At 38.5% G+C, this 72089-nt stretch overlaps 4 protein-coding genes and 1 pseudogene across 4 annotated transcripts; 1 reads left to right on the top strand and 4 right to left on the bottom strand.

Moving 5' to 3' along the window:
- Positions 1 to 9883: 9883 nt before the first annotated feature.
- Positions 9884 to 10812, top strand: LOC136174029 (olfactory receptor 4C6-like; annotated as a pseudogene).
- Positions 10813 to 17278: 6466 nt separating this feature from the next.
- On the bottom strand, positions 17279 to 18193 carry LOC136175223 (olfactory receptor 4C11-like). The gene has a single exon (XM_065945549.1). It carries the CDS (start codon positions 18191 to 18193, stop codon positions 17279 to 17281), a length of 915 nt encoding a protein of 304 aa, XP_065801621.1.
- Positions 18194 to 34703: 16510 nt separating this feature from the next.
- Positions 34704 to 35639, bottom strand: LOC136175008 (olfactory receptor 4C15-like). The gene has a single exon (XM_065945300.1). The coding sequence runs from the start codon at positions 35637 to 35639 to the stop codon at positions 34704 to 34706; it is 936 nt and encodes a 311-aa protein (XP_065801372.1).
- A 15330-nt stretch (positions 35640 to 50969) lies between these two features.
- LOC136175315 (olfactory receptor 4C6-like) lies at positions 50970 to 51983 on the bottom strand. The gene has a single exon (XM_065945649.1). The coding sequence runs from the start codon at positions 51981 to 51983 to the stop codon at positions 50970 to 50972; it is 1014 nt and encodes a 337-aa protein (XP_065801721.1).
- Positions 51984 to 68769: 16786 nt separating this feature from the next.
- LOC136174315 (olfactory receptor 4C3D-like) lies at positions 68770 to 69696 on the bottom strand. Its single transcript, XM_065944385.1, has one exon. The coding sequence runs from the start codon at positions 69694 to 69696 to the stop codon at positions 68770 to 68772; it is 927 nt and encodes a 308-aa protein (XP_065800457.1).
- Positions 69697 to 72089: the final 2393 nt, after the last annotated feature.

The raw sequence follows: 72089 nt of genomic DNA, 5'->3' as shown, positions 1-72089 counted from the left end.
CTCAATGAATATTAAGTTAAGAAATACAGTTCCATTTTATTAACTTAATTACTTTCCATGTTCATTTAATTGGGGTGGGGGGAGGAAGCATGTTTGGAGAGTGTATCAGCTGGCATTTTGGATATATTTTACTGCTTATGGAAGTTCATAACGTAAATGCAAAAATTACAGCCCAGTCCCATCCCCTAAATATGTCTCCATATATCAATGGTATATATATATATATAGATAGATAGATATAGATAGATATATATAATGCTTTTTATACTTACATATAGAAATGTCTATAATATGATCCACTTCCCTGTGCATTCCCTTCCATATGTGGCAGCCTGAAAAGAGGAAGATAAAGCACTTTCAATTATAACGTCCTTACTTTTAAACAACTTTATGATATTCACTACTTGACATACACTAATGGAGAGAAGTGAATGTTCTTCAATGGTTGATAATATCACAAATATTTGCAATCCCTCTTTTCTTTTTTCTCATTTCTGGAAACACCCTTCAAAACATGCGAAGTTCCAGAACTTACTTGTAAATTACAAGGTGTGTTCACTCAATAGTTTATATGTTTAAGCTTTAAGAGCTTTGCTTAAGCATTTTAGAACTGAGGTCCTTTGAAGAGATGTCAGCAGGTAGTTCTCTTCGGGTCTAATCATGGTTGTAATCCCCAGTATAATTTGGTTTATCTGGGTACCCGGAATCTCCACATTACTGTAACAGAACAAATATTCAGAAGAGAGAGAGGAACATATAATTTTAGTCAAGAGGAGCAGCAGATAGTCAGTAACTGCCTATATTCAAATTGCTTTCTGTCTTTGCAAAATCAATGATTATTCAACTTTGAAACATCATTTCCTTCAATGAAAAGTTAGTATTTTTTCATGTGTGGAAAGAAATATTATCACTGACTTCACTTCATAGAACAGAATCTTTCCTCTAGGTTTTTATTGTTAATATGATGCTGAAAAGAACACCATTTGCAGGTAAATATATAAACTGAGTGTGACAGATTTAAATATAATTTGGAAAACGTCCCCCACTGTATCCTTCCTCAGTCCCACCCGTATCTTCACTGCATCATCGTGAAAGCTGTGAGCCAGCAAAACACAAACTGATGAACCAAACAGACAATGATCCCTGTTTATTGCTTTTCTCCCCCTCAATAAATTTTCTTCTCCTCAAAGTAGTTGAATCACGTATTATCTTCCTGCAAATAAAAACCCCTGCTGTAAAATGTCAAAGTTATTTAATATTTCTCGTATTTTAGAAAATAGTCTCTTTAGACCGTGCAATCTTTGGCAAAGATCTTAAATGGTCAAGGAACTGTGTCTTGGGATTTCGGTCAGTGCAATAAACTCATCCTTTCCTTATGCATCTGGATGAGTGATCCATCATGAAGGATTTGTACTTGAAAATATGGCCTGTGATTGTGGCCACTCTTTTGAGTATATGGCTTTTGTTTTGTATCTTATCAATCTCTTTAAATTGTCTATTTCTAGAACAATTTTATTTATACATTAGGACATACACTTGTAAGATAAATTAAGAATCATAAATACATGTGTGTGTGTGTTAGTCACTCAGTCATGGCTGACGCTTTGCAAGTCCATGGACGGGCGCCTCTGTCCATGGAATTTTCCAGTCAAGAATACTGCAGTGGGTTGTCATACCCTTCTCTGGAGGATCTTCCCAACCTAATGATCAAACCCGGGTCTCCTGCCTTGCAGGCAGATTCTTTACCATCTGAGCCACCAGGGAAGCCCATAAATACACATGATTAATCATTAACTTGCAAATAATTGTGAGTTTTTATCAAATATTCACTCAATAGTGTATTCAGTAGTCTCCTTCCTTCCTTAATTGTAATTTTATTTCTAGTTACGCTGTCTCGAAACTCAGGACCCAACTCCCAAGAGCACCTATGGCTGATTCATGTTGAGGTTTGACAGAAAACAACACAATTTTGTAAAGCAATTATCCTTCAATTAAAAAAATAAACTAATTAAAAAAAGAAAAATAATCTCTTCTGAAAGCCATCAGCAATCGCTTTGAGATGAAGGATATTCTCCAGTTCTCTAAGAGTATCTTTTATAGCTTATCTTATACTATCACATATTATACTTAAAATCAAAATTGTGTGAGCTTCCTTTAGCTTCTTTCATAGATGTAGAGTTTTTGAAGCCTTTAGGATTTTGCTGTCCCCAAATCCAAACCTGATGCCTTGCACAATGTACATGCTTAATAAGTTTTTTTTTAATTTTTTTATTTATTTTTATTAGTTGGAGGTTAATTGCTTTACAATATTGTAGTGGATTTTGTCATACACTGACATGGATCAGCCTTGGATTTACATGTATTTCCCATCCCGATCCCCCCTCCCACTTCCCTCTCTACCCAATCCTTCTGAGTCTTCCCAGTGCACCAGGCCCAAGCACTTGTCTCATGCATCCAACCTGGTCTGGTGATATGTTTCACTATAGATAATATACATATTTCGATGCTGTTGTACATGCTTAATAAGTGTTTTTAAGCTGAACCTTCTTAGTTACTTCTTGTAATAATCATCTGATTGTTTTTAGTACTATTCTGATTAAAAACACATTCATATTATTAATTTACTGTTGCCATCTGTATAGTATGTATGGTATGGTAAACAGATAAATGTGCTTCCAACTTATATATTTGAAAAAACAAAATGGCATAAATTTTAAATAATTTAATCAGCTCCACAACCCGGAGTAAAACATGTTGTACTCAGAACAGGACCACTTGGCCATGGAAGATTTTAGGACTTTGGCATGCCTAAGATGATCATTGTGAGTTTTCTACACTTTTTACATGAATCCTTGACCCTTCAAGAATGCAAGGACAGCCTTGATATTCTTCCTATCCTTCTAGCATCAATGAGTATTTTTCTATATGTTTTTCTGTATGACCATATGTTGACTTTTCCCAGGAGTTTTGACATCTTAAATCAGATCCTCAAAGGTATCTGACACAAAAATGAATTGTAATAATCGAGTGACAAAACTGCACTGATAAAACAGCATTATCTTCTACTAACTACTGTACTTTAACTCTTCAAACAAGTTTGGCCAATTTTAGAACAGCTAAATTTCCCGAAACATTAATAAAGAGATAGCATTTTGAGCTGGGCGCTACAAGAGATGAGCTGAAAGAAAATCACACAGAAAAGGTGATGAACAAAAGAGAGTGAAACACAAGGTGTCATGTTGATCCTTCTACCTGATGGGGTTGTGTGTGCTTAATCGTTCAGTTGTGTCCGACTCTTTGTGAACCCGTGGACTGCAGCCCGCCAGCCTCCTCTGTCCACGGGATTCTCCAGACAGGAAATTGGAGTAAGTTGCCATGCTTTCTCCGAGGGGTCTTCCCAAACCAGGAATCGAACCTCCGTCTCCCACATTGCAGGCAGATTCTTTACCGTCTGAGCCCCCAGAGAAGCTCTTCTACCTGACAAATCTGTTTTATTACAGAAGCCACAGTGAAAACTTTGGTTTCCTTGGGACTCTCTTAAACTATACCACCCTCTCTGATTTGTTTCTCTTTCACCTCTATCTTTAGGAAAATCTCTATATTCATTTAATTTCTATGAAAAATGTACCTTTCTCTGTGGGAAGGTGAACAGATCTACCCAAGGTTCTTTATCCCTCAAAAGCCTAAATTAGAGAAAGATAGAAATTTCCCCCCACATATATGGCACATTACCCTTCACCTTCATTATGCAATTATTAGCTTTCATTTTGTTATGTTTCCTCTGAATCTTCTATCAGGTGTAGTTATTCGCTGTTTCAAAATAAATCCAGATGCATATCAACTACAAGTTATATTCTTAAAATATCATTTTAGAAACATGGAAAGAGTAATACTTTTAATCTGTGATATACAGCATTCTATTTAAAGCTGTCTCTTGGATGTGGAGTGGCTGGCATTCTCCAAGAAGCTTATGTCACAGTTATTACCTGTATTAGTTTCTATTTCCTTCTTCAAGGGAAAAAGCCATATGGAAATACATTGTTTAAATTTGTTAAATTATTCTGCATGATGCCTTTCTCAGTGCAATCAAGTAAGTAATCTCTTACCTGTTAGAACCCTCTAAATTAGTGTCAAAGCTTTTCATCCTTTTTTCAAAACAGCTTTCTCATGGAATGCTGAGAAAAAAATAAACCCTTCTGCATTCTAAAGGGAATATTTTAAGACATAATGACGTTAGGTATTAGCATCACAGAGAGTAGTATTCCCTAAAGTTTCCCTTCCTTTGTTCATGACAAACATCCCCAATGTTGTAATAGGTTTAACTTTTGGTTTGTCCACTTAGCCAATAGAAATTACCCTCCTTATACTCAGGAACCAAGTATGGAAAAGGGTTTGAAGGCATTAGGTGCCTCGGGCTGACCGAAGTTACCAGAGAAAAAGAAGAAAATTCAAATGGATGGCAGGGGTAGAGGAGAGGAAGGAAACAACACTGACTTTAGTTTAAAAAAAAAACAAAAACAGCGACTCACAAAGGAGCTACTCTGCTCCACCCAGTGCTCTAGGGCGCCCCTTTGTTCTTATTCGCTATCCCTTGTAAACTACCTGTAATTACAATCTAGGGAAGGCACCAGGGTGCTTGAAACAAGATTTTATTTTGTGTGCTAGAGCTTTCCTTCACCAAGAAACCACAGATTTGCAACAAGTAGTCTGAGGATTAAAATGTATATGAACAATGAGCAGAAATCTTATCTTTTTCTAATTCATTTCCATTTGTTTTGATAACTAATAAAGAGACACTTATTAAGGAAAACATCTTATTAAAATAATTTTTCTTCACTATTGAGAAAAGTCACTATCTTTTTTTTTCCTAATAGAATTGCCAAAAATGTAGACTGGGAAATCCTGCCTAATTTAACCATAATGGAGACAGCCTAATTAAAAATGAAGTGAACAAAAAAGGAAGCAGATCCAACCAATAGAAGATACCCATTTTTATAATAAATTTTCAGCCATAGAATTCACCCATTTCCAAAAAATTTTTACCATCTTTCATTTATTCATTTTATATTATTGCTTTTTTGTGCATGCACACTTGCTCAGGTGTGTCTACTCAGACATGTCTGATTCTTTGCAACCTCTGTGGACTGTAGCCTGCCAGACTCTTCTGTCCACAGAATTTTCCAAGCAAAAATACTAGAGTGGGTTGCCATTTCTTACTCCATACTGCTTTTTGGAATTTATGTAAATAATAAAATGAATTCTAGTAAACTTACTACCATCTCAAGAAAATATTACCCATAATTAAACATTTTAAACACTTCCCTATCTGCTGTCCACCTCTTCTTAAAAGTAACAAATATTTTAATTTTGTCCTAAAAATAAAATATTTTTATCTATATATATTTTCCCTGGCTTTGAATTTTATAGAACTTAACATCCTATATGCAGAATTCTTGGAATTGCTTTTATTTTTTTCATCCAACACTACTGTATTTCATTTTGGTTGTTGAATTTAGCTGTAAATTCATTTCCATGGCTATATCACACTCCATTATGAGATTATTTCAAAATGTGTTTATTCAATATCCAGTCAATAGATATTTGACTACTATGAACAGTAATTATGAACATAAAAATATGTTTCCTAGGAGTGTAATTGATAGGTTTCAGGATGTGCCAGTATTCAGATTTACAAAATAATATCATAAATTTCAATAAGGAGTAAGGAGATGTAATCTAGTTATGTGCCAAAAAAGAAGACAAATAGAGTATTTGTGAACAGAGCCGAAGACTTTCACAAGATTAGCAAAGAATTAAACAAAAGTATGTTCTCTTTTGTTGTCGTTGCTTCAATTAAGAACATGGATAAAATTATAATCCTCAAAACAACCTGAGTTCATAGCTTTTAATGAAAGTCTACAAATGTCAATTCTTAACCTCTTTTTCCTTATCATTTGTAAGACAATTTTTTCAACACTAACGTGGACCAGAGTCCTGTGAAGGAAAGAAAATTTCTTTGAGGCAGAAAGACTTATTCTTATTTATTATATATTATTAAACTATGTGATCTATACAATTAGATTAGAGGTTTATGATGCTTCTATCAATATGGAAAATATTAATAAAGTATTTGCATACTCCTGCATACATACCTCGGTTAAAGACCACATTTAGAATTTAGGAGAAGAGGCATTATAATGAAGATCTTTATTAGAGTGTTGCATGATATCATAGTTCTTTGTTCAACTGAATATGGCCTGGGTTCAAAACCCTAACCAAGTAGAATAATATATTCTGTTGTTTAAATGATGAGATGTATCATATTTACTTTCCCATCGATTTGTTAAAGAGCTCTATAAATAGATTAACTTCCAGGACCTTGAGTCCTAAGTAAACCCAGTACCTGGTACCATATAATGGCAGGCACTGTCTGCAAGGACTTTAACCTATGACAGATTCCTTACACTGAGTGAAGAACTCAGAAAGATAGATTACCTTTATTCTATCACATAAATCAGAAATTCAACATGAGTTGGTGGGAGGGAGGTGAATAGGTGAAGTGTACAGGATCTTTAAGGCAGTGCAAACTCTCTTTATGACACTATTGATATAATGATGGATGCATATCATTATACTTTTCTCCAAATTCATGAAACATACAACAACAGGAGAGAACCCTAAGGTAAACTATGGACTTTGGGTTAATATGTGTCAATGTAAGTTCATCATTTGTAATAAATTTGGAACAAATGAACTCTAGGAGAAGTTGATAATGGGAGATACTACATATGTGTAGGGGTAGGGGTATATGAGAAACCTGTATGATCCTTTCAACTAAACTGTGAACCTAAAACTGCTCTAAAAAAAAAAAAGCCATTATTAAATTTAATCCAATGTATTTACTCCCTGATGTAGAGACTTCTACATGAAAATACCAGGTGTTTCTCTAGAGTGTAATTTCTTGGAGTCGTGAGCTACATTGAGGCAAGGACTATGACATATTCTTTAGATCCGCCTTACTTAGAGATGCCCTGGGGCTCCAGCTCCTGCCTTTGGCTCATGAAGCAGGTCAGGAAAAGTGCATTCTCTGAGGTATACGGCAAACCGTGGTCACTGCCCCCTTCCAATGCAGTCTCCCGGTGTCCATGGATGATGCAATGCTTTAATTATCCACAACACTTGGTGCCAAAACTTTATCCACACTAATAGACACTTTGGTTTATCAACTCTCCAATGACAACTTCTTTTAGCAACAGTGGTTTCTTGGAAAAAAGCTTTGGAGCTGAATTCTACTATCAAGCTACTGAAAATGGCTCCCGTAGCAGGCTGCAATTCCCCCAACATAATAAAAGGTTCTCTGAAGACGTTACATCAGCCACCTTGAATGGTGCCTCTGTCTCTAGCGCCCTGCGCAGTCAGGGATGGAGACCAAGGCCGCTTTCCTTTCTCCCCATCTGTAAGTTCATGCCAACTCTCTGCTTTCACGCAGCGCATCTTCCTAAGATCACTCTTCTCCCACTTCCTGTCACTCAGGGCATGGGCACAGAGCCATCTTCACATTCAAGACATGGTGTCCCTTTGTGAAGTGTTCTTTGTCTACATACATGGCACCTAAGGGTGCCTTTTCAATGTGTAGCCAATTATTTCTCATATTTGAGTATCTTTCAAAAGATTGTTAAATAGGGACTTTATGAACTTCAGTTTCATGCTTGGTCTTCAGCCAAAATTATTTATCACCTTAGAATTCAGCATTTGAAAGGTAGAAGAGCTAAATGCCTACATTAGTGTCATTTGTGACCTCTCTGTCCCTCTGGGACATGACAACATAATTTACTGCCACGTACAATCTCCATAATGATGCGTCCACAACCCCGTCACAGGACTCAGATTTATTGTTAATACACACGTATGCATGCTCAGTCTGTCAGGCATGTCCGACTCTGTCCCCATGGACTCCAGTCCACCAGACTCCTCTGTCCATGGAATTCTTCAGGCAAAAATCCTAGAGTGAGCTGCCATGTCCTACCTCAGGGGTTCTCCTGACCCAGGGATCACAACCGTGTCTCTTGTCTCCTTCATAAGCAGGCAGATTCTTTATCACTTTGCTCCCAGGAAGCCCTAAGAGAACATTTACTCTCAATATTGGTGAATATTTTAGGTGTGACTCGGAGACAATATCTCCTTATTCAATATCTCCAGGTTCTTCATAAACACGCACACACACACAGAAAATCCTTTAAAATATATGACATTTATCTCTAAAAATTTGCTTTTTGTTTGGTTTGGAGATTTTTATATAATGATGGTCATTGGAAGGGGTGTCTGTGAATTCTTCTAATGAGATATTGGAAAATACCTACCAGAATTGGGCAGGAAGAGGAGAAAGAAAACTTAGGATATAGGATAGATCAGGTTAAAAATGCATGGCCTTTAACAGGGAAGGATAATAAGTTCTTCTTGGAACGAACTGAGGGTGGCAGATGCTCTTGGTACAACATCTGGTGCCTACAAATATTTTGAGAATGATCTTTCTGCATTGTTTCTCACCAGGGCATTCTGTAACAGAAATTAACCTGGTCTTCCCAGCTACTGAAATGTGACTGAAGAACTGACAGTTGCCAAATTTTCCATTCTTGCTGTGGGGTGTTGGAGAGGGATGCTGGCCCATTTGAGTATGTAGGGAGACCACTGTAATATCAGCGGTGTGCGGTAAAGTTAACTCAACATGGGTGATCATCTGAACCAGAACTGAGAAACATTTTGTGGTGACCCAGCCTTCTGGGAACATGTGATGAGAACTCCTTCCCCCAACTGGGTCATAAAAATCCATAGAGAAGTGTGCCCTCAGATTCGAATGGCTTTTGATTAGATTTGAAGTCTTCTGGAGTTGACTTTTGGTCATTTTGATGTTATCCCAGGGAAACTCTAACCTCATGGCCTGCAAGTTCAATATATTTTGGCATTTCTAAAAATTAGCATAAAAACTAATTATTGAATGTCACTATTATATTCTAGAATCCTTAACTCCACTTAGGGAACAGAGAAAACTGAAAGGAATGACTAGGACTGACTCAGGTTTGAGTGGATTATATTGTGACCTGGGTCTTTGCTAGATCATCATGCTTTGTGATCTTCATTAATGAGCAATATATTATTCAGAAATTATAGTTTTAGATGTATTTCATTAACTTAATATATATAAGTAAGGCACTGAATTACTGAAGAATCATCATAACATTTGAGAAGAGCATAGAAAGAAGAAGCTACTTCATATTTATTTGAAGATAAAGCAGGGTTGTATGGTATATTGTAATATACTTAGTACCATAATTGGTAAATGATAAAATCACAATGCAATGACCAGAGGAGAAATATTGATGTTTGAGGGCACTGATTCTGGAGTCAGAAAATATGGTCCACATTCTGGCTTCACCGCTCACTTGCTGTACAACCTTGGCTATGTTGCCTCAAGTCTGTGAGAATCAGTTCTCTCATTTGTAAAATAGAGTCAGTATGGCATTATTATAGTGCCTGGAGAAGGTAGATGCTGACAATGAATATTAAGAGTAAAAGGGAGAAATGTATTTCACATGGAAACACTGTTTTAAAAGAGAAGGAAAAATAAAAAGCCTAAGAAGAACATAGCATTAGTGAAGTAGCTCTCTTTTAAGCTCTTTATTTAGCAGGTTATTAAGAGCCAAATGCTGGATGATGAATAAATGGGGAAAAAAAAGACACAAAAAACACAACAGACAAACAAAAAACCCATAAGTTCCCTGAGATCCTGGAAATACTTGAAGTCAAATAATCACTGGTTATAAATCAGGTGCTGCTTTTTCAGGTCTTCTAACTCTTAGCTGTAGCTCATATCAGCAGCTGACACATGGGAAATCAAAGCAATGTGACGGAATTCCTTCTTTTGGGCATTACGTGGTATCCAGAGCTGCGGAAAATACCCTCTGTCGTGTTTCTAATCATGTCTGTCTCCACCGTTTTGGGAAACCTCCTCATTGTTGTAACCATGGTTACGAGTCAGAGTCTGAGGTCACCCATGTATCTTTTCCTTACCTCCATGTCCGTCATGGATGTCACCTACTCTTCCGTCATTGCCCTCAAGTTGACTGTGGACTCCCTCTCTGAGAGCACTGCCATCTCCCTGGAAGGCTGCATGGCCCAGCTCTTCGCTGAGCACTTCTTCGGTGGAGTGGGCATCCTCCTCCTCACCGTGATGGCCTGTGACCGCTCCGTAGCCATCTGTAAGCCTCTTCACCATGTGACCATCATGAGGCCTCGGATGTGCTGCCTGTTGCTGGGAGGGGCCTGGGTGGGGGATTTTTCCATGCCGCAGTGCAACTCCTCTTCATGTGTCAAATACCCTTCTGTGGTCCCAATACAACAGACCACTTTATATGTGAGTTCTTCCCACTGTTGAAACTGGCCTGCATACACACCCCCATCCCAGGCCTCTTAGTCATCCTCAACAGCCGGGTGATGTGTGTGGCCATCTTCCTCATCCTCATCACTTCCTATGTGGTCACCCTCTGCTCCCTGAAGTCCTGCAACTCTGAAAGGGGACGTAAAGCCCTCTCCACCTGTGGCTCCCACCTCACTGTGGTCATCACGTTCTTTGTGCCTTGTATGTTTTTGTATGTCAGGCCTCTGGCCACCTATCCCATAGACAAGGTGATGGCCAAGTCTGATTCCATCATCACACCCATGTTAAATCCCTTGATCTACACCCCGAGGATTATGGAGGTGAAAAATGCCATGAGAAAACTGTGGATGAAACTGGGGAGTTTGGTTGGCAAGTGACTGTCATGCTCAGAATATCATGTGTTTCCATTAAAGAGAACTCTGTTCTTTCAGAAATGTGGGGAAGCAAAACTATCCATTCTCCACTAACAACCAGAGAGATTTCTTAAAAATATAAATCTGATTTTGATTGATAGTGTTTGCAGTTTAAGGATTATGATACCTTTCTGCTTTCTGTTCTTCTTTAGCTTCCTATTGCCTTCATAGCTTTTTTCATTTTTCCTACTTATTTTTAAATTATAATTACATAATGTCCCAGAAAATATCTCAACAGGTTAAATAAAAATGCAAATAAATGCAATTATTTTAAAAGAAATAACATGAGACAGCAGAATTGATGGAAAAGTTCATTCCACGCAAAATTATAAAATTTCTTGCTTTTATTCCTATTTTTATTATTTTTATTTTTAATTCATTTTCATTGACATAATTCCAATTGGAGTTAGATAGTTCTATCACAAAGCTGGATAACAAACCATCAAGCACTTCTTTATCAGTGATGAGGAAATGCAGCCCTTTCTCAGCAGAACCACTTCTAGATTGGAACGTTTTCTGATGGCTTATTTTTTTGTGGAAAAAATGAACTTTTTAAAACCCCAATCTGGCATAAAATTTAGATGTTTTTCTAGGACTCATTCTTAGTGACTTTTGGAAGTGCAGTGTACACATTTTAAAATCTCAATGAACCATTTTATTTATTGTTTATCGGTTACTTGGAATCTCCTTGCCTTCTACTAGAATTTCCTGGTTAATCTTCCCTCTAAATCTCTAATCACATCTTGAGTGCCTCACCCAACCCCTTGGTGTGCATCAGACACCCTGAGATTTGTCATTTGCCTTCAGGACTTCCCTGGCGGCTCAGTCAGTAAAGCGTCTGCCTACAATGTGGGAGACCTGAGTTCGATCCCTAGGTCGGGAAGATCCCCTGGAGAAGAAAATGGCAACCCACTCCAGTACTCTTGCCTGAAGAATCCCATGGACAGAGGAGCATGGTAGGCTACAGTCCATGGGGTTACAAAGAGTCCAACACAACTGAGGGATTTCACTTCACTTCTCTTCACGATTCGTGAAAGATTTTGCTTCTCTCTCAAAACAAGCGTTCACCCTACTGAGGTGACTACTTCTCTCCAACTCTGGTACTAGATGAAGGGTCGTTACCTTAGAGAGCCTTCCTCTGTGACTCTATTCAGTGGTTCTTATACGCTCACCATTAACCTCTATGTCGATGTTCTCATTTTCTTAGTAACAATGACCAAAAGCAAGTTTATTTTGTATAACTATCTTCTGACTTTTATTACATTCCATGCCTGTCTAGACTGGACACGTCTCCAGGAAGGGATTTTTTTTTTTTTTTTTTTTTTTTTTTTGTGCTGGGTCTTCGTTGTCTCATGGGTTTCTCTCTAGTAGCAGCAAGCAGGGGCTACTCACTAGTTCCTATGTGTGGGCTTCTCACTGTGGGGACTTCTTTTGTTGCAGACCATGAGGTCTAGAGCTTGTGGGCTTCAGCAGATTCAGTTCATAGGCTCTAGAGCACAGGTTCAATAGTTGTGGTACCCGGGCTTGGTTGCTCTGTGTCACGTGTGACCTTTGCAGATCAGAGATGGAACCCATGCCTCCTGCATTGGTAGGTGGATTCTTTACCACTGAGATACGAAGGAAGCCCAGAAGGGGTTTTTATTTATCCTTCCCGTGGATTCATTTTTCAATAAATATCTGTTGGATGAATATAAAACACAAGAGCCTATATTTTTCAAATAGCCCAATTCAGATGGTTGAGGCATAAAAAGAAGCAAACACTAAAATTAAAAGTAACTGAAACAAAAAGACAGAAAGTGAACATTATAATAGAGTGAAAGGAAATGGCAGGATGTGATTATTTCATGGAAAGTACTTCATGTTAGGCAGTCAGAAAAGGATTCTATTAGCATGCATCTTTTAAACTGACTGGAATTATATTGATATTACATTAGAAAAAAGATATGAGCTATATTAATATTTTAATACCAATGAGCTGAGTAGTTACAGAAATGGCCAGAAGGAAACAGTCGTGTAAGGATTAATGAGATGAAGATTCTAGAGTGAGAATACTCTAATTCAAGAAACGTCATGGTGTTTTTGAGGAAATGTAAAATAACAGAGTGAATGAAACATAGCGATCCAGGCAGAGAGAGGCCAGAAGCAGGATCAAAAATGTATGAGAGACTCAGATCTTGTATGCAATGCTGATACCTCTGAGTTTTTATTCAACCATGGGTAAATAATTTTCCCAGTATATAAAATTTGAATAAACAACAAGAAAAAGGAATGAAAGTTATATTTGGATTATGTCTTGTTTACTTAAGATGGCACCACCCTAATGGGAGAAGTAAAGAGGAACTAAAGAGCCTCTTGTTGAAAGTGAAAGAGGAGCGTGAAAAAGCTCTCTTAAAACTCAAAATTGAAAAAAAGAAGATCATGGCATCTGATCCCATCACTTCACGGAAAATAGATGGAGAAAAAATGGAAACAGTGACAGACTTTACTTCCTTAGGCTCCAAAATCGCTGCAGATGGTGACTGCAGCCATGAAATTAAAAGATGCTTGTTCCTTGGAAAGAAAGCTATGACAAATCTAGAGAGCATATTAAAAATCAGAGATGTCACTCTGATGACAAAGGTCTGTGTAGTCAAAGCTAGGGTTTATCTTGTAGTCATGTATGGATATGAGAGTTGTACCTTAAAGATTGAGTGCCGAAAACGTGATACTTTTTTTTTTTTTTTTTTAATATTATTTTATTAGTTGGAGGCCAATCACTTTACAACATTTCAGTGGGTTTTGTCATACATTGACATGAATCAGCCATATAGTTACACGTATTCCCCATCCCGATCCCCCCTCCCACCTCCCTCTCCACCCGACTCCTCAGGGTCCTCCCAGTGCACCAGGCCCGAGCACCTGACTCATGTATCCCACCTGGGCTGGTGGTCCGTTTCACCATAGATAATATACATGCTGTTCTTTCAAAACATCCCACCCTCACGTTCTCCCCCAGAGTTCAAAAGTCTGTTCTGTACTTCTGTGTCTCTTTTTCTGTTTTGCATATAGGGTTATCGCCACCATCTATCTAAATTCCGTATATATGTGTTAGTATACTGTAATGTTCTTTATCTTTCTGGCTTACTTCACTCTGTATAATGGGCTCCAGTTTCATCCATCTCATTAGAACTGATTCAAATGAATTCTTTTTAACGGCTGAGTAATATTCCATGGTGTATATGTACCACAGCTTCCTTATCCATTCATCTGCTGATGGGCATCTAGGTTGCTTCCATGTCCTGGCTATTATAAACAGTGCTGCACACAAAAATAAACTCAAAATGGATTAAAGATCTAAATGTAAGACCAGAAACTATAAAACTCCTAGAGGAGAACATAGGCAAAACACTCTCCGACATAAATCACAGCAAGATCTTCTATGACCCACCTCCCAGAATATTGGAAATAAAAGCAAAAATAAACAAATGGGACCTAATGAAAATTAAAAGCTTTTGCACAACAAAGGAAACTGTAAGTAAGGTGAAAAGACAGCCCTCAGATTGGGAGAAAATAATAACAAATGAGGAAACAGACAAAGGATTAATCTCAAAAATATACAAGCAACTCCTGAAGCTCAATTCCAGAAAAATAAACGACCCAATCAAAAAATGGGCCAAAGAACTAAACAGACATTTCTCCAAAGAAGACATACAGATGGCTAACAAACACATGAAAAGATGCTCAACATCACTCATTATCAGAGAAATGCAAATCAAAACCACAATGAGGTACCATTACACGCCAGTCAGGATGGCTGCTATCCAAAAGTCTACAAGCAATAAATGCTGGAGAGGGTGTGGAGAAAAGGGAACCCTCTTACACTGTTGGTTGGAATGCAAACTAGTGCAGCCACTATGGAAAACAGTGTGGAGATTTCTTAAAAAACTGGAAATAGAACTGCCATATGACCCAGCAATACCACTTCTAGGCATACACACTGAGGAATCCAGATCTGAAAGAGACACGTGCACCCCAATGTTCATTGCAGCACGTGATACTTTTGAATTGTGGTGTTGGAAAAACTCTTGAGCGTTCCTGATGGCAAAGAGATCAAACCAATCAATCCTAAAGGAAATCAGTCTTGAATATTCATTGGAAGGACTGATGCTGAAGCTGAAGCTCCAATACTTTGACCACCTGATGCAAGAAGCTGACTCATCGGAAAAGACCCTGATGCTGGGGAAAATTTGAGGGCAGGAGGAGAAGGGGGTGACAGAAGATGAGATGGTTGAATGTCATCATCAACTCAATGGACATGAGTTAGAGAGAACTCTGGAAGATAGTAAAGGATGAGGGAGCCTGACATGGGGTTACAAAGAGTCAGACAGGACTGAGCGATTGGACAATAACAACTTAAGAACCAGTAACAACAACAACAACAACAAAAAAGAACCAGTCACACTTAATGTAAACCTTTTAAGACCAGGGGTGTCCCTGGTAGCTCAGCTGGTAAGGAATCTGCCTGCAATGCAGGAGACTCCAGTTCAATTCCTGGGTTGGGAAAATCCCCTGGAGAAGGAAAAGGCTACCCACTCCAGTATGCTTGGATTTTCCTGGTGGCTCATATGGTAAAGAATCCATCTGCAATACAGGAGACCCAAGTTCAATTCCTGGGTTGGGAAGATCCCCTGGAGAAGGGATAAGCTACCCACTCCAGTCTTCTTGGGCTTCCCTAGGGGCTCAGCTGGCAAAGAACCAGCCTGCAGTGCAGGGGTCCTGGCTTCAATCCTTGGGGAGGTCCCCTGGAGGAGGGCATGGCCACCCTCTCCAGTATCCTTGCTTAGAAAATCCCCATGGACCGAGGAGCCTGGAGTTCAGGCAGAGAGTCAGACGTGACTGGGCAACTAAGCATAGCACAGCATAGGATCAAACGGAAATGCTTTAGAAGCAGAACTCCAGACATAGAAGTAGAAAAACGTGGGGGGGGGGGTTATTTGGAGGGAGCGTATAGCAAGTTTACAACTTGTTAATATGGTATTAAAGGATCTGATAGATGTCATTTTTGTTCTTAAATATTTTTTTTCCTGTCACTACTTTTTATATTAGAGCTTTGGGGATCTTAGGTGCAACATACTAACATTTTGTCTTCACTTGACAGAAATGCTTCCCGTAAAGCCATACTTAAGTACTTGAGTATTAAATGATACTTAAATATCACAAAATAATACTCTTGGTGCCAATTTGAATTGGAATTATAAGCTCAGGTTCGAAAATAGCATGACAGTACTTAATCATGAGATTATATATTGGTTGTGGTAGTGGGAGTGGTGAGTGAACATTATTTATATATTAAGTTATTTTCAAATACACATTTTTTAATAACCTTATATAAAATAAAAGATCCAATTTTGAGAAGTGCTAAGCTTTCAATTTCAGGTTCTTCCCAGAATCCTGAAACTTGAGTTTTCAGATATTATGGTGAAGCAAAAGAACAAAAATGCTTCTTTCCTGTACACAAAAGAAAACTTAATGGTATGGGAAGAGCCTGAAACTTCATTATTTCCTGCAAATGTTCATATTCCCAAAAGTGATTCTCAAAGCATAAGGAAGATGGAGCCCCTTCTCTCCTACTTGGGTAAAACGACCACTTCCTTTCACCTGTCCTACCTTTCTGTCCTCCCTCCTGCCCTTCACCCTCCCTTCTGCACATTCTTGCTGCCAAACTCTTATTTCCTCTTCCCTCTCCTTTATGAAGAGCAATGTGGAAGACTCTGAAGGGCAATTGATTGACTGGCTGTTGTTTCCTATTGAGCCAAATATAAGACCCTTCATCTTCTTAACTATTCACGATATTTTAAGAGGTTTTTCAGGGATGGTCTCAGTTTTCACTGATAGTTCCAGCTTTTATAGGAGTTTGAGGGTCATCAGTGTAGATACACTAGTGAGGTGGATTCAGGCACTGATTTCCAGAGTAACATTTTCTCAGAGAATCTTCTCTAACCGTTAGGTTGTCAAGACAGAAACTGTGATTCTGTAGAGTACCAGTCCCCTGTGGATAAGCTCTTATGACCACCTTCATAAGAACTAAAATAAAATCTAGAAAAAGAATCAATGTGCACACACACACACACACACACACACACACACACAGTCAGTCCACTTCTCTCTGAAGAAATATTTGTGCAAGAAACTAAATTATCATGTGAATATTGTCTGATGTTGATAGAATTAAAGTAAGAGTCATCAGAGGTTGTTCAAAATTGTTATGGGTTTTATTTTCTAATGCAAGCCTCTCAGAATGAGGATACTGTGTATCTCTGTCCTTATATCCTTGTATTTCTCTACTCTTGCTTCTGGACAAAAATATGCTATCTCTTCTGTCCATAAAGCAGAACTAAATCTTTAAGGAAATATACACAAGGATTCCTCTATATACACTTATCAAGTGAAGTCATGCTTTGCTACACCATAACATTTTCATGGCATTTTTCACTTCTTCATTCCGTAGTGTATAGATCAGCGGATTAAGTAAGGGTGTCCCAATTGTATAAAACACAGCCACCATCTTGTCTATTGGAAATGTGGTTGGTGGGCGTGTGTATATGAATATACATGGGCCAAAAAATATGACAACCACAGTGAAGTGGGAGGTGCATGTAGAAAGGGCTTTTCGCCTTCCTTCTGCGGTGTGGTTTCTCAGGGAGTGTAATATGACAACATAAGAAATAAACAGGATTATGAAACTCACCATACATATGGCCCCACTGTTAGAAACAACAAGCAAATTTATCACAGAAGTGTCCATGCAGGCAAGTTTCAACAAGGGCTGCAAATCACAGAAATAGTGGTCAATCACATTGGGGCCACAGAAGGGCAACCTCAAAACCAGGAAAATCTGTGCTGACGAGTGAATACAAGATCCCACCCAGGCTAGAATCACCAGTGCACCACAGAGGTGCTGGCTCATGATGGTTGTATATCGCAAGGGTTTGCAGATCGCTATGTAGCGATCAAAGGCCATGAGGATGAGCACAAAGATCTCCATGCATCCAAAGAAATGGGCGGCAAAGACCTGGGTCATGCACTCATTGTAGGAAATGGTTTTCTCCTGAGAAAGGACATCCACAATTAACCTGGGGGCTGTGGTTGTGGAGAAGCAGGCATCAGCAAAGGACAGATAGAACAGGAAGAAATACATGGGACTCCCAAGTGTCCTGCTTGTCTTAATAGTCACTACAATAAGAAAGTTCCCCAACAGTGTTGCAAGGTATAGGATCAAGAAGACTCCAAATATCACTTTCTGCTTTTCCGCATCCTGTGTCAAGCCAAAGAGAATGAATTCAGTCACACTCTTATTCACTGACATGGTCATGACTGTAGACAAGATCTAGGTGACAAAGGTTTAATCTGGAGAAAGAAGAAAAGAACAGACATCTCAGGAAGATAAGTGGACTGATTTCTGAAGTCCTAGTTTCTGCTGCATGCTCTGTTTGTTCCAAACGCCTTTAATCGGATGTGAATCTCTGGAAATCTGCACATGTCCTAATCTCTCCCAGATCTATCTATGATTCAGAAGTTAGCAGCCTTGGATCAAAGTTTTTGCATTTTGAGAATACAGAATGAATGACCTTTAAAATTTTTTATTCCAACCAAGATCACGAACTCCAGAACTAGTACTTTCCTTGGACAAATGACTTCAGCACTTTGAAATTTAGCCTTCTGACAAGAAATGGGGTGCAAACACTTGCCATATCTTATTCTGAGTTTTCCTGAAAATTTAAAGCCGATTTTGTACCCACATAGACATCAATATACACAGGTATATTCCAGGCATTATATATCTTTTCTACATTCTTTAAAATCTAAATAGCACTATTTCAATATTAATGCTAATACTATTAATGCCCTGCTGAAGAAGCCATTCTTAGTTTGGTTCATTTTTGTGTCTATTATACCTGACTCCACTGGAGTCTTGGTTGAAGTATGCTTTGACAATTTTTACCTCTGCTTCTTGTGTTCTAGATGTCAGCTTCACTGATGGTCATAATATAACAAATGCGTGGATAATACACTAAGGTTTCTATAATTTGGGAAACTACTAATTACCCTCTTGACTATACTCCTGAGCTTACCCCATTAAAGTACTAAGCCTTTCTGCCTATGGATTTGACTTGTTAATTTCTAATATGTGTATAATCTAATATATGATCTTACTTACACATGTCTCTCTTTACTCTAAATTTTCCAGAGTATTTTGCTAAAAATATTGTTTGAAAAAAATCCTGCAATTCCAATATACAGTAATACAATTTTTCTATTTCAGATATTTGTTAATATCATATATAGTTTGAATGAAATCATCATTGTAGTTTCTGACTTTCACTTAGAATTATTATAACAATTTTCACATTAATATGTGAAATTTCACAATAATTTCCATAGTTTAATTATTGACTTAATGATATAATGATATATAAAGCTTTAGAATATTGCAGAAAAATTAATGCACATACAAGCAAAGTAAATAAAGCTTATTGTATTATCTCACTTGGTTAGCAAAAATGTATTTTTATTACATGTATATTAAATTATATTACAAGCCACATTTTATTTTTTACCACATCTTTATGAAAACATATGGTCCTGAGTATCTTTTATCTTTTGTTGTCTTATATTTTGTAATTTTGGTATTTTATTTACAATCAACATTAATCTAGCAAAATGATATTTCTTAGTAAAGAATACGGTTGATGGAGTCAGTTTGTCTGGGTTCAAATCCCAGATTCACTATTTACTGTTTGCTAGTAAACTAGTCACTAGCTTACTAGAGGTAGTCATGGCTGCTACTCAGTTAAAATGAAGAAGCACGTGGCTCATGTTAAGCAAGAACTATGTAAGTCTCAGTCTCTGCTACTTGCCCTTTTGTGACTTTGCTTCTTTTCTTCTTCTGTGACCTTGTTCTTTTTATAAAATACAAGATGTCAATTCCCCCATTTTAATGTGGTCTATATTTTGAAAAAACTTTACAATAGTAATGCAGTATCCACTCACCTTCCACAATTCCATAATTATCTTTCACTTTAAATACTGAATTGAAATTGTTTGGAGTTATTGTGAGGAATGTGGAAAACATCCTCCCTGTTCCTAAAAGTTTAATATGAGTTTTAAGGTACTTGGAGATAAGATCACTAATTATGTAAGTCATCATACGATTGGTGTTTTAAGAGTAGAAACCATGTGCAGAGTGAAAAGTACAAATTACTAAAGAGTACATTGGTCAGTGAAAAATTCAGGATTTTTTAAAGAGATGAACTTTAACTGAAGAAATTCAGGTTTTAAATCAGGTCTGAGAGGTGAGTTAGCATACAATCTGAGGCCACATTGCCTAAATTCACACTCCACCTGCTGCCTATGAGGGTGTAATATTTAACAAATTCCTTGATTCTATGCATTTCATTTTCTCCAGCTGTGAAAATATGTGATAAAGCAATCTACCTTTCAAGATTGCTATGAAGGTTGGATAATTCAGTATGTGCAAAACATATGGAAGATGCAGGTATGTGGTACCTTCAGGTGCAGTGGTTTCTTCCATTATGATTATGAGTGTGGCTTTCCAAGAGGGATTTTTCATTTTTCAAAGATACCAACTCCAAATTTTTATTTACCTATAAAACAACTGCACAACTATTTTAAACATTAAGTTCCCTTTCTAAGTAGCTGAAATCATATCAGCACTGTGTATCACACCAGTTTTCTCATGGTGACCAGAAGTTAGGAATGATGTTTTCAGAAATTTTAATATGTACTTAAATATAAATAAACAAAAGTACCCAACACATTCAGTAATATGGGCCCCTGATAAGAGAAAAGTAGAAGGAACATAGGCCCTTGGATGTGAAAAAGTCTAGAATCCAGAGATAAAATTCAGAGGAGTGAGGGCTTTGGACGGAGGGAGGAAAGCAATATTTTAATGGACATGATTCTGCTGCCGCCAAGTCACTTCAGTCGTGTCCGACTCTGTGCGACCCCATAGATGGCAGCCCACCAGGCTCCCCCGTCCCTGGGATTCTCCAGGCAAGAACCCTGGAGTGGGCTGCTGTTCCCTTCTCCAATACTTGAAAGTGAAAAGTGAAAGTGAAGTCGCTCAGTTGTGTCCAACTCTTCATGACCCCATGTACCAGGTTCCTCTGTCCATGGGATTTTCCAGGTAAGACTGGAGTGGGTTGCCATTGCCTTCTCCAAATGGACATGATAAGGCAAATGCTTTATCAAGCAAATAAAAAGAAAATCAAACCAAAACTTCTAGTTTAGTTGGATTACTCTGATTCTGGGAAATACTGAAGGCAAAAAGAGAAGAGAGTGGCAGAGATCGAGATGGTTAGATAGTATCACTGACTTAATGGACATGAATTTGAACAAAGTTCAGGAGATCATGGAGGGAAGAGAGGCCTGATATGCTGAAGTCCATGGAGTGGCAAAGACATGACATAGCGCCTGAACAACAACAAAGTCATAGTAGAAAAGCTTCGAAAACTAGGTTTTCTACCTAGCCAAAGGTCATGAAAACAAGAGTGTATTGTTTGAATATGTTTTTTTAGGAATATATAAAATGTAGAGGCCTAAAAAGATGTGAACAGCTTTTATTATGATTTATTCATTACCTAAGAACAGAAATAACTAAGTTGTTTAACAAAATTGTCATTAAAAAAAAATCCAATTGGAGTGTAAGCTCATCTGCAATGAAATGTCTACCTTCTTGAAGATATGCAGCTTCCAGGGGAGATATGTCTTTCTATTCCCTACACTAAGAAACTGAGTGGGAGGCATACAAGTTGATCTTCTGTGGTCCCAACGAAATAAAGTCTGGACCCTCAGTGACCCCAGATATGATTCGTTGGTGACTTTGAATTTCTTACTTCCTTCCCTGGAGAAGGGAATAGCTACCCAGTCCAGTATTCTGGCCTGGAAAATTCCATGGACTGTGTAGCCCATGGGTTGAACAGAGTCGGACGTGACTGAGTGACTTTCACTTCTTAGAGAGGGATCTTAAATGCTCCTTTTTGATTAGTCTCATGCAAAACAACAAAATTAAATATATCTTTTTGTATTTAACAGGATCATGTGCTGTCATTGCTATCATTTTAAGGCTTTATTTTTTATAGCAGTTTTAGGTTCACAATAAAACTAAGAGAAAGGGTCAGAGATTTCCCATAGAGTTCCTGCCCCAACACATATATAACCTCCACCCCATTATCGACTATCCCACCAGAGCGGTGCGTTTGTTATACTGCCGAAGCTACATGGACACACTGCAGTCACCTGAAGTCCATGGTTTACCACGGGGCTCACTCTTGGTGGTGGACATTCTATGGATTTGAATAAATGTGCGATGCTGTGTATCTATTACTATAATATTGTAGAGAATATGTTCACTGCCCTAAAACGTGATCATTTTTATATTTCTAAAACATATAACATATTAAGTCTTTTTGCAGAGGACTTAATTTTCATTCAATTCTAAATAAAATGTCTCACACAAAAATTTAGTGGATGAAAAGGAGCACTTTGAGTGAGATCTCTCTGTGTGTTTTGATTGTAAGAATTATTAGCTCCTACATACCATTAAGTCAGGCTGATATTTCATAAACATCAGTTTAACAAATGGTCGTCTAGTGGTTAAGACTCCATGCTCCCGGTGCAGGAGGCACAGGTTCAGTCCCTGGTCAGGGAACTAAGATCCTGCATGCCATTAGACAAGGCCAAAGAAAAAAGAAAGAAAAGGAAACATGAACATTTTAAAGACATGACACCTCGTAAATGCAGTAAAGTGATTACTATGGTTTTCAAGAACAATGACTGAGATACTCACTGTGGCTCTCAGAGTCCTCTAACTCAGTGCTTCTGCTTCTACATGCAGCAGCCCAGCCTGGCTCTGTCAAATCATGTGCTTGCTAATGGCTATTCATTTTAAAGGGCATGTTTGCGTGTGCATGTATGTGTGTGTGTGTGTGCATATTTACTGAATTATGCAATCCTTTCAGATTTGCTTTAATATTTTTTGTTCATTTGATTTTGCCATCTCATAAGGCAAGTTCATGTGTTGATTTTTTAAAATTTTTATTGGAGCAGATTTGGTTTACAAAGTTGCATTATTTTCTGCTATATGAGAAGACCATAGTTCCAAAAGATATATGCACCCCAATGTGTATTACGGCACTTTTTACCGTAGTCAGGACACGGAAACAACCTCCATCGACAGAGGAATGGATAAATAAGATGTGGCACATATACACAGTAGAATATTACTCAGCCATAAAAGGATCAAAACTGTGCCATTTGCAGAGATGTGGATGGACCTAGAGACGGTCACAGAGGCACTATTCTATTTTGTTTACATCAGGTTAAGCTGGGAGGCAGGATTTAGCAGAGAATAGTCAGAGAGAAACCTGGACTGGAACTGAAGCATTTGTGCTCCATGGCAATTCTTGCTAACACTCTGCTCCACACAGTTACATAAAATATCAGTCTCCAGCCATCCAGGAGGAGCCAGCATAAAGCCAGAAAATCCTAAGCAGGTAAAGAAGTAAACCTCTGACATGTTCAGTGCATGTCCTGACTAGTAAATGAGTGCAAACTTCCAGATGGGTCAAGCAAAGCGATCAGCATTTTAGATGTATATCTGAAAAATAGTAGTAAGGAGTAAGGGATAGAGAGATCAGAGAATGGTGGGAGAAATCAGAGCAAAAGGGGAAAATTTGATTGTGGGAAAGAGCCAGAAAAAGAAGAAGAATCAGGGGATGAAACAGGGCAAATCTCACTAGACAAGGGTGAGCAAAGACCCATGTTAGGGATAAAAAGTAGTTTATCCCAGGGTTTCACTAGAGAGTTGATCTTTCTCTTCTCCAGTCCTCATATTATCCCTTACTCCAATCCCAGAAGAAGAATGCAATTTGGGGCTGTAAGTAGGGGTGATGGTGTATCCTGGGTAGAAAATGTTAGTGTAATAATTAGGACAACAAGTATCACAACATCACCTGTATCACTGCATGCCCACTGCACATCATTCATCCGTGCCCTTATCCTTCTCCTACCCCTATGCTTTGTAAATGAGAAATGTGTAGGCATAGAACGCTGTGCCTCTGCTCCCTTCAGTATCCCCGCTTTTTGGATCAGAATTGGGCCTGAGCCAGTGTTGCATTAGCAGAGACCAATGAAAGAAGAGGCTCCCCCAAATATCAGAGTCCTGTCATCTCCAAGAGAAATGTGTTTCCTGAACTTGAGGTTTCTCAGGAGACAGAACTGGGTAGAGGCAGCTGACCTAAAAGCCAGTCTTGAACGGGAGGCAAGAAGAAGGAAATTGTTCAGTTAGGCTTGAAAACTTACCTTTTTCCTTTGTGGAAATAAAAAAAAGGATAGAGCTATGAGCTCTTGCTCCTTCAATTCTGATTTGCTATGAAGATGAATCATGCTCAGTATTTGCAACACGTACATTGTACTCCAAATAGATCCACTCTGCTTCCCATCCCAGGACCTATGGGGAGAGAAGATAATCCATAGATACCAACCCTTCCTCGAAGGCCTGAGTTAGACTCTTCAGAAGGGTCTGTAATACTGGCAGAAAGTTGCTTACTCTGCTCTTATAAATTTCTAGAATAAACAGGAAATATTCCCACCAGTCTATGATAAAACTATCTCTAAATAGCCAGATCCAATAACCCCAAATCATTCCCTGGCAGAGCATGTAAATTAAACATGTCCTCTTCCTCCAACAGATATTTATAAGGACTTAATGAAAAGTTCTTTGCCGAGGCTTTGAAGGTAAAATGTCTTCACCCTTCCCACCCAACCCTGAAAGACTTGCTAAATGAGCTATTTAGCTCAGTTAATCCAGAATCAAAGCAAACCATGAGGCTAATTAATCCCAGACAAGATTGTCAAATGGGAGATTCTGCCCAGAGAGCCCTCCTCTCCTCCCACTCTGTCCTAATGAAGGGGACACCTTCCATTTCAGTTGCCAAGAGCTCCACTCATGTACCTACTCCAAGGGAAAAACACACTTTCAAAGTCACATGGAGGTATAGACTGCAAAAAGTTACCAAAGACTGTCCTTTAAGTCAAATCTTTCCCAATGACAGAAGCAGCTCTGAGTGTAGATAAAGGTTCAGATAGATCTGATCTAATAGAATTCTAGCTTCATGACTTATGTTTCTGTGGCTTTAAGCAAGTTTCTTAACTTCTCCTAGTTTCATATTTTAGAAACTGTAACTGTTAAATATATTAGTTATTATATAAATCCTGATGATACCAGTGAAACATAACTAATGACGATGAAAACTACTACTTTAAATTTCTATAACCCCTATAGCATTTTGAAATCAGTCACCAGATAAAGGAAGGGAGAAGAGAAAAATGGAAAGAAAAATGTTTTTACATAATTTTATATTTAAATGAACTTCTTAAAGTATGATTTACATATAATAGACTGCACCATTTTAAACATACAGTAAATAACTTATGACAAATATATACACTCATGTAAATGCCACCACATGACAGGAGAATATTAATTTTGTTCTTCTAGTCAAAGGACCAGATTATGGCTTTCTGTGTGTCTTCTCTTCATAATTATATTCTTTATTTATCCTTCTGCTCTTTATTATTTGGTATTATAATATGGCTCCTTCTGAAGTAAGATAGACAGTCCATTCCATGCCACTCTCTAGCCTCTGGTGGTTTATATATGTTTCTACAATTATTTATTTACTAGCTCAACAGGTATTTGACCATTTCCACTATGCCAGGTGCTAGTCTAGGCACTGAAGATGTAATATTATTTTTAAGACACAAATTCCTACCATAATAACCAGCAAATAAAATGAATAAACTCTATGACAGGTTAGAGAATGATAAGTGCTAAGGAGAAAAACTAAGCAGAGATGGAGGAATAGGAGATACAGAAGGTTACTGGGTGGGTGTTGCAATTTTATGAAGTAGTCTGAAAAGTCATTATTGAGAGGATACATTTTAATAATAAATCAAAAGTACTGAGGGGATAAGCTATGAATATATCCAGAGGAAGAATAATTGAGAGACAGAAAACAGGCTTGCAAAGATCCTTAGAAATGATCACAGCAAGAAGATCAGTTACTATCTTTAACCATAAAAAGTTGTTAACAGAAGAGAATATAATCAGATCTTCCACACTTTGATTGTCAGAGTCTGAAGGTCCATGAGTGCTGAGATTCCCAAAGAGACACGCTAATGCAAAACATCTCAAAGTGGCATCATCTGAGTTCATCTGCCACAGTTTACAGTCCAATTTTCAGATCTATAGAGAAATCAGTCAGTGCAGTCGCTCAGTCATATCCGACTCTTTGTGACCCCATGGATTGCAGCACGCCAGTCTTCCTGTCCGTCACCAACTCCCAGAGCTTGCTCAAATTCATGTCCATTGAGTCGTGATGCCACCCAACCATCTCATCCTTTGTTGTCCCCTTCATCTCCTGCCTTCAATCTTTCCCAGCATCAAGGTCTTTTCCAATGAGTTAGTTCTTCACATCAGGTGTCGCAAGTATTGGAGTTTCAACTATAGCAAAATAGTCTTGATTATATTTATTCTCAGAGATAGACTCAATGTCTTTTTCCTTGTGGGCTGGCTCCTACTGTTGATGTTCATTAGTTAACAGTACTCAAACAAGAATGCAAATTTAGTGAGATACATGAAAAATATGAGCTTCCCAGGTGGCACAGAATCTGCCTGCCAATGCAGGAGATGCAAGAAATGCAGGTTTCATCACTGGGTCAAGAGCATCTCCTAAATAAGGAAATGGCAACTCATTCCAATATTCTTGCCTGGAAAATCACAAGGACAGAAGATCCTGACAGGGTACAGTCTGTGGGGTCTCAAAACAGTCAGATACGACTGAGCGACTGAGCATGCACACACACATTATGACATTATTTCTATTTTATTTGTCAATTATTGCCTTTTTCATATGTATGATCTCATCTGTGAAATCTTAGTTTTTATAATATAACTCTAACAGCTTTATAAAGTGGTCATCCATTCAGAAGTAACCAAAGATTAGGAAAGTGCCCATGAACTGAAACTACAAAAACAGATATGTATAAAAAGCTAAGAAATATGTAAATAATAATCAACATGATGAACAAAACATATTAATGTATATACAGAGAAATTATGTATCAATGCAGTGAATATCTTTGTTATAAATAGAATTACCTGATTTGAATAGGAAGTGATGCATTATTTCCCTATACATACACAGGCAAAGAAAAAGCTAATTTTTCAGAGTTTTACAAAGGGGAGACAAGCCCCAAATAGAGAGGATTGACTGGCTGATATTTATGCTCCTTGGGGGGCATAGGTTTCCAGGAGTGATGTTATACTATTGACTCTTGAGCCAGAAAGTATATGATACAGACATAGTACTCCCAGACCTGATTTACCAACAAAATGGATGATAGAGATCAGGGGCAAAATATTAAACTTGGATAAGAAGAAAAAAATAATAGTGTACAAAACCAGAAGCTAAACCTACAGAGAGAACAGGATGTGGTTCACAAGCGGAAACATCAAAGCAGACAGCAGACATGAGGAATGGGCTTGTGTCCCCACAAAGATGATGGAACCTGATGTTGTCTCCTGAGACATTGGTTAAAATAATACAGATTTTGCCAGGTGCTCATTCTGCCTATTCCCCTAAATGTCCCACTGGAACACATTTATACTGTCCACAATAGAATGAATATTTTCCTTTTCCATTAGTCCAATTATACTTAAACTCTGACAGAATTAGCAGTTGGCATCTTCTGCTCTTTGTCATCTTGAGTCAGACTTTGTTGCACCATAACTTTGTCATGGCCTGTTTGACTTCTGCATTCCTCAGAGTGTAAATCAGAGGGTTGAGTAAAGGTATCAAAATAGTGTAAAATGCAGCCACCATCTTGTCCACTGGACATACAGTTAGAGGGTGAGCATATATGTATATACATGGTACAAAGAATAAGGCAATAACAATAACGTGGGAGGTACATGTGGAAAGGGCTCTCCTCCTTCCTTCTGTGCTACAGTTATTCAGAGAATGTAGAATGAAAACATAGGAGATTAGTAGCATATGAAACTCACCATGCACATGGCCCCACTGTTAAACACTATGAGTAGGTTGATGACTTAAGTATCCACACAGGCAAGTTTCAACAAAGGTTGCATATCACAGAAATAGTGATCAGTGGCATTGGGGCCATAGAAGGGTAATCTCAAAACCAAGAGAACCTGTGCTGAAGAATGGGTACAAGACCCCATCCAGGCCAGTCTCACCAGTGGCCACAGACAGGCTGGCTCATGATGGTTGTGAACCGCAGGGGCTTACAAATGGCCACATAGCAATCAAAGGACATGAGGACAAGTACCAAGATTCCCATGCACCCAAAGAAGTGAAATGCAAACATCTGGGTCATGCGCTCATTGTAGGAGATGGCTTTCTTCTCAGATACAGAATCTACAATTAGCCTATGGGCAGTGGTTGTTGAAGGACAGGCATCAGCAAAGGATAAGTAGAAAAGGAAGAAGTACATGGGGCTCTGAAGTGTCTGGCTATGTCATACGGTCATCACAATTAGGGAGTTTGCCAACAGAGTCCCAAGGTATAGAAATAAGAAGGTAACAGATACTACTTTCTCCTTTAGAAGATCCTGTGTTAACCCAAGCAGAATGAACTCGTTCACACTGCTCTTCTCCTCCATGGTTATGGTGAATATAGAACAGACACAGCTGAAAAGTGGTTCATCGGCAAAAACAGAGTTGGAGAAATGATGACTTGGCAATAGCAGTTTATTTGCATCCAGAATTGCAACTTTTAGAGTTCTAATTTCATCAAACATATAATTTAGTGTTTCTCAAAGTTTTCATAGACTATACTCACTCAGGATTTTTTTTTTTAATGTTGACATGCTTTAAACATTGGCATTGATTCAAGGTCTTCTTACGGGTTGCCAAGATTTATTTGTAGGGCAAAAAGCCCTCAAGTGGTTGAGGGCACTCTGCCATGGTCTGAGAACTAGTGAATTTGCTTTATGATCTTGATAAGATCATTTTAATGTCTTAAGGCTCTTTCTTTATATGATAGAGAATCTAACAGATACATTATTAAGCATATGCATATGATACATATATGTGCATATAACATGTATGCACATCAATTACTGATAATAATATCCTTATATAATTTAGAAATAATACATTTGGAGATTCTCTCCTGAGTGAATACATTTGTTTATTTGAACAACAGCTTGTACCCATTGTTCCTGATCTCTTCAGTATCTTTGTTGGGTTATACTTAAGAAAAAACTTATTTTTCCATCTTTAGGTTCATTGCAGCTGTAACTTTACCTTCATTGCCGGTTAGGGTACATGAGATATTTGAACAAATCATTTAGGCTAGCAATAATTTTGAAATTGCTATACATTTGATATAAACCATTACATTCATTAGATGCATGCTAGTAAATTTCAAATTCTGTGGCTCCAACCTGTTATTTCACTTCCTATTTTTCTGTAACCTGTGTACTATCCTCCTTCATATCTGATTCTCCTACCAATGTCATCTAGAAGATTGCATTCTTTCCATTTTTATCACTTTAATGTAAGTTTAAAAATGTATTTCAGAAATTCAACATAAAAATACACCTCCTTGCTCTCCTTTACTTTTCCTTATATGCATATATCTATATAATTTCAATCATGTTATTATATTTTCTGATTTTCTGTTTTAATTTAAAAGCCTTTGCTGTGTAGTTAAACTGTATTTGTAGCGTAATTATCTACTTAGCAGTTATAAATAAACATGATGCTAGTCACTCAGTCATGCTTGACTCTTTGTGACACCGTGGACTCCACCAGGCTCCTCTGTCCATAGTGTTCTCCAGGCAAGAATACCGGCGTGTCTTACCATTCCTTCCTCCAGGGGATCTTCCCAACCCAGATATCAGCCCAGGCCTCCTTCATTGCAGGCAGATTCTTTACCAGCTGAGCCACCAGGGGGGCCCAAAATTAACATATCAAAATCTTAAAAATCTTGAAATATAAATTCTACCAATTTTTCTTTGTTTTTCCAAATTTTCATTTAATTAAAATATTCTTAATAAACTCTTCTCATATAGCTTGTGCTTATTTTAATAGTTTCATCAAATATATGCCCAGGAGATTCATAATATAAATATCACTATTTTAAGTCAACGTCCACCTCTTATGATCACATGGACTGTAGCCCACGAGGCACCTTTGTCCATGGGATTTTCCAGGTAAGAATACTGGAATGGGTGGCCATTTCCTTCTCCAGGGGATCTTTCTGACCCAGGAATCGAGCCCACATCTCCTGCATTGCAAGCATATTCTACCACTGAGCCACCAGGGAAGCCCGTAATTATTGGCACTATTCTCAAATTCTCTTTCAATTTGGTTGATTCAATATTTATTAGAAATTTAATTAGTGTATGGATACATCTGCATAACAAAGTTTCTGGAGCTTTCAGTGTATTACAGGGTGAGAAAAGGAACCTTCAAAAAAATCATACTTAACCAATCCTACGGTAGTGTTACTCGCTAGTCCTGCCAGAGTCTTTGTGACCCCATGAACCCCACCAGGTTCCTTTGTCCGTGGGATACTCCAGGCAAGAATACTGGAGTGGGCTGCCCCTCCCTTCTCCAGGGTATCTTTCCGACCCAGGGATCAAACCCAGGTCTTTGCATTGCAGGCATGTTTTTTACCATCTGAGACACCAGGGGAGCCCGTAAACCAGAAATAAAAATTAGTTCCTTACACATTCTGCTGGGTTTTCAGATATATATGTATGTATATACACACAAATATATATGTGAAATATTTTATATACAAATTAGATCATTTTCCATTGTTTCTAAAACTATAACAATATGACACAAATTATAAATAAAATTTAACTTGAAGCACTATTATATTTGCTTAGTTAACATAATTAGCATTATGAAATATATATTTTGATTAGCAATACAGTATAACATTTTTGTATATTTTAATTTCTTCTATTTCATTTGTTTTGAATTTTGTACACTTTGTCTAATTTTTTTATATCTTTAAGTTTTGAGCTCTTTTTTTCAACATCTTGCAATAAACTGTCAATTTTACACTCCTGTTTCCATTTTAGTCAATCAGGCCTTTAAAATTTAATGTCAAATGAAACAAATTTTAACATGAATTTTGATGTACTTCCTCTTTCTGATTAGTCATCAGTTCTCTAGTGATTCAGTAACACCATCAGCTCAGTCATCAAATGTGTACTGAGAACCTACTCATCATATCTGGAGTCAATTTACAGGGCATGAAAAGATGTCTTCCACCTCCTGACAATGACGTTGGAGGGATACCATTTCTCTATGTAAGATTCTCAATCATTGAAAACTACACAAAACTCTGTGATATGATCTTTCCATATCAGAAAGATCCTAGAAAATAAATTGATTGGTCGTTAAAGGTTTAAACATGGGGAATAAGTGAAATTATGGCTTTAATTGAATTAAATTGCAATTTCCAACAAGGTTCTCTGAAAACTAAATATTCAAAAAGTGTATAAAGGGTTTTCCTAAGTAAGATAAATATATTAATATCAATAAGTCAAACTATTTAACTCTAGTAAAGTTACACATCTAAATACAATTAGGTTTTCCTTGAAGTTGAGCTAAAACAATATTAGTTCACTGTGAGAAATTAGAAATATCACAATAATTGCAAACTCTGATTGGGTGTTTCAATTTTCTCTGATGACTATTTAAAAAAGAAAGTAAATCAATGATCATTTACTTTTAATACATTAGGTTTCCAGCAGGGGATAAAAACAAAAAAGAGGGAGCCCTTTGCTGTGAAAAGAGGAACAGTTAGCATAGAGGAGTGACTAAACACTTTTAGAACGGGAACATGCATTAAGTCAGGAAAAACAGATGCCCCCTTCATTAAAAACTGCACTCTCACTAAATCCAAACGTTTTAAGAGATAAGTTTTGGGTAGGTAACAGACAACCATGAAATCCAGTTCAAGCAATTCTATTTTATTTTAAGTAAGCAAAGAGAAGATTTGGAGACATAAAAACAGGAAGCATCATTGACAAGGTGTGTGCATCAGGCCAAACCAATACTCCCTGAGGACTTCATTACTGAATTCAGCCATTACCTCCTAGCTTCTCTGGATTGCCCTGCCTCTTTGACTTGGGAGGGCATCATGGTGACAGAAGGCCTTTTTACTTCCTTGACCCTTAAATATTCCTTTTACCTACTCAAATGTTAACTAATTCAAATATATTGGGTACCAAAATTCTTCCATTCTTTCTATATTAAACAAACATCTGCCTCTATCTCCTATGTTCCATATATATATATATATATATATATATATATATATATATATATATCTGATTGAATAAGATAATTCAGGATAAAATATTCTTGTTCCATAATCTTGTCTTTCAAACAAGTTTTTGCTTGTGTTATTTCATTTGACCTACACTTTTTTTTTTTTTTTTTGCGAGGTAACTGGCCATGTGATTCATCCATTTCTATTTACAAAGCATGACCTGTGATACAGTGTTTTAATTAAGGCAGTTAGGCTAGAACTAGAAAGGGATGTTACTACGTAGCCTCTCTCTCAGCATTCACCCTACATGTCATATAAAATATCAAATCCTAATCATCATGTAAATAGCATCTTAGAAAAGAGAAATCATGAGTAATGAGAGAAGGATGATAATTGATATCTTAAATTTCTGTCCTGGCTCCAAAACCAAGTTCATTAAACTGCATGCTGAGGCTGATATCAAAGCAAAAGAAAATAAAGATCTAACTGGATAACAGTGAAGAGGAGGAAAGAAGAAGGCTCATGTAGTCAGAACAGGAGAGAGGAGTGAGCAGGTACCAGGGAAAGAAGAGTCGGGGATGGGATATAGAAAGACATAGAGCGGGGAGGAGAGAAACATCTTAGAGAAAGTCGTTTAATCTGAACGTTCATCCCACAGTTCAGCTTCTTTCTTCCTGAACAACCACGCCTTCACTTACCCCAATTAAAGAGAGATTGTTGCTGTGTGTCATAGCAAGGATTGTCAAGGATCTTGAAAACCCAGGTGTGTAGAAAGTGAAGCCCAATTTCATACTCTGTCCCAGAAACATCACCCCTGGCCATAAACTTTGAGCCAGGTGCTCCCCAAGATAGAAACTTCTGCCAAGCTGGCCTTGACTCAGTGTGTTGCATCCTCTGTGGGCAGAGATGCCTTTGGGAGGTAGTTCAGCTGTGTGCTTAGACCAGGAAGGCCTAGGAAGCCCGAACCACCATATTCTTCATTGGGAGAAACACTCCCCAGGAGCTCTAGCATTTGTTAGAAGATACACTGAGTACAGATTCCAAGAGATCAGTGTTTAGGGCTCAGATGGTAAAGAATTCACCTGCAGTGCAGGAGACCTGGGTTCAGTACCTGGGTTGGGAAGATCTCCTGGAGGAGGGCATGGCAACCCACTCCAATACTCTTACCTGGAGAATCCCATGGTCAGAGGATCCTGGTGGTCCACAGTCCATGGGGTCACAGAGTCAGACACGACTGAGAGGCTAAGCACAGCACAGAAGAAAATATTTCAGACAGATTGAGAAACTTACCTCTTTTCTTACAACCAAACAGATGACTTCCAACAGAGTGTACTTTTCATACCTTCAACTCTCATTTACTTAGAAGGTGAATTATGTGACGCTTGAATAAAACACATAAACTATACTTCACTGAGATTTATCATTGCCTTCTATCACAAGTGATGATGGGATGTAAAGAGTTTATGGAGAAGGGAACACTTCATGTAGCCATAATTCACACAGCTCCTTCCTGGAAACACTGGGTCAGACAGAACAGCAAGGTCTGTAGTGGAGCAGAGAGGGTGCCCTGAAAATGGAGTGAATTTCTTAATTCGGTTCTTGGAAACTTAATTGGAGTAAGCTCTTCCTACACTCTGAAATATGTGTGGTTAACTACTCTTATTCATGTTATATGAAAGCTTGAATTGGTTTCTCTGGTGGCTCAGACGCTAAAGCATCTGCCTGCAATGGGGGAGAGCTGGGTTTGATCCCTGGGTTGAAAAGATCCCCTGGAGAAGGAAATGGCAACCCATTCCAGTACCCTTACCTGGAAAATCGCATGGACAGGAGAGTCTGGTAGGCTACAGTCCATGGGGTCACAAAAAAGTTCGACACAACTGAGCGACTTCACTTTCACTTTCAAAGTGTTAATTATAGTTATCATCAATATGAAAGGGCTAATATCAGCAATAATTACAGTTCTTTGCCAAATCTGAAATATTAATATGTTTATGTTTTTCTTTCTGTTGTTTCTTTTTTTTTAATAGAGTTTATTTGTAATATTTAGTTATTTTCAGTTGTACAGCAGTGATCCGGATACATTAATCTGGGCAAAAAGTTCATTGGTATACATATATAGTTATATATGTATAAACCTAATATCTAAGACAATTTTGTCTTCCCTCCAGAAATATTTTTCAAGATATCAAGTTAGTAGCAAGAGGTGAGAGTAATTTTTTTCATTCTTTTTTGACTTTTAGATTTTAAGTAAGCATAAAATTCAAGTCTTCTTAATTTTCATTTGAGGATATTGAATTGTCAAATCAGAGTCCATAAGTGATCTAAGAATGAAAACTAAATTATTTCCTGGAACTTATGCTATTTTTTTATAATATTACATTACTTTACCCCCTGTCAAACCATGCTCATCCATATAAAATTTTTGTCTGATTTGATTAGAAACTTTGAATTTTCTATTCAACTTTAAATGTTTTATTTTTCATTAGAAACCATCATTACCCTATTCCACACTTTCCTCATGGCACTTTTCACTTCTTTGTTCCTGAAAGTGTAAATCAAAGGATTGAACAAGGGAGTTAGGATGGTATAAAATATGGCTACCATTTTGTCAAAGGAGAAAGAATATGGAGGTCGTACATACATAAATATGCATGGGATAAAGAACAAAACAACAACAGCAACGTGAGATCCACAGGTGGAGAGGGCTTTCTGCTGCCCTTCAGAGCTATGGGTTCTCAGAGACAGCAGGATGACCACATAGGAGACAAGCAACAAGGAGAAGATTAAGATGCAGAAAAACCCACTGTTGGTAGCTACCAAGAGCCCAAAGATGTGAGTGTCAGTGCAGGCCAGCTCCAGCAGCGGGTGCAAGTCACACATGAAGTGATTGATGACACTGGGGCCGCAGAAGGGCAGCTGGAAAGTGAAAAGAACCTGTATCATGGCATGCAGGAGGCCGCCTGTCCAGGCTACCGCCATCAGGAGGGCGCAGAGTCTGTGGTTCATGATGGAAGAGTAGTGCAAGGACTTGCAGATGGCCACATAGCGGTCATAGGCCATGGCGCTGAGGACGATCACCTCCACCCCAGCAAAGAAGTGCTCAGCAAAGATCTGGATCATGCAGCCTTTGAAAGAAATGGTTTTCCTCCAAAGGAGAGAGTCCACAATCATCTTTGGGGCAATGGCGGAGGAGAAGCACGCATCCAGGAAGGACAGAAAAGCCAGGAAGAAGTACATGGGGGAGCCCCGGAGTGCTGGGCTGCTACTGATGGTCACCACCATTAGCAAGTTGCCCCCGACAGTTGCAATGTAAATGAACAAAAATACAACAAATATTATTTTCTGCACGGTTGGATTCTGTGAGAGCCCCAGGAGGACAAATTCCGTCACAAAGCTTTGGTTTTGCATAATTTCCACTGAAAAGGTGAAAGCTACCACAGTGACCGTGTAGAATCTACAGAAAGAAAAAAGACAAATGTGTCTCAGGCCAGTTGGAGGGGTCATCAGTCATCAACAAATTGGTGCATCCATGTGAAAAATTAACTTATGTTCTTGTGCTTGTTTTATCATTGAGAACACAAAGCTAGAAATTTGTTGAAGGTGCTAGGGGGATACCAGGAAGAATTGAAGTACAGATAAATTATTAAATATTTTAAGACAGAGCTTCAATGTAGGAGCAGGATAGGGATCCACCTGTGGGGATAAGAAATAGTTGTTATCTCAACTGCCAGCTCTGGTCATATGTTAATAGTAGTGGTTTCCTGGAGTGAATTGTGAGAAGAGTGCTGAAGCCACATTCATGATCTGAGGAAAGGAAAATTGCAGTTTATTGGTCATACCTGCCATGTGCATGGATGTGAGAAGCGGGGAGCAGGGGGGTGTTGCAAGCTGTCCATGATTAGGTGACTTCCTTATCTACAGTTAGAAGGAGAAATAAGACAAAACTGAAGAGATGCTTGGATCATGGCTATTCCCTTAATTATTTCTTTAAAATTCTAAACAGAATTGAGAGTTTAAAATCAACTAATTCATTCTTTTAAAAAGAGAATGATCATTGGGAACACACCTTGCTGAAGACTAAGACATAATAAATTTCCATGTGTTAAGTTGGTTTTCTCTTCACTCATTATTTAAAAACAAGAATAGAAGCTGACAAAAATAAGTAATACCTACTAATGTGTACTGTTACGATGACTAAGCTAAATAATGCAAGGGAGCAGTTCAGAGTTAAGTGGCTAAGAAACATTCCACGTTAGATCTTATTACCCAATTTTACTGGTAGGAAGTCCATGCTTAAAGAGATAGAATTAAAGAAATAACAGATGCTGGCTCTGTATCTTAACCCAGAACCTCTGACTCCAGCATGGAAGTGACTGACTACAGGGAAAGAAGAAGTTTTTGTTTTTGTTTTTGTTTTTTTCCTATCAAGAGCTTCAGAGAAGGACGGGCTTCTCTAGAGTCTCCATTCACTGTAGAGGTTATAACCTTCTGATTTCTGTGTCAAAGTTTGACTGATGCTTCTTGATGAAGGACACAGAGCCAATGATGTAGAATCAGAAGGTAATGGTCCAGTTATTTATAGATGCAAATTGACAATAACCACATAGGTAAGGATTAGAAACAGTACGCTGGCTATAGCCAGAGCCTGAGGCTTTATTAATTGATTGCTAAGTATTTATTCAATGTGGCCCAATCAGATCAAGTAATACTCACCAGTGTGTATCTGTTTCAAATGTATATGACTTACTGTAATGTAGGGAGATTCACATATAACCTCCCTACTCATTTCATACAATTATAATGAGGGTCAGATTGGAAAATGTGAAATTGCTGCTTATGATAAAATACTCTTACTGATTTTACTGACTCTTCTCCCTCTTAAAAAGCCAGACAGCTTTCCCACAGAAAGGTCAGCTTTGACTTCATTTCTTATATCAGGACACCTTTGAAGAATGACTGTGTCCTTTGCTGTTGTTTAGTCGCTCGGCCGTGTCTGACTCTGTGACCCCAGGACTGTAGCCTGCCTGGCTCTTTTGTCCGTGTGATTTCCCAGACAAGAACCCTGGAGTGGGTTGTCATTTCCTTCTCCAGGGGACCTTCCTGATGCAGGGATCAAACCCAAGTCTCCTGCATTGGCAGGCGGATTCTTTACCACTAAACCACCAGGGAAGCCTGATTGTCCTTCCTTGTGCATCTGAGAGGTTCATCAGTCAAGGGGCCAGTGAGTATGTGTGTGTGTGAACATATACATACGGCCTATGCTTGCTAAATAGGGAAGTAAAAGAATAATTGGGCTCTCTGAAAGAAGTAAAAATGAGTTGATTTTTATGAATGACACTGACAGCTAACAAAAATGATTGAAAATATGAATAAAACTAGCACGTATACAGACATACATGCAATATGTCTTTTTACTTACTTTAAAACAAATTGTTTCCAGGATACCAGACATTCGTAAGCAGCACCTGTGCTCTGAACTCCATATTCAGCCGTGCCATCAAGTAAACAAGAACATGAAACAAAGCTTGTAAGATCACTGGATCCGTGAATGACTGTATATTAAAAAGTAGAGGCTGTTAATATATGTGGAGCCAATGAAATGAAATAGAGACATCAGTTCCAGAGTCACAGAGACCTAGGTTCAAATTCAAGCTCTTGTGCTAAGTTATATTATGTGACAAGAAAAGTTACTCAAAATTCTCTAGAGTTCAGATTCTCTGTAACTGGGTATTTTAGCAACACCTATTGATAAGGTTCTTGGAAGAAATGGATAAAGCAATACTGATATTGATAAAACCATGAATGCAGTAGGATGCACTGGAGAAAATTGCCGTCAGTGAGAAAACTCCCAGAGCCTTTGACACAGAGCAAAATGACAGCGCTTTTACCCCTAATTTCTACTTTCCCATGATCTAGGCTTACAGATGTCTTCACTCATCCTTTTACATGTTCACAAATATAAAATATCTTTATTGGTTGCCAGAGTGAAGATATGGTATCATTTAAATGTGCAGCACTTTTAAGTCTCTAATAGCTCCTGAATATAGTTTATAGTCTTCAGACCCTCATGTGTGCGTGTGTGGGTGCCAAGTTGCTTCAGCTGTGCCCAGCTCTTTGTGACCTTATGGACTGGAGCCCGCCAGGCCCCTCTTGTCCATGGGATTCTCCAGGCAAGAATGTCGGAATGGATTGCTGTGCCCTTCTCCGGAGATCTTCCCGACCCAGGGATCAAGCCTGCGTCTCTTCTGTCTCCTGGACTGGCCAGGCAGGTTCCTCACCTTTAGCATCACCTAGGAAGCCCAGATCCTCAGGAGCCCGCTTCTTTTTCAGGCAGTGTCATTGAACAAAGAACATCAAATAATGCAAACAGTGGAGAGAGAGCAAGGCTCTGTATTAATCTAACAAGGTGATCTTAGGCTCTGTATGTCCCTAATCTGTGAAGTTTCTAAGAGAAATACTATTTTAGAGTCAAAATGCTCATTAAACATGAACAAATCAAATGGCTCTTTTTTCAATATAAAAGGAATTTCCAAAATTACTGTTAATACTTAGGCAATGGAGAGGACAGCGTCCTCAGAGCTTATGATCACAAGCTTTATGATCAGAAATCATTTAAAAGGTACTTAAGTATGCTGTGCTGTCCTGGATTGACCCCTAGAACGAAAAGTGATAGAAGGGGAAAAGTTAGTGAAAGAGGAATAAAATCTTGTGCTTCTTTAAGAGTAATATAGCAACATTCATTCCACAGTTTTGACAAATGTGCTACTAGTAATGTTAGATGATAATTATTAGGGGAAAATAACCGAGGAGTAGACAGAAACTCTATAGTATCTTGGCAACTTTTTTATTAATCTAAAATTATTCCAAAATGAAAAGTTAATTAAAATAATATAACAATTGCTCACCTTCCAATATAAAAAAATCTAGAAGCTACAGATTTACAGTCATGTGTCCCTGAAGAAACCACGAAGCTTCTGAGTCCTTTCCATAAAATCAAGTGACATTTGTTCACGCTGCTGACCTGTGAGTGTCAAATAAGACAGTTACTATGAACTGCTTTTCAATGTATAATTCAACAGGGAGATGTGTAATGTTGATATAAACTTTAATTTTAAATAGTATTTAGATGTACAAAGTGCACTGAAGAATTGAATCCATCATAAAAACAAAACAGGTTTCTAAGTCAGGTTTTTAAATAATGACATCTTCTAAATTGCAATGAAACAGCTTCATTCATATTATCTAATTGGGAAATGTTTTAGCAAATATTTTTAGAGGCATAAAAATCACTATATTTCTCATATAAGTAACCCCAACCCTAAAAATTATTCTAAAACTGAAATGAAGTGATATAAGTTTTATGGAAGTTGATATTTCATTTATAAAAAAATCAGAAATATCTAAAATGTTGAAGAAGATGTTTATGTAATTCAGTCTAATATAAATTTATAACAAAATATGCTATGAATGAAACACTAACTGATAATATAAAGACATACTTAGTGAAGAAGTTTTGCAGCATGTTATATGAAAAATTATAGCAACCCTACTCATCTATACAGACATCCTAATTTAATTTTTAAAATCAAGAAGAGAATGTATGAAGATAGTAGAGACTTTATTTTCAAGATGCATTTTGAAATAATTACAAGAAAAATTAACATTAAAAATAAATTTTAAAGCCCACAACATCATATTATTCATCACCTAAGTATTTGTTCAGGAAAAGATGATGTTTGAAGATAATTTTATTACTTATCCCATGTAATTAATTTGTACTGGTGGAACAAACATGCTAACATAACATAGAATCTTGTACTAAAAGTATTTACCTGCTGTAAAGAATCCACGGATTGCCAAATCATAGGCCTAGCCCTCCCTATCAGTTTTAACTACATATATTTCTCTTGGAAACAGCTTGCTCTGTTCACATGTCTGAGAGAATGTCTCACGGACTTCCCTTTCCTGACAGCTGTATTCTTCAGATGCTGGAGATGCTCAGCAGATTGCTGAGGGCCCTTCACACCGTGAACTGTGGGCTCTGAGCCGTCTCTCGGATCTGGGGCCCTGGAAATTTTGCCTCCTGCCTCTTACTGTTTTTTCCCATTCATTTTGGCAGCAACATTATTCTAGCATTGATCATTCTGAAAATAATATAGAAATCCTTGTGTCTAATTTAAAGCTGACATAGTTATTATACAATAGTTTACATAATAGTGTTATAAAATAAATATACTATTCAAAATTAAGTGAGAAATTAGGAATAAGGATATCATTATATGCAGTGTTTTCTATTTTAATATTAAGTTAATAGATTAAAAACCCATTCTAATTACCTTCCAAGTTAAATTCGTTGAATCCACTGAATTTTTATCCAACACTGCTATTTGCTTCAACAATAATAGTTTAATTTTTCATCTATCTAAATATATTATTTTCCTTTACAGCCTGAGAAATGTGTTCTCTTCAGATTTCAGATCTTTTCCTCTCCCCTCAACATTGCTCTGCTGATTGCCCTGAAAGTCTCAGCTTCTATACTCTTGCTATTTGGGGAATTTAGAAAAATAACCTTTCAGTGTCCTTCCTGATGGATGCCTGAGCCTTTTTTCCTTCTGTTGTCCTAGTGATTTAGTTCATATTAAGAGAGAGAAAAAGCCACAACAACTAGCACTAAAGCAGTTAGAAACTTCAGTCATTTAGATATTCTTAAACAACTCTGCAGCAGAAATTTAATGCTATTTATGACATCAAGTGTAGAGAAAATTAAATGAGCAAATTTAAAACCAGGAGACTCTGCTCTATTAGTTGAGTCACACACTATTGCCCTTCATGTCCTTTCCTGGCCATTCTTTAGTGCTTTTTGTGGGAAATTAACTGCTGCATTACATATGAATAGCTCTCTAAATAAATCACCTTCCTTCTACATTGATATTATGTAGTCCACTTTTTCAAATCTAAAACACTAGGATGAAGGGTCAATGAATGATAAATAAAACATATTAAGAAACAATAATTAAATGATAACAAATTAAGAAGCAATAATGATAAATGATAACATATCAACAAACAGTAAATAAAATGCTATCGACTAGCTCTAACAAAAATACTCAGATGTTTCATTTTATAGTTATTTGGATTTAACTTGAAGATAAAAAACTGATGATATCTCTAATTTCGTTAGACTTGAACAGGAACTTGCAACCCTCCAAAAATGTTTGTATTCAAACAGCTGCTATATATTCAACACTTAAATTATGTCGTCCTATCTAATTAATTCCACATGTATTACTTTATTTGTTTCCAAATCCTTTGGCCTTGTGAACATATAATCTCCATTAAAAATAAACATTCTGAGGGCAAAAAGGTTTATAGAACTGGCCCAAATGTACACAACTAAGGGATAGATCACAGCTTGCCTTGAACTTGGGAGCCTGCCCCACAATACCCATACTTTTACATACTACATCACAATCTAAAATCACCTGTGAATATGCAAAATGTGAATTATAAATCTCACCATGTGTCAGTCTCTTGAAAATTCTCGTAATGGTAATATGCTTCTCTCTATGGCGAAAAACCCATTCAATAGCTGGTCAAAATGTGAATATAAAATTTCTAAGTCTTACTTCTACATCTAAGAAAGAGAGATATTGCAATTCTGGTAAATGAGGTAAAGAATTTTCCCTACTGATTCTCAAACACTGTCTTCATGGTCTCAATGAAAACATAAAGAAGCAAAAGTTTCCTCCTTGACCTGTAAGTGGAATTTAAAGAGGTTTCCCTGAGAGGTCATGAACCTTAGAATTGGATCTCAGCTCCCCTCAGGGTATGGAAATTTCCCATCATTACAGTTTTCCAGGACACAGTTATTTATGGTTTGACTTGCTCAAGTGTTTGTAAAAATTTTATGACCCCAATCAGTTAGCTTGGGTTTTTTTTTTTTTTTGTTTTTTGTTTTTTTTGGCTTCTCCTGGGCTGCTTCTATTTGTAGATGCTTTCAATTGCCTTCATATTCAGAAAGAGAAAACTGTATAAATTAGGACAAAACATAGTCCCTTTACAGAGTGCAATGAAATGTGTGTTCATTTGCTAAATGCAAAAGATGACTTCTGGGATAAGGCACAGCATCAATCCAGAAAGGCACGTGCTGTGTGGGGACTAGAGCAACAGTCATGCTTAATAAAGAGTGACAATTTTGTGTGTGAATGCTTTTCATGCAAAAATCTATACATTAATCCAAATTCCGCTTTTCTTCTCTCAGTACTTGATCTCGATATGCCATAATTTTAAAATTAATTAAAAGTACAATTTCCAGATCTTAAAGAAATCTTTCTCTTCTAATTTTTTTTTTTTTTTTTAAGAGCAAGATTGACTCTTTACTCTGATAGACTGTAGCATTGCAATTGAAGCTGGAGGGAAAACCGGGGCTTAGCTCATGAGGTCCCTGCAGAGAGTCTATACCAATGATGTGCTCCTCTTGTATTCTACCTATTTTTAATGCTTAGTCACACTCCTCAGAAAGAAGCACTGTTGAAGTGATTCATCAGAAAGGTAAATATTCGTAATTGCCTAGACTTGCACATGGTGTTAAGGGACAAGTGCTATTATATTTTCAATGAAATTTTAGATGCTTTTCCTGACATGGAATAGCCATCTGACATGGGCCAATCACACTTCTAGAGGGGATATTTTAAAATTACTACTCAACAGCAAGACTCCAACAATTAATCCTGGAATCCTGGTTCCTACTTCAAAGCACGTGTAGCATCTTTTACTTTATTCAAGTCCTGATTTACTTAATCCTTTATTATTTGCTTCAGCTAGAGGAAGTGAGTGGGATAAGAAATAATATTGTGATAATGGGATGGGGCAGATAATGTAACAGGTATGTTATAGAAATAGGGTAAATTCAGAAAAACCTGACAAATCAGAAAAGAGAGAAGGACATGAGGGGATGATGTAGAGGGGAGTTAGTGACAATATGGCTCTTCCAGAATTTATCCAGTAGTCCATGCTTCCTGTCAGATTAAAATTCCATCCTGCAAATTAATTAATTAAATTATAGCATTTATATGAAATCTACAAACATAGAGGACTCAAGTCTGGACCGTTTATTCTGTTCTTTAAGATTCATTATTCATGGGAATATAGCAAAAAAATTTACAAGCTAGAGCCTTGTGGTATGTTCTCAGTTCAGTTCAGTTCAGTTGCTCAGTCGTGTCTGACTCTTTGAGACCCCATGAACCACAGCACGCCAGGCCTCCCTGTCCATCTCCAACTCCTGAAGTTTACCCAAACTCATATTCATTGAGTTGGTGATGCCATCCAACCATCTCATCCTCTATCATCCCCTTCTCCTCCTGCCCTCAATCTTTCCTAGCATCAGGATCTTTCCCAATGAGTCAGCTCTTCGCACAAGGTAGCCAAAATATTGGAGTTTCAGCTTCAACATCAGTCCTTCCAATGAACACTCAGGATTGATTTCCCTTAGGATGGATTCGTTGGATCTCCTTGCAGTCCAAGGAACTCTCAAGAGTCTTCTCCAACACCACAGTTCAAAAGCATCAATTCTTTTGCACTCAGCTTTCTATATAGTCCAACTTTAACATGCATACATGACCACTGGAAAAACCATAGCCTTGACAAGATGGACCTTTGTGGACAAAGTAGTGTCTCTGCTTTTTAATATGCTGTCTAGGTTGGTCATAACTTTCCTTCCAAGGAGTAAGTGTATTTTAATTTCACGACTGCAATCACCATCTGCAGTGATTTTGGAGCCCAGAAAAATAAAGTCAGCCATTGTTTCCACTGTTTCCCCATCGATCTGCCATAAAAGTGATGGGAGTGGATGCCATGATCTTAGTTTTCTGAACGTTGAGCTTTAAGCCAACTTTTTCACTTTCCTCTTTCACTTTATCAAAAGGCTCTTTAGTTCTTCTTCACTTTCTGCCATAAGGGTGGTGTCATCTGCACATCTGAGGTCATTGATATTTCTCCTGGCAATCTTGATTCTAGCTTGTGCTTCTTCCTTTCCAGCGTTTCTCATGATGTACTCTGCATATAAGTAAAACAAGCAGGGTGACAATATACAGCCTTGACATACTCCTTTTCCTATATTGAACCAGTCTGTTGTTCCATGTCCAGTTCTAACTGTTGCTTCCTGACCAGCATACAGATTTCTCAAGAGGCAGATCAGATGGTCTGGTATTCCCGTCTCTTGAAGAATTTTCCACAGTTTATTGTGATTCACACAGTCAAAGCTTTGGCATAGTCAGTCAATAGAGCAGAAATAGATGTTTTTCTGGAACTCTCTTGCTTTTCCAGCAGATGTTGGCAATTTTATCTCTGGTTCCTCTGCCTTTTCTAAAACCAGCTTGACTATCTGGATGTTCACCGTTCACATATTGCTGAAGCCTTGCTTGGAGAATTTTGAGCATTACTTTGCTAGTGTGTGAGATGAGCAATTGTGCAGTAGTTTGAGCATTCTTTGGCATTGCCTTTCTTTGGGATTGGAATGAAAACTGACCTTTTCCAGTGCTGTGGCCACTATTGAATTTTTCAAATTTGCTGACATATTGAGTGCAGCACTTTCACAACATCATCTTTTAGGATTTGAAATAGCTCAACTGGAATTCCATAACCTCCACTAGTTTTGTTCGTAGTTATACTTCCTAAGGCCCACTTGACTTCACATTCCAGAATCAACTCCCTTATGATTATACAGTGGAAGTGAGAAATAGATTTAAGGGATTAGATCTGATAGACAGAGTGCCCGATGAACTATGGACGGAGGTTCATGACATTGTACAGGAGGCAGGGATCAAGACCATCCCCAAGAAAAAGAGATGCAAAAAAGCAAAATCGCTGTCTGAGGAGGCCTTACAAATAGCTGTGAAAAGAAGAAAAGTGAAAAGCAAAGGAGGGTAGGAAAGATATACCCATTTGAATGCAGAGCTCCAAAGAAGAGCAAGGAGAGATAAGAAAGCCTTCCTCAGTGATCAATGCAAAGAAATAGAGGAAAACAATAGAAGGGGAAAGACCAGAGATCTATTCAAGAAAATTAAAGATACTAAGGGAACATTTCATGCAAAGATGGACTCAATAAAGGACAGAAATGGTATCGACCTAACAGAAGCAGAAGATATTAAGAAGAGGTGGCAAAAATACACAGAAGAATTGTACAAAAAAGATCTTCACAACCCAGATAATCACAATGGTGTGATCACTCACCCAGATCCAGACATCCTGGAATGTGGTGTGTTCTAACAACTAGTAAATCTAGTTTCCTATTCTTCTCTTTTTTTCTTCTGTCACCAAACTTATTTAAAGACAAGCACACATGAATACAATTTTAGAACTGTTATATCAATTTCCATGAAAATATGCTTTGTCATTGGGGTCAGTTTAAGAAATCTCTTAGTCATTCAGGTGGAAATACCATGGAAGAATTTGGATTTCCAGGTCTCAACCTCAAAGAATCATTTCTCAAAGAAAGTGTGCCAAGAAAGATGGGATGAAACACTGCTGATGGATTCTGTAAGATGAGAAGTGAGTGATGACAGTTACGTGGAATAACATAGAGGGCACTGGTGACCCAGGAAAGAGAAGTTTAACTGAAGTGTGGCTGAAAAAGTTTAAACAGAACAGAAGGAGAGAAAGGGGAGACAAGTGTTAAAGAATCTCTTGTGTTTTGTAAGAAAGAAGAGAGAATGAAATGAAAGAGTAGTTGATAAAGAAAAAGGAATCAATGGGAAATTTTACTTTAAAGTTGAAGGGTATAACAGATTTGCTTTGCTGAAGTAAAATGATCAAATAAAAAGTAAAATGTAGATAAAATAGATATAGAAGCTATTTTTAGACCAATGCCCTCAGCAAACAAGAAAGAAATAAGGTCTAGTGTACAATAAAGAGGTTGATTGCTTTGCATAGGAGCATAGATAATGAATGCATTTTTAAGAGTAGGTAAGAAGGTAGCAAATATCTAAATGGGTGCTGGACAATTGGTAGATATAGTTGCAAGAATCTAAAGAAGTTCCCTTCAGATAGCTTACATTTTCAGAATGAAATAGGAAGTAAGCTTATTTAATGTCTCCAAATAAGTTGGATGTTTGCAGTAGTTTTTTGTGTTTTTTTAGGCCAATATTCTTCCTTCAAATTAAAATGTTATCTTATTACTACTTTGTAATGTCTTTGTATCATAAATAGTGTTGAAATTTTCTATTCTGATACACAGATTAGATTATTTACAATCAATTATCTACAGTGAGTTTCTTTTAAAAAGCAGCAAGACCAAGATATGTTTCAAAATAAGAGCATTAAAGAACCAAACAAAAAAGGTGAGCAGTGAGCTGAAAAGTAATATGTTTTATGAATAAAGCTACTTCATGTGAAGAAACTAGGGAGCCCTACAGAAGAGAGAAGAGATTTGTGGAATCTAATTGCAGATAATAACTTCAGCATGAATGGTCAGAATGGCCTTACCTTTGTAGTAGAAAATGTAAATTCTGAACCTACTCTGATGCTAGAGAATTGCCAAAAATATTATTTAGCTTTAGGGATCTCATTATGAACCTTCTAATTCTCATAATTAAAATAGTAAAAGTGATCATCAGAAAGTTCTCACAGAGATCAACATTTACACACTGTCAGGACTGCAAGGAGATCCAACCAGTCCACTTAAAGGAGATCAGTCCTGGGTGTTCATTGGAAGGACTGATGCTGAAGCTGAAACTCCAATACTTTGGCCACCTGATGCGAAGAGTTGACTCGTTTGAAAAGACCCTGATGCTGGGAAAGATTGAGGCAGGAGGAGAAGGGGACTACAGAGGATGAGATGATTGGATGGCATCACCGACTCAATGGACGTGGGTTTGGGTGAACTCCAGGAGTTGGTGATGGACAGGGAGGCCTGGCGTGCCGCGGTCCATGGGGTCGCAAAGAGTCAGACACAACTGAGCCACTGAACTGAAACTGAGCACTTTCTTCTTCTTCTTTGACATGAGGCAAGGAAAATAATTATTAGGTGAATCCAGATGTTCAACTTTAAGATATTGTAGGCAGCCAGTAAACATTATGCTCTGTTATGACGTAGCAAAAATCAAATGGACGCTCCCTGCCAGGTCAAATGCATGTGTTTCAAGTTGCTTCAGTCATGGCCTACTCTTTACGACCCTATGGAGCCCACCAGGCTCCTCTAATCATGGGATTTTCCAGGCAAGAATACTGGAGTAGGTCCCCACGCCTTCCACCAGGGGATCTTCCTGACCCTGGGATTGAACTAGCGTTTCTTATGTCTCCTGCATTGACAGGCATGTTCTTTACCACTAGCATCATCTGGGAAGCCTATGTGCAAAGATGTTTGATGCCAAATTGCTGAGTCATCCATAAACACATGGAGGGTTTTATTTTTAATTATTATTCTAGTCAAAATTATTCTGATGCCCATAATTCTTTTTGAACTTATAAGTGAAAAACCAACAGATTTCTTGATCAAAAGAAATTTGTTTAATTTTCACATCTTGCATTGCATCAGAAGAAACCTGTGTAATTTTCACATCTCACCTTGCACCACATTCCCTCCTGTCCACTGATTATCCTGACCTTCTTCTATTCAAGCTGGCTTCTCCCTTATAAGTTTTTCACAAACTTTTCAGGAGTCCCTTGAAATGCTCTTCTCACGGATGTGTTTAAGGATGATTCTATCTCATCATTTAGGTCTCAGTTTAGAAGTAACCTCTCAGAAAAGCCCCACTGTCCACCTAACTAAAGTTGTCTGGTACATAGGCACCATTCCATTACAGTTTCTGACAATCTGTTAACACTTCATGACTTTGTTTTCATTTCTATATATTGTCTCCTGCACTAGAATGCATTCCCCAAGGTAAAAGAGAAGCATCACCTTATTCATGACAGGCGTCCCTGATCGGACACCTTGTACAATGTAACCAAATATTCTTCAGTAAATAAATGAACCTCAAAGTTTTTGAAAATAGCTGATGATAACTAACATGAAATATCTACTGTACACATGTTTTGTGTATAAAATTAAATACTGGCTTAAGTATTGTCTTTGCTTTAAATACTATGACTGATATTGTAACTATTTCTATCATATATACTATGTATTTTTAAAGCTAAGAAAACTATAACAGAATGCTAATTTAGTCTAAGACATTAGATTTCCCATATGCTAGGTAAGGGAGACTTTTAAAAAGATATCAGTGTCTCTCTGCTGCTGCTGCTAAGTCACTTCAGTCATGTCAAACTCTCTGCAACCCCACAGATGGCAGACCACCAGGCTCCCCCGTCCCTGGGATTCTCCAGGCAAGAACACTGGAGTAGGCTGCCATTTCCTTCTCCAATGCATGAAAGTGAAAAGCGAAAGTGAAGTCACTCAGTCGTGTACGACTCTTCACGACCCCATGGATTGCAGCCCACCAGGCTCCTCCGTCCATGGGATTTTCCAGGCAAGAGTACTCTCTAGTGACAGACAAAGCAAGATATGGAGGAAAAGAAATGTCATTTGGATTTTAAAATCCAGCTCTATGATGTAACAGCAAGAAAAATTTTCCCACAGTTAAAGAAAAATTTAAACCTTTACAGAGTTACTTTTTTTTCATAAAGGCCATAGCTACAGACACTAGATTCTGAAGTATCTTGACTTCCAGTGTGAGTGATTCTTATTCTGCTTCTCTAAAGGAGAAATAACAGCAGCAGAGAATTTTGGCAGTGCTGTATTCCTTATTAAATAGTAAAGTACTAAGTACAGTGCTAATCTGAAATTGTGTTTGTTTCCAAAAGTTTCCAGAAAAGACACTTGGGAATGCAAACCAGATAATTCTAACTCCTATATTATATATATACATACACACACACACACACACACACACACATATACACCTCTACTTTTCAGTATTAATTTGTAATATTAAAAAAACAAGTTACTTTTAAACATATTCATTCAAAGATATTTATTAAGCACCTACTAGCTTACTGACAGTGTTCTATCCATAGCATGAAGCAATAAACATAATCCTTGACCTTACAAAGATTACAAATTTGTTCGAAGGAAAAGATAAAATAAAAGCCAAGAAATATACATGTTTTGATGTTGTTCTCTCAAAACATCCCACCCTCACCTTCTCCCATAGAGTCCAAAAGTCTGTTCTGTACATCTGTGTCTCTTTTTCTGCTTTGCATATAGGATTATCATTACCAACTTTCTAAATTCCATATATATGTGTCAGTATATGACAAGACCCACTGCGGTATTGTAAAGTGATTAGCCTCCAACTAATAAAAATAAATGAAAAAAAAATAATAAAAAAAGCTATTAAAAAAAGCCAAGAAATAATTTTTAAAGTATAGTTTGTGACTTTGATACTAAGGATATAATCAGCTGAAGAGTTAAAGAGTAACCTAGAAGAATGGCTAGAAAAAGCCATCAGGGAAAACTTGTCTAAGGAAGTGAGAGTTCATCTAAAAGAAGGGGAAAAAATGAGATAGAGACAGAGAAGAAAAACTCTGGGAAAGAGAATTTCAGGAGTAAGCAGAGTAAAAAAAGCAAAAGCCCCAAACCAGAAAAGACTTGAATTACTCAAAAGGCAGGATAAAAAAATAGAGAGAAAGAGAAAGTGTCCAGAGCTTTGTGAGAACGGGAATGGAGCCCAAAATGCACTGGAGAGGTGGGGAATAACAGGATTACAGGATCTTCACCTGATTTGCATGATTAAATGATGTCAGTGACTGCTGTATCCTCAATAGATTGGAATGAATGGGAAGGTAAAGGCACCCTGTATGCAGGTGAGGAAGCAAAAGTTAGAACTGGACATGGAACAACAGACTGGTTCCAAATAGAGAAAGGAGTACATCAAGGCTCTATATTGTCACCGTGCTTATTTAACTTATATGCAGAGTACATCATGAGAAACGCTGGGCTGGATGAAGCACAAGCTGGAATCAAGATTGCCGGGAGAAATATAAATAACCTCAGATATGCAGATGACACCACCCTTATGGCAGAAAGTGAAGAAAAACTAAAGAGCCTCTTGATGAAAGTGAAAGAGGAGAGTGAAAAAGTTGGCTTAAAGCTCAACATTCAGAAAACTAAGATCATGTCATCCGGTCCCATCAGTTCATGGCAAATAGTTGGGGAAACAGTGGAAACAGTGGCTGACTTTATTTTGTTGGGCTCAAAAATCACTGCAGATGGTGATTGCAGTCATGAAATTAAAAGACACTTACTCCTTGGAAGGAAAGTTATGACCAACCTAGACAGCATATTAAAAAGCAGATACATTACTTTGCCAACAAAGGTCCGTCTAGTCAAGGCTACGGTTTTTCCAGTGGTCATGTATGCATATGAGAGTTGGGCTATAAAGAAAGATGAGCGCAAAGGAATTGATGCTCTTGAACTGTGGTGTTGGAGAACTGTGGTATTGGAGAACTCCTTGAACTGCAAGGAGATCCAACCAGTCCATCCTAAAGGACATCAGTCCTGGGTGTTCATTGGAAGGATCGATGTTGAAGGTGAAATTCCAATACTTTGGCCATCTCATGCAGAGAGCTGACTCATTTGAAAAGACCCTGATGGTGGGAAAGACTGAGGGCAGGAGGAAAAGGGGACAACAGAGGATGAAATGGTTGGATGGCATCACCAACTCGATGGACATGATTTTGAGTAAATTCCGGAAGTTGGAGATGGACAGGGAGGCCTGGCATGCTGTGATTCATGGGGTCTCAAAGAGTCAGACACGACTGAGCAACTGAACTGAACTGAAAGGCACGTTGTCCTTGTAAGAAAGAACTGCTCTTGGCATGAGAGCTAATGACCACACAAGGCCCTTGTTTCATCCACAGTTTCCTCATGGCGCTTTTCACCTCCATGTTCCTCAAGGTGTAGATCAGGGGATTTAACATGGGTGCAACGATGGTGAAGGACACAGCCATTGCCTTGTCTATGGGGTAAGTGACCACAGGCCTCACGTACAAGAAAATACAAGGCATGAAGAGCATGAAGACCACCATGAGGTGGGAGCCACAGGTGGAGAGGGCTTTACGCCGCCCTTCAGAACTGCAGGACTTCAGGGAGCAGAGAATGACCACATAAGAGGTGACGAGGATGAAGAAGATGGTGAGACACATCACTCCACTGTTGAGGATGACCAAGAGGCCCAGGGTGCGGGTGTCCATGCAGGCCAGTTTCAGCAACGGAAACAAATCACACATGAAATGATCAATGACGTTGGGACCGCAGAAGGGAATTTGATACATGAAGAGAAGCTGCACAGTTGCATGGATAAATGCCCCCACCCATGACCCTCCCAGTAGTAGGCAGCACACAGGAGGCCTCATGATGGTCTTGTAGTGAAGAGGCTTACAGATGGCCACGTAACGGTCATAGGCCATCACAGTGAGAAGGATGATGCCCACTCCACCAAAGAAGTGCTCAGCGAAGAGCTGGGCCATGCAGGCTTTGCGCGAGATGGCGGTGCTCTCAGAGAGGGAGTCCACGATCAACTTGGGGGCAACGACGGAAGAGTAGGTGACATCCATGACAGACAAGGAGGTAAGGAAAAAATACATGGGTGACCTCAGACTCTGACTTGTGACCACAGTTACCGCAGTGAGAAGGTTCCCCAAAACGGTGGACACGTACATGATTAGAAACGCAGCAGAGAGTATTTTCCGCAGCTCTGGGTTCTTTGCAATGCCCAAAAGAATGAATTCCGTCACATTGTTGGGGTTCCCCATTTACTGTGGGCTGATGTAAGCTTATCTCTCTAAGCTGGAAAATCTACAAAGGAGTATTATTCTAAGTTAGTAACTATTACAAATTTGGGATTTTTACTTTTTGGACTCTCTCTCACACCGTCTTGACTTACCTTTTCCTTCAGCCATCAGTACAGCAGCTAGCTGCCAACAGTCGTATCCTGATAACACCTTGATCCCTGTCATTACCCCTGTAAAACCTCTAACCAGTGTATCTCTTGCTTTTCTGACACTTGCTGTTTGAGACAATTAGAAGATCCTGGTTCATCACCCTGGGATGTAAACCATGTGGCAATATGGAGAATTAGTATACCTTTAGGAAAGCCTAGGTCGCCAGTCGATAGGAGCCAGTGGATAGATGGTAACCAGCCTAACGCAATCTAGGATTCAGTTTTGCTCCTCCCCTGTTTCACTCTCCCCTCTTCACTACCTTTGTTCTCTTTTCCAGAATGAACTACCTACACACAAGTCCTCTCAGCTGCTGCCTTTTAGGACTCTCAAGCCAGGAAGCTGAGCTTAATGTATCACTGGGCATACCTAGTAATCTCAGAACATTTTATTTCATCTCATTTGTTTCATATTCTTATTGATCACTAGAATGCTCTAGTTGAAGAGCCTGCAAAACAGGTAGGTCATATCCCAAGTCCTCTCCACTTATTAAGAACTATACCCCAATAATTTCTATATCATAACAATCCAGAGAGGCAAATGTATGCTTCCTGTGCTTATCTTATTCAATAATTCTACAGTAAAATTCAATAATTAATTCAATGATGAGACTACAATGAAGAATAAATTTTTATTATAACTATAGTCTGATCCTGAAACCATGATTTATAACCTTTAACTAACCTCTTGAGATTCTAATTATTTTGCAAAAATGCTGATTAAAAAAAACAAAAGCTTAAATCTCTTTCTTTGCTCTAGGAAGACCCAGATTCAACTTGGCCTGCCTCATCCCAGCAGACAAGCCTGAGTCAACATAAATCCTTTCTTCCATTTTTTTTTCTTGTAAAGGGGTACACCAAGATAAAGCCAAAGATTCTAATGAGTAATAAAAACATTAACAAAGCAACTAATCTGTTTTGCACTCACTATGTGATGACAGGTGATCGGTCTGCTATTTGCATTATTACATTTATTTTCATATCACTTGGGACAGGGTACTGTCACAGATCTCATCTTGAGGATGAGGCAACAGAGGCTTAGACACATTGAGTATCTCAGTTAAAAAGAGTGAAAATTACAAATCCGTGTCATCTCATTTTTAAAACACAGGTTCTTAGTCTTTGCCTTATCCCACTAAAGAAGTGAATGGTGGCCTCCACTGGCTAAACACATTTGTTAACACAGTTGGATGATGAGATGTTAAGAGAAGTGCTTCATTAGCCAAGGTCTCTTTGCTAGGGATACTTAAGCAGAGGCTGTCTTAGTGGACCTCTGTTAGAGATGATTGCTTTAAATGGGGAAATGGGGATGCAAGCTACACAGTTTCTGAGACTCCCGTAAACACCTAAGACCCACTCTTAGGATTATTGCTCTTGCTAAACAAAATTATACAACTTCCAGGACACTCTTTGCAAATATACAGTGTAGATTAACTTCAATCTTGCTCATATCCAGCCTAAGAACTTCAAAAAATTTTAATAGAACAAATGAAGTGTAAAGGACATGTTCTTGGAAATCAGGATAACTTGGTTTTATTCCAGGTTGTCCCTCTCACTCCTAGGTTGTGTTGCTACATTGCTCACTATTCTGGGCCTCAGTTTTCTTGTCTAGAGAATGAGGAGGCTATGGCAGCTTATTAGAGAACTGGGGTTCAAAGGAGCCAGCATAGAGACTCTGTTCCTTTCAAACACAGCAGCTCAGCTCTTATCTACATAAATGTTTACACTTCCAAGTAATATTTCATCTGAACTATCTCATGACTTCAAATATTTTAAAACAAAGTACACTGTACTAGATAACAATGCCCCTTCTATTTTAATATCTATTGACTACTAGTCTGCATCTCAACTTCCCTTGCCAAAGAAGTCGAGCTCATCTTTTTCTGTGACTCCCTCCCACTGCCATCAAGCCCATCTCTGTCAGAACACATCTGAGTGTGATTTGTACAGTGGGAAAGTCCATGAGGTCAAGAATGAGCAACTTAATTACCCACTGCAATCAGGCCACTTACTGACTAGCTAACCTTTACATCCTGTGAAAATAAAACAGTGCCACAGCAGTTAAAGTCATTAAGTGTCAAGGAGTTATTAATTGAGGGTACTGTGCTAAAATCTTTATGATTTTATTTTTTAATTCTCACAGAAACCATATGGAAAAAGACCTAGCATTATCCTGATTTTCCAAAGCAGTGAATAAGACTTAGACAATGTATATAACTTGCTCAAAGCCTCTTGATGCCTTTGTGATTAAGTTGATAGCTCAGGTCACTGACCACAGCTCCTCCACAAATTTTACACCCTGTCTCACAACACTGTCATGAAAATCAAAGGAAGCAACAGACATGAGAATGTTTGGAGACCTCTGTCCAAGGAGTCATCATGGTTATCTTCCATTCCTATAAGCTCCTGGCCTCCCCTTTCTACACTCATGTCATCTGTTAAACAAACCCATTACTCTCAGCTTTCAGTCTCACATCATCTCCCAAATCTCCTTCACCTGTTATTCTGGATATATGTTATATGCATCTGTATAGCTTGCATATCAGAAGTAATTCAGGTATCTCCTTAGTTAGCTAAGAAAATTAACGTTTATGAAATAAATTTAAAAATGACGTGGATGCTTAGCGATAGCTAATTTAATCTCTTTCTATCAAATTTTGAATGCTGCTCCCTGTACACTCTGAGTGTGTTAGTCACTCAGTCATGTCCGACTCTTTGCGATTCCACGGACTGTAGCCCACCTTGCTCCTCTGTGCATGGGATTCTCTAGGCAAGAATACTGAGTGGGTAGCCATTCCCTTTCAGACCCAGGGATCAAGTCTGTGTCTCCTGCATTGCAGCCAGACTCTTTGCTGTCTGAGCCATCAGGGAAAGTTTGTTGTCAGCCCCTAAGTTGTGTCCACTTCTTTGTGACCACACAGACTGCAGCACACCAGGCCTCCCTGTCCTTCACCAACTCCCAGAACTTGCTCGAACTCATGCCCATCGAGTCATTGATGCCATCCAACCATCTCATCCTCTGTCATCCCCTTCTTTTCCTGCCCTCAACCTTTCCCAGCATCAGAATCTTTACTAAGGAGTCAGTTCTTCCCATCAGGTGGCCAAAGTATTGGAGCTTCAACTTCAGCATCAGTCCTTCCAATGAGTATTCAGGACTAACTTCCTTTAGGATGGACCGGTTGGATCTCCTTGCTGTCCAAGGGACTCTAGAGAGTCTTTTCCAACACCACAATTTAAAAGCATTGATTCTTTGGTGCTCAGCTTTCTTCCTGGTCCAACTCTCACACCCATACATGACTACTGGAAAAACCATACCTTTGGTTACATGTATATTTGTTGTCAAAGGGAGGTGTCTGCTTTTTAATACACTACCTAGGTTTTTCATAGCTTTCCTTCCAAGGAGTCATTTAATTAAAGTTAGATATATTCATGAAATTGAATTTATCTTAAGAAAACTGTATTCAATTAGGGCACAAGCAAACCAGTGACAGTCTCTACCTCCAGGATTGACAGGGCCATTGTCAGAGCTTGGCTGTTCTTCCTCTGACAATCAGGCTCAAATTTCCAATCTATCACCGTTCTTTTTTTTTTTTTTTTAATCATTTTTATGCTTTATCAAAACCAAGTGCTGAACCATACCTTGGGCTTCTCAATCAGTGTTAAATTGCTGCCATCAAATCCTCTTTGCAATGCTATACCTTTCCAGTGTTCCTTGAAATACCATTGCACAAAAGACAGTCCATACAAGGAAGTGAAGAATTTTGTTTCTTCAATTGCCTAATTATTACCTAAACTGTACATATTTCTCATTTATAGCACATCTGATGGTGTGAGAGGTACAAGGCAGGGACTTCTCCATAAGAGGGAGACAGAATTAGCACTCCTGAAACAATGCATGTGCAAAAGGTAAAACATCGGGATGCTCTTCAGACTTCAAAAAAGATGAAATCAGCTAGTCCTTGACATCAGATTTTAGACAACTCTAAATTTATGAATTTGTAATTTTGAAATTGAGTAAGAAGAGCAACAGCATGATCAAGATATGAAGAAAATAAAGTGAAAATATGGGGTGCATCGTCAAAATATATGGACTTTGACATCAGAAAACCTGGATTTCATTATGGATCTTCCAGGGGTATAATTAACTAAAAGTTACTTATTCTCTCTAAATCTCAGTTGCTTTTATCAGAGTTATTATATTAAACAAATTAAGTTTTTAGTATTACAGTTTATATTTTAACATTCAATGTAATAAAAAAGTGGTTTAGTTACTCAGTGTCCAACTATTTGTGACCCCATGGACTGTAGCCTGCCAGGCTCCTCTGTCCATGAAACTTTCCAGGCAAGAATGCTGGAGTGGATTGCCATTTCCTTCTCCATATTAAAAAAAATATATGATTAAAGTGTGAACTTAAATTGTAGCTTAAATATTTTAAAATATTGCAATGCCCTGGTATATGTTGTATGTCTCATGAAAGTCACATACACTCCTTTTAATCCCATATATGAGTTACTTTGAGTAGAGGCATTTAGCCATACTAGAGTCCATTGGGAATAAGTTATGAGTTATGAGCTAAGATGCTTCAGTCATCTCTGACTCTGCACATTCTTACCACTAGCACCAGGTGAGAAGCACAAGTAAGAGCTATAATCTTAAAGAAATCTACGCAAATTCATGATTTTTCACATTACAGTTTGTTCTTTCTTCTGAGCTCTATAATAAGTCAGATAACCTCTCTGTGCCTCAGTTCTATTCCCTGTAAAAATGCAAAGTAACGTTACCTACCTGAAAGGCTTGTTGCAATGATTGTAATAATACATTAATAATAACTTTATAAATGTAGAGAACTTAGATAAGTACCCCTGTTTCTTTCCCCAGAATGAGTAGAATTCTACAGACAGAAAGCCATTTTAGAACAGACCACCTGCCTTTGGGTGAGGCGTTTATCAATACACATGTGTCTCTGTGTGCAGAGTTGCCTCAGTCATGCCCGGCTCTTTGCAACCCCATGGAACACAGCCTGCTGGGCGGCACGGTCTGTGGGATTCTCCAGGCAAGAATACTGGAGGAGGTTGCCATGTCCTCCTCCAGGGGATCTGCCCAACCCAGGGATCAAACCTGCATCTCTTAGGTCTCCTTCAATGGCAGGCCGATTCTTTACAACTAACAACCCCTGGGTCTATTATATACCAAATTTGCTAAAAGGGTATCAGCTTAATTACTCCTGAACACCTAGTAAGGTCTAAGTTTCTGAATTGACTTTAAAGGAAACCTTCAAAAGCAACTGTTTCCTAAAACACTCTTCTAGCCAAAAGTAGAATATTTCAAATTAAAATAATTTATTTTCATAAATTATAAAAGCAAGACATGCCCCACGAGAAATAGTTTATATCGATAGATTGATAGAAAGATTAAAGTCAGAAACCCTCTCCCAACCATAAGCACTCACTCATTTGATCCTCTATTAACAGCTTAGTAAATGCTCTTAAAATATGCATTTGTATTTGGTATATATACCATCATTGAGGGATTTCCCTGAGAGCTCAGTTGGTAAAGAATCCGCCTGCAATGCAGGAGGCTTGTGTTCAATCCCTGAGTTGGGAAGATCCCCTGGAGAAGGGAAAGGCTACCCTCTCCAGTATTCTGGCCTGGAAAATTCCATGGACTGTATAGTCCATGGGGTCACAAAGAGTCAGACACGACTGAGCGACTTTCACTGATTCACTCACCATCACTGATGCTTTTATTCTATATGAAAATACACAAAATATAATAATGCACTTGAAATCCTAATTACACTTTGTGTGAGCATTATCTGTCAATATTGATGAATTTTCCTTGATTTTAATTTGTACTTATTATTCCATTTCATTGTTACAATATAATTCCTTTAGTCCATTTTTTCTTGAAATTTATTTTAGTTTTACTATTTTGACTTACACATAGGTACACAAAGAACATCATTTACAGACATCTTCACTTATTTCTGTTGGAGAAATCTGTCATCACCAAGACAAAATACATGCATATGTTTATATTTGACAGATTCTGTAACACTGACCTCAAAATCCTGAAGTATCTTTTATTCCCCAAAATAGTGTATTAAAAACTAATTTTCCTCACAGCTTTGCTATCACTAAATATTAAGAACCTTGAATATATTAAAAATAATGAAGTGAAAAATCATCTTATTTTAGTTTGAATTTGCTAAATCATTCAGTCTTAGAATCTCATTGGTGACATAAACAGCAAATTTTAGTCTCCAGAGTTAAAGCTGGGCTGCGTGCCTGTGAGCTCATTTGCTCAATCATGTTCAACTCTTTTGCAACCCCGTGGACTGTAACCCACCAGGCTCCTCTATCCATTGAATTTTCCAGGCAAGAATACTGTAGTGGGTTACCATTTCCTCCTGCAGGGGATCTTCCTAACCCAGGAACTGAACCCATGTCTCCTGAATTGGCAAGCCAACTCTTTACCACTGAGCCACTAGGGATGCCCAAATTAAAGCAATATAATATCTATGTAGAGATATTATAATATCTGTGTAGAGATACATGATCTGTGCATGCTAAGTCGCGTTAGTCATGCCCGACTCTTTGTGACCCTGTGGACTGTAGCCAGCCGGCTCCTCAGTCTGTGGGATTCTCCAGGCAAGAATACTGGGGTGGGTTGCCATGCCCTCCTCCAGGGGATCTTCCCGACCCAGGGATAGAAGCTGTGTCTCCTGCAGCTCCTGCATTCCAGGCGGATTTTTTTACCACAGAGCCACCATCTATACACATATCCAAATCAAACTAATAATAAATTATTTAGTATATTCTATATATCAGACATTTTGAAAATACTTAATACATGTTTTCTCACTTAGTCCTCACATCTAAGTATGAGGAGACACATTCTATGACTGAGATAAAGCCGAATGATTAATTTGCTTAAGGGTATACAGTCAGTAATTAAGAAAGCCTTGATATGAACCCAAGAAGCCAAATCTAACTTGATATGTGTTTCTTGTGTCTGAATTTCTCATGGAGCTTAATGATTTATTCCATAAAATCTTGGATAACAGGAAGTGATAGCAAGGTATTTAGGGAGAGCCTCTGGGTCATCGTTTTTAAGGAGCAACCGTGTCCTGTGTTTCTTAGAAGACTCATGCCCTAAGCACAGGCATCAACAGACTGTCTCTAATGAAGGGCATTAAGAGGATTATTTCTGTCCCTAAGTCTTCGCAATGCACCTGCTTTCCTTGAAAGAGGAATAGACATGCAATTATATACAGCAGCACGATTTTGGATAGAAATTAGTATATCATTGTAGATACAAAAATTAATGCTTTCTTGAAATGACTCCAGAGGCAGGGGCCTTCAACCCTGAACAACCGTTTGCTTCACCCTCAGGACCAATGCAGACACCATCCTTATAGGCAGAGCTCCTAGAAATAAATGCCTGTGTTTTAACATATATATATGCAAATTTAACATGCATTATTTTTATATATATAAATTTAATATATGTATGAAATAACTAGAATCAATAATTTATCAAAACAGAAAGAAAAAATACTAAATAAGGTCTCTATCAAAGGTGACTAATAGAAAAAGAAAGGCAGCTGGAACAAGAGGAACACAGAGCTATATCTATGTGTATACACACATACGTTGCTTGTATGATACACATGCACACAGAATGTTGCTTGAAAGAAGGAAACTCAGTCTGTCTACAACTCTCCTATGTGTACCAGCTACCCCCATTCCTGCCTTTTCTAAGACAAGCCGCTGACATGTAAACACACAATTTATTTGCTAATCTCATGAACTGGATAGAGGCCAAAAAGTAGACACTTAAGTTCTGGTAATTTGCCCAAAGAAAGAGTTTAAAGTAAATTAAGCTAAAAATTGTTTATAACTCAAGAATTTTCAACCTGAGGCTAAAATTTGCTTATACAGACAAAACAGGTTGACAACTGACATTTAAATAAAATTGTGTGTGTATATGATTCAGTAATTTCAGTGACCTCAAAACAGTAATTCAAATTATTAAGACCATGTTTAATACTCAAAAAAATTGTTAAAATCACCTCCAAAACTCAATTTCATGTCATCTCTCCAATTACCTGATGATCTCTGTAACTAGAAGGCAGAGAGTGTGTGAGTAATTTTCTAAGATCATGTCAGAGTAATCAAAAGTCTGGCTCCATCCAGGATATACTTACATGAACTTTTCTCTACAAAAGGTCTAGAAATCATGATGTATTATAGTTGCAACTTAGAAAATTCAAGTATGGAATGAAGGAAATCAGGATCACCCTGGAAGCAAATCATCCAGTCAGTCAATGGGAGGTAATTTTGATAGGACCAGAGTTTCTAATGATTTTGAAAAACACATTTAAAACATATCTAAATGTCCAAGGATTTATATAGGAAACAGCCTCTGTGGATAGGAGCAAAATTCAAACATGAACTTTTTCTTAAAAAGGCAGCCAGATATAAACAGTTTGCAAAATCATTCATGGAACTGCCTACCATTTAGCTACATTTGAGTTTAATTGGTAAACAGTTTTCAATGCATATCTTAGAAAAAACATCATTACTAAGACGTTTTCCTTTGGGTAATAGACTTGGGTTAAAGAGGACAGAGTGTTATTTTCAAATGACACAGGATTTCAAAAAGTGTAGACTTGCATCAATTCAACTGCACCCCTTTGAGGCTGTGTCTCCACTGCCTGAGACACTAATCACCATACCAGTGAACTCGCATCCACTCCTGCAATGACCCACATCTCCCAGGAGAGGACCCTCACTGGAGCGAGGCCAAACATGCTCCACAAACACACAACCGTCACGGCGGGTGATAACTATTGAGCTATTTGTTTAACTAAGTTCTCTTCTTCAGTAGAAGAAAAACCACACAATGGTTCATCTGCCTGATAATAGAGATGAAGAAAAGTCAGTAGGACTTATTCTTGATCACCTCACTAGCTCCGGGGCTGAATTTTTCCATCACCTGATATGGAGTTCTCTGTATCTTTTTTTTTTTTAATTTTTTTATTTTAATTGGAGGCTAATTACTTTAGAATATTGTGGTGGTTTTTGCCATGCATCGACATGAATCAGCCATGGGTGTACATGTGTTCCCCATCCTGAACCCCCCTCCCACCTCCCTCATCCCATCCCTCAGGGCCATCCCAGTGCACCAGCCCCGAGCGCCCTGTCTCATGCGTTGAACCTGGACTGGCGATCTATTTCTCATGTGGTAATATACATGTTTCAATGCTATTCTCTCAGAACATCCCACCCTCGCCCTCTCCCACAGAGTCCAAAAGACTGTTCTATACATCTGTGTCTCTTTTGCTGCCTCACATACAGGGTCATCATTACCATCTTTCTAAATTCCATTTATACGTGTTAGTATACTGTATTGGTGTTTTTCTCTGTATCTTTTAAGACTGTCATTAAAATAGTATCACATCTAACTGCCATTATAAAGCATTTAAAAATGCTCCTCGGCAAGAAAAAGGAAAGGCTAAATTCTTTCACATTCCTTAAAAATTGGTATTCTCAAAGAGCATGTTTAAAATTTAAAAATATTTGGGGGCTAGGGCCATTATTCTTTTTCTACCATTAATAATTAAAAAATCAGTATCCTACATCTGCAACATACTTCACAGACTATAACTGGCCCAATAAACATACTTGACCGCACTCTCAGAAGTCTCCAGAGAAGCAAGAGTCTCAGATTTACTGAGGGTCAGGAGATGGGCCAACCTCTGCTTGGATTAACTTTCCTGGCATTCTAAAAGTACTCCATGCGCTCATCTAACAACATAGACATGAGTTAGGGCTACTTGACCTTCCCGGATGGCTCAGACGGTAAAGAATCTGCCTGCAACGCAGGAGACCCGTGTTCCATCCCTGGATTGGGAAGATGCCCTGGAGGATGGCATGGCAACCCACTCCGGTATTGCTGTCTGGAATCCCCACGGACAGAGGAGCCTGGCGGGCGGCAGCCCACGGGGTCGCAAAGGGTCGGGCACGACAGAGCGACCAGGCAGAGCCAGCGCAGGGCAACTTAGCACGGTTCTTTTCCAGTACTGCCGCCCCAAAGGGCATTTTGTTGGATGTTTCGTTTCCTTAATCGCTTCCTCTTCTGAAATAGGAATGCCACAAATTTGCTACCTCTTTATGTGATGTATGTATGTCTGTGCATTATATGCAAAAACAGTAAAAAAAAGTTCATCCCCCAAGAAACCATTTTTTACTTACTTGGGAAAGGTATTACACTCATTTCAAATGCATGTTTTTAAATAACTTGCTTATTTTTGAAAATGGAAGGAGGATAGTATGGTTATTTAAACTCTGAGTAAACTGAAATTTTAGCTGTGCTTCAAACAACTACACAAATCTATATCCAATTTTTCTCTCCTACACCACCCTCTGATAAAATATTCTTCATATTACCCATTACTAACAACATTTTATTTTTTACTTCTTCACTTGCTTATTACTTACCTACTCACCACCGGAATTAGTTCCACACAAATACAACCCTATTTGTATTATTCAATGTCGTAGACCTAATCCCACAGCTTTTCTTTTTCATTGTAGACACCGACCCATATTTTTTGAATGAACTAAATGTCTGATTTCCTAAACTGACTTGGCCATGAAGCCATTTCTCCAGTGAAGACGGTGACCTTGTGGGATAACAGTGGGGAAGGCCCTAGAGAAACGACACCGATTAGCTCCTCAAGGCGCCGCCCTCAGGCCCGAGCCCAGGATCAGTCTCCTCAATGATTCAGCTGTTTTTTTTCATCCAAATGCCTTTCACCCAAGTGCCACTTTCTTTGAAATTCAACCACTGAATTTCATTTCTTGAGCCCATTATGTTTCGCTTTTCATGATGCCCATGGAGGGTAATATATCTTCAAAGATGAGATCATCAGGTGGCCTCTCTCCAACAAAAGTGGAATCAGGAAAGTGCAGTCACCCGAGGAATGAAGGTCAAGGGAGAGCTGAGAGAGGGCAGCGTCCCCGCCCCACAAAGGGGGCAACGTCTCAGTGGCAGTATCCACAATGTGGCAAGTGATCACATCTGTGTTTTGATATTTTCACATTATGACAACAAGGACCACTGTTGTCAGCAGAGAAGAGAGGAAGGAAACAAAGTCTAAAAACTTAATGTGTGGCTTACCTTCATTGAGTCATATCTTTTTCTATGAAATGCAGTAAAGTCCTTAATTACACTTGTTGCCTAAATTATTTAAAGAAACTACCCAAAAGTATGCCTTGTAGTTGTGTTAGTTGCTCAGTCCTGTCCAAGTCCATGGACTGCGGCCCACCAGCCTCCTATGTCCATGGGATTTCCGAGGCATGAATATTGGAATGTGTTGCCATTCCCTTCTCCAGGGGATGGTCCTGACCTAGTGATCAAACCTGCATCTCTTGTGTAAGTGGTGCTGGTCTTCATGCACATGGTTTATTAATTTTACTCAAAAACAGTTAGTCTTATTATTAAGGTAAATCTTAAATTTATGTTTAAATATAAATTAAAATTGTTACTGCTAATTAATTCAAATTTTAAAAGCTCAGCCATGACTTCAGATGCAATACAGCAAGTACTTCAATGTTATCACACTGCAGAGGGAGAGTCTTCTTCAGTTACTGGTTATTAAAAAACAAAATTCACTTTAATAGTCACGTTTCTATTCTAGCATGTTGGTATGAAAGCTTCAAGCTCTAACTCAAGCCTTTTCGCTAGACTGTATATAGACAGATAGTTTCACTATATTTGATTGGTTTCATCAGAAAAACAAGAAGAGGAAGGGAGAGAAAAGCCTTGTAGCCTGCCTTCAACAATAGAGAACTCACTTTCCTCATTTAATGCCTAATAATTTCACCAAAGTCCAGATTAAAATAATGTATCCTTATATAAAGATCCACACATTTGTGTCAGTAATTTTAAGGAAACATACTTGCATGCTTATGTGTTTTATTTTTAAAAAATTGGAAATAATCAGGTAGCTGTTAGTCTTCAAGAGACATTCTTGATGATGAGTATGAAAGGGCATCTTAATTTACCTTAAATTTATTCACAAGCCAGCAAGTCTCCAAGTGAGAATGCCAGATGGTCTTATATTTCCATCTTCAGCTCTGAAATCTTCTAAGTTTTCTGTTGACAATTTTTAATATACACCTCATTAAACATCTCACCCCTCCAGCAAGCCCTTCATATAGCCCCTAAAGCCCAACCATTGGCCTCAGATTTCCTCTTCAGATTCTCCCTTTAGTCTTAGAGTAGAAGCAATATTTATTCAAGAGTTTCCCTATTCTTATCCCTGGATTATGCTCAGCTAATCTCTAACTGTCACAAGAAAAAATGAACCACATATTATTTAAGTCTACACCCGTGAAATGCTTAATTATCATTATCAATTGTAAATGATCATTTTAACAGCTTGAGGGGCATCCAGGGTGGACCGGTTAGATCCCTGGGTTGAGAAGATCCCCTGGAGGAGGGCAAGGCAACCCAGTCCAGTATTCTTCCCTGGTGAATCCTAAGGACAGAGGAGCCTGGCAGGTTACAGTCCTTTGGGTCACTGAAGACCAACATTAGTACTCAATCTCACTAATGGAAAGAGATGGAAGAAGATTTTTGCTTTTCTAAGAAAGAAACAAATTTGTTACCATACTAACATTGGCCTTTTGTAAAAGTGAGTTGGCATAGCTCACTATGCCAAAGTGGAAAAAAAAAAAGAGAGAGAGAAAAAAATTGTAATGTTGAAATACATTGCTACATGTGAGAAGAGACTGCAACCAATTTAACACTATCTTCTTGAAGGACGTGGGCTTTCCTTATAGCTCAGTTGGTAAAGAATCTATCTGCAATGCAGGAGACACCTGTTCAATTCCTGGGTCAGGAAGATCCCCTGGAGAAAGGATAGGCTACCCACTCCAGTATTCTTGGGCTTCCCTTGTGGCTCAGTTGGTAAAGAATCTGCCTGCAATGCAGGAGACCTGGGTTTGATCCCTGAGTTGGGAAGATCCCCTGGAGATGGGAAAGGCTACCCACTCCAGTATTTTGGCCTGGAAAATTCCATGGACAATCCATGGGGTCACAAAGAGTCAGACATGACTAAGCAACAAAGTAAATCATTAATACTGCAAATATTTTCTTCATCTACATACCTAAACATACCACAGACAGCAATGTTTCATTTGAAAGAAAGTAAGACTGAGTTTGAAAGACCTGAATTGGAAATTGATTGCTGAAACTTTTTTTTCCATTTATTTTTATTCGTTGGAGGCTAGTTACTTTCCAATATTGTAGTGGTTTTTGCCATACATTGACATGAATCAGCCATGAATCTTTTGAAAGGACTGGATTCCAGTGTAATAGTTCCTGACATACTAACGAGGGAAACACATGTGATGTGAGGCAAGTGAATCTCTCTTGGCTTCGATTTGCTCTCTGTAAAATGGGGATAATAAAAATGAAACTACCAGCTTAGGACATGGGTGAATCAACTGAGGTGAATGTGTCTGATGGATAATAAAATGATCATGTGATGTAAACACATTTATTAGATTTACGGAGCAATATCTTTACAACCTAAACATATACCTCTTATTGAAATTTAATAAAAAGTGTTTACCACCCCCCCATACAGAAAAAGATCTTCACAACCCAGATAACCACGATGGCGTGAACACTCAACTAGAGCAAGTCATCCTGGAACTGAAGCCAAGTGGGCCTTAGGAAGCAGCAGTGCCAACAAAGCTAGTGGGGGTGATGGAATTACAGTTGAGCTATTTCAAATCCTAAAAGATGATGCTGTGAAAGTGTTGCACTCAATATACCAGCAAATTTGGAAAACTCAACATTGGCCACAGGACTGGAAAAGTTAGTTTTCATTTCCAATCCCTAAGAAAGGCAATACCAAAGAGTGCTCAAACTACCGCACAATTCCACTCATCTCACACGCTAATAAAGTAATGCTCAAAATTCTCCAAGCCAAGCTTCAGCAATATGTGAACCGTGAACTTCCAGATGGTCAAGGTGGTTTATAAAAGGCAGAGGAACCAGAGATAAAATTGCCAACATCTTCTGGATCATCAAAAAAGCAAGAGAGTTCCAGAAAACATCTATTTCTGCTTTATTGACTATACCAAAGCCTTCGACTGTGTGGATCACAATAAACTGTGGAAAATTCTGAAAGAGATGGGAATACCAGACCACCTGACCTGTCTCTTGAGAAACCTGTATGCAGGTCAAGAAGCAACAGTTAGAACTGGACATGGAACAACAGATTAGTTCCAAATAGGAAAAGGAGAACGTCAAGACTGCATATTGTCAGCCTGCTTGTTTGACTTATATGCAGCGTACATCGTGAGAAACACTGGTCTGGAAGAAGCACAAGCTGGAATCAGGATTGCCAGGAGAAATGTCAATAACCTCAGATACGCAGATGGCAGAAAGTGAAGAAGAGCTAAAGAGTCTCTTGATGAAAGTAAAAGAGCAGAGTGAGAAAGTTGGCTTAAAACTCAACATTCAAAAAACTAAGATCAAGGCATCTGGTCCCATCACTTCATGGCAAATAGATGGAGAAACAGTGGAAACAGTGGCAGACTTTATTTTTGGGAACTCCAAAGTCAGTGCAGATTGTGACTTCATCCATGAAATAAAAAGATGCTTACTCCTCGGGAGAAAAGTTATGACCAACCAAGACAGCATATTAAAAAGCAGAGACATTACTGAAAGGTTGTTGCTGAAAGATAAGACGCGGGATTCTTGGCCTCCGGAGGAGACGAATTCTGTCCGGGGCCAGAGACGAGGTTGGATCACTCAGAGCTTTTGTGTAATAAAGTTTTATTAAAGTATAAAGGAGATAGAGAAAGCTTCTGACATAGGCATCAGAAGGGGGCAAAAGAGTATCCCCCTCCTAGTCTCTAGTTATATGTTATATAGTCACTCACAGTCTGTTAATGAAAAGAAAGGAATGTCACAAAATTTAAAATGGCACCAGATAATTCATCCCAGGCCATAAAACGATTGACTTGAATCTTGTAGAAGGGCAGAATACCAACAAATAGTTCTGTTTATGTAGATTAGGGGAACAATACCTGAGTAAGTAAGTTAGGCCCTTTGGTGGAACCAACTTGAAGATAGAGTCTGGGGTTCATTAACATAGCTTAAAACAACATTTCCATAAGAAAAAGAAATGTATTGGTTAACTCGAGGTTTGAGAGTAGTTAGCTTTAGGTGAGACCAGGTGTCAGGGCAACACAGAATGTTAAGAGAAACCTCGTTTTAAATTTGTATAGAGAAGGAAAAACAGATCACTGGTTTGTTTCTTCCTGCCGCTTAAGAGAGATAAAAATGTCTGGCATTTGCAACCTCTTTCCTCCACTTGGAGACGCCTGGCCTTCCTGCCTGTTACCTTCTCATTACTTTGCCAAAAAGGTCTCCCTAGTCAAGGCTATGGTCCTTCCAGTAGTCATGTATGGATGGGAGAAGTGGACTATAAAGAAAACCAAGCGCCGAAGAATTAAGGCTTTTGAACTGTGGTGTTGGATAAGGGTCTTGATGGTCCCTTGGACTGCGAGGAGATCCAACCAGTCCATCCTAAAGGAGATCAGTCCTGGGTGTTCATTGGAAGGGCTGATGCTGAAGCTGAAACTCCAATATTTTGGCCACCTGATTTGAAGAGCTGACTCATTGGAAAAGACCCTGATGCTGGGAAAGATTGAAGGAGAAGGGGACGACAGAGGATGAGATGGTTGGATGGCATCACTGACTCAATGGACATGAGTTTGAGTAAACTCTGGGAGTTGGTGGTGAGCAGGGTGTCCTGGCGTGTTACAGTCCTTGGGGTCACAGAGAGTCGGACACGACTGAGAGACTGAACTGAACTGAACTGAACCCCCACCCCAGTTTTACATGGCTCAGAAAAAGAAAATGTTTCCTTCAGAGTCAAGAAAAACTGTGAGCCATAAAGATATTTAAGAGCAAATGAAGAGTAATTTCAAAATTCTGGCTTAGTTTTTGTGCTAAAAAAAGAATTAAATTGTGAATTATTATTTCCTCCTTTTGTGGGTGTTTCCTTTGTTGAATTTCATAAATTAACAGAAAAAAATCAACATTGAGTTTTTCTCTCCCCATCTGTCCCTTTCCCTTGTATCTATCAAGAATTTTCTTTTACTGGATTTATGATAGCCTAAGAAAATAACAGGGATTCTAACATGAACGTCCTATGGAAAAATCAATTTTATACATGTAACATATGTGAGAATTTGGAGAAGCAGCAATAAGACACTGGAGACTAATATACTCTACAATGATTGAACTAGGAGTTTATTGTTGTTATTTCAATTAAGTATTCTGAAACAATGAATGTGAGTATTGAAGCCTTGACAAAGCAATTTAAAAATTATCAAAATGCTAAATAATACCAATCTGTTAGTAAATATTCAGCAAACATTATTTTATAGGCCTTTCTTTTACATCAGCGATCTGCAAAATTTATTAACTTTCTTTTTCACAATCTAAAACAAGTGTAACCCTCCCTATGTCTATAAATAATCACCTTCTTGGCATCCTGAATATCCTAAGTGACTCTTCTCTTCAACAGATTCCTCATAGCTTTTTTCACTTCTGTGTTTCTCACTGTGTAAATGATAGGATTTAACATGGGACAGAGGATTACAAAGAACACAGTCACCCACTTGTCCACAGGGTAAATGGCCACAGGACGTGTGTAGGTGAATATACAAGGACCAAAAAAGAGAACCACTACTGTAAAGTGGGAGCCACATGTAGAGAGGGCTTTCTGCCGTCCTTCAGAGCCATGGGATTTCAGGGAGTTCAAGATAGCTATGTAGGAGGTGACTAGGATGACAAAAATGAGCAAGCACAAGCTCCCACTGTTGGCCGCCACCACTATTCCCAGCCTGTAGGTGTCACTGCAAGCAAGCTCCAACAGCGAGAAGAAATCACACATGAAGTGGTCGATGACGTTGGGACCACAGAAGGTCAAGTCCATGGTGAAAAGGATCTGCACTGAGGCATGCAGGACCCCCCCGACCCAGGCCACCACCACCAGGAGCTGGCAGAGCCCCTGCCGCATGACGGCCGTGTAGTGTAGAGGCTTGCAGATGGCCACGTAGCGGTCGTAGGCCATGGCCATGAGGACGATGATCTCTGATCCTCCCAGGAAGTGCTCCAAAAAGATCTGAGTCAGGCAGGCACCCCAGGAGATGGTTCTCCTCTGGAACAGCAAGTCAATGATCATTTTGGGCGTGCTCACAGAGATGAAGGAGGCATCTAATAAGGCCAAGTAAGTGAGAAAGAAGTACATGGGAGCCGAAAGTGTGGGGCTGAGGGAGATGGTGATGACGATGAGCAGGTTGGCCAGCACAGTAAACAGGAAAATGAACAGAAAGACAACAAAGAGTATTTTTTGCAGGTGTGGATTCTGTGTGAGTCCCAAGAGAACAAATTCAGTCACATTGTTGGGAGGCCTGAGGACATCCATTCAGCAAGTAATACCTTCCTGAGCCTGTATTACCTACAAAGAATAAAGAATGATACTTGTTAATCATGATAGCATTGTGATCTGACTGTCTCAGAATAAAAACAGTGCTATCTCGGCGACTGTGGTGCATATCCTTGGTAATTTGCCCCAGTTCTCCTTTCAAGTCTTTCTTTCTTTTTTCCATGATGCTTTCCATTGCTTCAAACACTCAGAGTTTGTCACCGGTAGCATTTGGTGTTATAATTTACCTAGGACAACATTTGATGTTATAATCTACTGATAAATCACTGGGCTCTCTCCATGAGATCTGGATTCTCCTAATGGTTTCAACTCTATGTGACTCTACAAAGTCATCTAAGTGCTCCATACTTCCGCGAATTCCTCTGTCTGTGAGGCTAGCAACTGTAATTTTCAGATGTGTCTTTTTTTTTCCATTTATTTTTATTTGTTGGAGGCTAACTACATTACAATATTGTAGTGGTTTTTGTCTTACATTGGCATGAATCAGCCACGGATTTACATGCATTCCCCATCCCGATCCCCCCCCACCTCCCTCTCCACCCGATCCCTCTGGGTCTTCCCAGTGCGCCAGACGTGTCTTATAAGCTGAGAAGAGCTACACACAAGTCAGAGTTATTTCCCCTTGCATGAAAATTTGCATTTGAAATCTCACATCTGTGGGAAGAAAAAACATGAACAGCAAGTGTCTGTCATAAACAAGGAGTTTAGAGAAATGTACATAAGTCCTTGGTAACAAAAACTCACCAGCACCTACCAGAACACGTTAGCTATTCAGGTGTGTCTCATCACTGTCCCCACCATAGTGGCTGCAATATATCCACAGTGTCTGAAACCTATCAGGTGGTGAGTGTCTGACACTGAATTGCCCTTCTCCAAGGATCAGCATATGCCTCCTTCCCCAAACCATAATCTCAGATGAATTCAAGTGATCTTCTCCTCCAGCTCTGCCCACCTATAATCTCTCTACTTTATGAGAAAATTAAATAGACGTCTAAAAGGAAACTGCACACCAGTTTAATAGTTTCTGAGTGAAGAAGCTGATTTAAAGCTCAACACTCAGAAAATTAAGATTATGGCATTTGGTCCCATCACTTCATGGCAAATAGTTGGGGAAACAGTGACAGACTTAATTTCGGGGGGCTCCAAAATCAATGCAGATGGTGACTGCAGCCATGAAATTAAAAGATGCTTGCTCCTTGGAAGAAGGAGCTATGTATGACAAACCTAGACAACATACTAAAAAGCAGAGACATTACTTTGACAACAAAGGTCTGTCTAGTCAAAGCTATGGTTTTTCCAGTAGGCATGTATAGATGTGAGAGTTGGATTATAAAGAAAGCTGAGCACTGATAAATTGATACTTTTGAACTGTGGTGTTGGAGAAGAGTCTAGAGTGTCCCTTGGACTGCAAGGAGATCCAACCAGTCCATCCTAAAGGAAACCAGTCCTGATATTTACTGGAAGGACTGATGCTGAAGTTGAAGCTCCAATACTTTGGCCACTTGATGCGAAGAGCTGACCCATTGGAAAAGACCCTGATGTTGGGAAAGATTGAGGGCAGGAGGAGAAGGGGATGACAGAGGATGAGATGGTTGGATGGCATCACCAACTCAATGGACAAGAGTTTGGGTAAACTCTGGGAGTTGGTGATGGACAGGGAGGCCTGGCCTGCTGCAGTCCATGGGGTGGACATGACTGAGCGACTGAACTGAGCTGAACTGACACTCTCTAAAGTAATTATGGAAATATTTAATTGCCTCTTGGAAAGTTCGTTTTATGAGTCATTTTACTTTCAAGATAATTAGTGTGCTTAATTTAAAAATTATATTCTTCAATATTATGTTCCATGTGTGTGTGTGTCTGTGTGTGTGTGTGCATGCACGTGCATGCACACAAGTGCTCATGCATGCTCAGTCATGTCCAAATCTTTACAATCCCATGGACTGTAGCCCACCAGGCTCCTACATCCATGGAATTTTCCAAGCAAGAATAATGGAACGGGCTACCATTTCCTGTTCTACATACAATTTAATATAGTCATATTCTGTGAATTTACTGTTTCAGTAGACTTGATAAAAAATATTCTTGCATAGGTATTCAATACATAAGGATCTATCAAGTAAATAAAATACTTATTTTCAAAGTTCTAAAAATAAGAAAAAAATTAATGAGGAGAACAGAAAGAGTTGGCTAGAAAATTTCGTCAATGCACTATACATATATATATACCAACGATAGCAAATAGTATTTAGTTAATTTAGTCACTCAGTCAAGCGCAACTCTTCGCAACCCTATGGACTGCAGCACACCACGCCTCCCTGTCCATCCCCAACTCCTGGAATTGACTCAAACTCATGTCCATCGCATTGGTG

The sequence above is a fragment of the Muntiacus reevesi genome, chromosome 9, assembly GCF_963930625.1.
Source record: "Muntiacus reevesi chromosome 9, mMunRee1.1, whole genome shotgun sequence".
In the NCBI taxonomy this organism is placed as follows: Eukaryota; Metazoa; Chordata; class Mammalia; order Artiodactyla; family Cervidae; genus Muntiacus; species Muntiacus reevesi.
The sequence above is the reverse complement of the archived record's forward strand: the minus strand, read 5'-3'. Positions and strand labels throughout refer to the sequence as shown.

Excerpts from the sequence above, each read along its gene's own strand:
- LOC136175008 (XM_065945300.1), bottom strand. The coding sequence starts at position 35,639 with ATGCAAAACCAAAGCTTTGTGACGGAATTTGTCCTCCTGGGGCTCTCA.
- LOC136175223 (XM_065945549.1), bottom strand. The coding sequence starts at position 18,193 with ATGTCAGTGAATAAGAGTGTGACTGAATTCATTCTCTTTGGCTTGACA.
- LOC136174315 (XM_065944385.1), bottom strand. The coding sequence starts at position 69,696 with ATGGATGTCCTCAGGCCTCCCAACAATGTGACTGAATTTGTTCTCTTG.
- LOC136175315 (XM_065945649.1), bottom strand. The coding sequence starts at position 51,983 with ATGGGGAACCCCAACAATGTGACGGAATTCATTCTTTTGGGCATTGCA.